Source organism: Amblyraja radiata, chromosome 16 (assembly GCF_010909765.2).
Source record: "Amblyraja radiata isolate CabotCenter1 chromosome 16, sAmbRad1.1.pri, whole genome shotgun sequence".
In the NCBI taxonomy this organism is placed as follows: Eukaryota; Metazoa; Chordata; class Chondrichthyes; order Rajiformes; family Rajidae; genus Amblyraja; species Amblyraja radiata.
Window position 1 is genome coordinate 19,968,588 of NC_045971.1, and position 72,089 is coordinate 20,040,676.

The 72,089-nt window shown below is 46.3% G+C and overlaps 2 protein-coding genes across 2 annotated transcripts in view; both read right to left on the minus strand.

Moving 5' to 3' along the window:
- Positions 1–2,942: 2,942 nt before the first annotated feature.
- On the minus strand, positions 2,943–27,819 carry LOC116981738 (all-trans-retinol 13,14-reductase-like). Its single transcript, XM_033034791.1, has 7 exons — positions 27,615–27,819; positions 23,682–23,879; positions 17,026–17,164; positions 15,668–15,777; positions 7,846–8,012; positions 6,474–6,633; positions 2,943–3,155 (listed from the first exon to the last, which is right to left on the minus strand). Exons 1-7 carry the CDS (start codon positions 27,817–27,819, stop codon positions 3,010–3,012), a joined length of 1,125 nt encoding a protein of 374 aa, XP_032890682.1. The 3' UTR covers positions 2,943–3,009.
- Positions 27,820–66,167: 38,348 nt separating this feature from the next.
- LOC116982331 (all-trans-retinol 13,14-reductase-like) overlaps positions 66,168–72,089 on the minus strand; it is a 20,711-nt gene continuing 14,789 nt past the window's right edge. The window contains exons 6-8 of the mRNA XM_033035591.1: positions 71,078–71,244; positions 69,709–69,868; positions 66,168–66,380 (exon numbers count right to left, since the gene is read on the minus strand). Coding sequence (XP_032891482.1) covers positions 66,235–66,380; positions 69,709–69,868; positions 71,078–71,244 — 473 coding nt within the window. The 3' untranslated portion in view covers positions 66,168–66,234. The remainder of the gene's footprint in view (positions 66,381–69,708; positions 69,869–71,077; positions 71,245–72,089) is intronic.

Here is a 72,089-nt window from a genome sequence, read left to right on the forward strand (position 1 = left end):
ACACACACACACACACACACACACACACACACACACACACACACATTCAAGTTCAAGTGAGTTTATTGTCATGTGTCCCTGTATAGGACAATGAAATTCTCGCTTTGCTTAAGCACACAGAAAATAGTAGGCATTTACTACAAAACTGATAAATGTGTCCATATACCATGATATAAATATATACACACATGAATAAATAAACTGATAGTGCAAATAACAGAAAGTGGTTGCTAATAATCAGAGTTTTGTCCGAGCCAGGTTTAATAGCCTGATGGCTGAGGGGAAGTAGCTATTCCTGAACCTGGTTGTTGCAGTCTTCAGGCTCCTGTACCTTCTACCTGAAGGTAGCAGGGAGATGAGTGTGTGGCCAGGATGGTGTGGGTCTTTGATGATACTGCCAGCCTTTTTGAGGCAGCGACTGCGATAAATCCCCTCGATGGAAGGAAGGTCAGAGCCGATGATGGACTGGGCAGTGTTTACTACTTTTTGTAGTCTTTTCCTCTCCAGGGCGCTCAAATTGCCGAACCAAGCCACGATGCAACCGGTCAGCATGCTCTCGACTGTGCACCTGTAGAAGTTAGAGAGAGTCTTCCTTGACAATCCGACTCTCCGTAATCTTCTCAGGAAGTAGAGGCGCTGATGTGCTTTTTTGATGATTGCATTAGTGTTCTCGGACCAGGAAAGATCTTCAGAGATGTGCACGCCCAGGAATTTGAAGCTCTTGACCCTTTCAACCATCGACCCGTTGATATAAATGGGGCTGTGGGTCCCCCTCCTACTCCTTCCAAAGTCCACAATCAGTTCCTTGGTTTTTTCTGCTACACTGTGGTATCTGCTCAAAATATGGCGACTTTGAAGTTGTTTTACACAGAGAGTGGTGAATCTGTGGAATTCTCTGCCACAGAAAGTAGTTGAGGCCAGTTCATTGGCTATATTTAAGAGGGAGTTATATGTGGCTCTTGTGGCTAAAGGGAGAGAAGGCAGGTACAGGATACTGAGTTGGATGATCAGCCATGATCATATCGAATGGCGGTGCAGGCTCGAAGGGCCGAATGGCCTACTCCTGCACCTATTTTCTATGTTTCTATGTTCTCCTCCTCTCTCTGACCTGTTCTGTGAGACCGGGGGGGGGGGGGGGGGGGAACATTGGGGCAAAAACGTCTTTGGAGTGGGGGAGGAAACAGAAGTTCTCGGAGAAAATTCATGCAACTCCAGATGTACGGACAAGCCCCCCATAGCTAACCCTCCACATTGCGACTCTTTGTATGCCTGGGTATGCAAAACGAAGCATCTCACTGTGACTTGTCACATGCAACAATAAAAGTATCCCAATGCTCACTGCTCCCCCTCTATGATTCCTGCTGCTCTCCTGCTCTTCAACCATGTTCTGACATCAGTCTGAAGAAAGTTCCCGACCCAAAACATCATTTGTCCATTGCCCACACAGATATTGCCTGACCTGCTTAAGTTCCTCCAACACTTTGTGTTTTGCTCAAGATTCCAGCATCTGCAGTTCCTTGTATCTGGTCCCTCAATTTTACTTCAAGGGCAATAGAGAAAGTAGCATGGCTCCATTTATTCAAGCTGACCTCGAGTTAAAAGGTAAGTTAAGTGCAGGTAAATGATTTCTTTTTTGTGTGTTTGGTACATCAGTTTTATTATTAGTGCTTTTTTCAAGATAAAACTGACAGTTGCAATACTAACAATGTCCTGACAGTGGCAATGCAGAGCTATTATAAATTTCAACCGGGACATTATAAAAGAAACTAATCCTGTGATGCATTCTATTACACCATGTTATTACTAAATTAAGTTGAAGGGCTCAGTATATACTGCACAAACAGTCATTGACTAACCTTTCTATAAAGTCACTTAGTCGTGCTATTTACAAAATTCTCTGAGAAAGTACAAGAGATCATTTTGAATATTAAAATATAAATTAAAACTGTATTACGAAAAATGAATGTTAATCCATTGAATAAACATAAAGTAGATGAACATGAGTTTTCTGGGGATAATTAGTTATACAACGTGTAACTATTATATTTGAATCATGGAGTTGATCCCATGTCACCTCTGCATTCCAGCACTGAGCTCACATTTTACCCCAGACAGCAGCCTATAAATATCTTCTCCTTCTCCCTTGGGAATTATGTTGGACTGATGATGGCTTCTCTCCAGTCTGGTTCTGTGGGTCTGAAGTGACCGATGCTGCCAATCTGTCATGGGTAGACATTTCCACAATGGGGCGGAAGGTGTTTGATTGGACGGGCGGATGGTATGAAAGAGAGTGTTCGCCTGCAAATGCTAATACTGAGTCTCTGCATGCTGCCAATGCATGAACTCCATTCCCGCAATACTTCACATGTTCATTGGTCATGCGCCAGGGATTACCATGGTTCAGTGGTGAACTTGCATGTTTCCATAGATGAAAGACATGCAAAAATTAGTACATGTGACAATAAAAGACCTTTGAAACCTTTGACCCGAAACGTCGCCTATTCCTTCTCTTCAGAGATGCTGCCTGACCCGCTGAGTTACTCCAGCTTTTTGTGTCTATATTCAAAAAAATGTGAGATACTCGTATAATCCCCATCTGGGTCACGACTGTTCTTCAACGCAGAAAACTTGTCCTCTTTAACTGATCTGTGTTTTATGATCCTCCAAACTATGAAAAAGTCCTCCAAGTTTCACACCTGATCAGTTATTGTCACCTTCCATGAGGCAATGAGTGATGGGCTGCAAATGCCGACCTTTCTCAACATTATCAGAAAGTGAATAATTCAAAAACAAAATCCTACGGTCCAGTTTTGACATTGGTTTTCTGTGTGTTTTACTAGCACCAACAACAAAAAATCTTAAACTGTATACCAAAGTGAGAAAGCAGCAGCAAAAGAATTGAGAATGAAGAGATTTTAACAAAACATCAATTGAGAATCAGGTGGAATTGAATCAAGCATCCTTTATTCACAGTGCCATGAAGCACTGATTAAACCTGCTGTCAGAGGTTCACACAACTTTTTTAAGTTGTTTCTTCTTAAGTCTCCGTTTAAGAAAAATAAGATCTACATACACAATTCGCCTGAGAATGGCAGAGGCACAGAGAAGTCCTCCATGCATAGCTCCTGCTATCCCATTGGAAAAGACATCTTGACCTGCAAGAGAATGCATCGAGATAAGTGGATGGATTGCAGTTTGGAATTTAGAGAGATACATCATGGAAACAGACCCTTCTGCCCACAGGGTCCACACTGCCAATCGGTCACCCGAACACACTACTTCCAGGTTACCCCACTTTCTCATCTATTCACTACACAATAGGTGGAATTTAAAGAGGCCAATTCATATACCAAACGGAGACTCGGTGATCATTTTGTTGAACACTTTCTCTAGGTCTGTTGAGGTCTATGGCATCTGCTGGTTACTTCCCATACTGACCTCTCTGTCCTGGGCCTCCTCCATGGCAAGAATGAGGTCACAGACAATTTGGAGGAACAGCACCTCATATTTCACTTGAGCAGCTTACAACCAAGCGGTATGAACTTTGAATTCTTTAATTTTAAGTAACTTCTACGTTCATTCCCCCCCCCCCACAAGCCTAGTTGTTTAACCAGTTCCACAGTTCTTCATGTTGTTTTGTCCACAGTTCTCAACATTGTTTCCCTCATGACATTACACCTTCCCTAGCCAGCAATGGGCCTAACAGGCAAAGCCCTGCCTGAGGCCATTTGTGGACAGCTCAGATTGGTCCTGGTCCTTTCTTGCCTCCAGCTCTTCACCAAGGGAATTCGAGAACCAGAGGACATAGGTTTAAGGTGAGAGAGGGAAATTGGAATAGGAACCTGAGGGGCAACGTTTTCACACAGAGAGTGGTGTATTTATGGAATGAACTGCCAAAGGAGGTAGTTGAGGCAGGTACTATAACAACATTTGAACAACATTTGGACAAGTACACAGATAAAAAGGTTTAGAGGGCTCTGGGCCAAGCACATGTAGGTGGGACTAGTGTGGATGGGCATCTTGGTTGGCATGGGCAAGTTGGGCAGAAGGGCCTGTTTCTGTGCTGGATGACACTATGACTCCTGGGGGAAACACACAGAGAACGGGAAACCCCGCAGAGAGAGCACCCGAGCTCAGGATCGAACCCGGGTCACTGGCACCGTGAGGCAGCAGCACTGTCACCTGTGCCACTGTGTCACCCTCCAAAGGAATCAAGGCCTGAAACATGGTTTGCCATGGTTTTTGATTTGATTTGATTAGATTTAATTTATTGTCACTGTCTTCAGTTAAGAGACAACAAAATTCTCTTTCCCTTACAGTCATACAAAAAATAAAATAAAAAACAAAACAAAACAAAAACACAGAACACAGTAGTCCACAACACAAACATCCCCACAGCGGCACCAAATTTCCCCACTGTGAGAGAAGGAACCAAAGTCCAGTCAACCTCCTCGCTGATGTTCCCCAATGTTCACCCGTGGTCGGGGCCACCCGAGCACCCCGTAGTCGCCGCTACAGACGGCCCGATGTTCAGGCCCTCTCGCCGGGAATGATGGAACCCCGACGTTGAACGGGAGAACATCCTCAGCGGCCTGGACCTCTGAATCGGCCACCTTCCACCGGAATCCGTGGCTCCCGATGTCCACAGGCTGCGCTGGGCGGAGATTCGCGCTGGCGACCCCCGGCAAAGGGTCCCAGGACTCCGCGATGTTAAAGTCAGCGCCGCCCGCGTTGGGAGCTGTGCACCCACAGCTCCGCGATGTTGGAGCAGCGGCCCAACACTCCGGAACTCCAAGTGGTGATTCCAGGTAAGGCCTCGCCCGCTCCGCGATATATCGAGCGCAGCACCGCAGCTGCTGCAGCTCTGGTCTGGTCCCAGCAGGAAAGGTCGCGTAATTCCAGTTGGTAGGCCGCGGGGGGGGGGGCGAGTACGCAACTCGAATAATAGCCGCATCCTCGCCAGGAAGCGAATGAAGGACGGTTTACCCCTTACCCTACCCGCTTCCCCCCACATAAAATACTGAAAAAAACTATAAAAACACACTCTAAACACAACAAAAACCAGACCGCGGGCGGAGGCAGCCAGTAACAGCGCCACCGGATATCCAGGGGAGTGTGCATTAGTTTTTTATAGAACGTGTAAAACCTTAAAACGTGTTGTAACCATGGAGATTGTGTGGAAGAGATTTGTCACGGCATTGCCATTGGTTGTTACATGTTTGTGAGGTTGAACACCAGTGGTCATCTGAATAGTGCCCAAACTGAAAAATTAATTGGGAAATTCATTTTCCCTGACAATCTCCATGAAGTTAACACTTTTATGAAATTGAAACAGAAAACGTTGGGGATAGTCGACATCTGAAGGCTTTCCTTTCACTTTTTGATTTGATGAAATTCAATTTTTTTTCAGCTGAGAATAAATTTTCCCAAACAGGCTCAAATCATTTTTTTCCAGAGCTGAGACCATTAGTGAGCAATTTTTACTTTGTCCATCTCTGCCTTGGGTGTCCAAGTCTTGCTCGTGTGGGACGGAATGATCTAAAGGGAAATACAAGCAAAAAAATAGAACGAGGCACTGAAGGATTTCATCAGTCCTTGCTCTCAGGCAGCTTCTATGCACTGAGCTTTGAGACACGATCGAAACACTTATCTTTTCTCATAGTGCAACAACCATTCCTGAGGTACAGCAAAAGATCTATACTGTGCAAGCTGTGACGATCAAAGTTATAAAGGGAAGCAGCCAAAGCACATGGTCACATCTGATCTTCTGCCAGAAAGCTAGTGGGCACGGGGTTAAGGTGAGAGGTAATATAAACCTGAGAGGCAACATTTTCACACATATACCCAAGGTGGTGGGTATATGGAAAAAGCTGCCAGAGGAGGTAGTTGAGGCAGGTAAAATAACAACATTTAAAAGACACAAAATGGTAGAGTGACTCAACGGGTCAGGCAGTATCACTGGAGAGCATAGATCGGTTACGTTTCGGGCTGAAGAAGGGTCCCGACCAGAAACTTCACCTATCCATGTTCTCCAGGGTTGCTGCCTGACCCGCTGAGTTACTCCAGCATTTGGTGTCTTTCCTTGGTAAACCAGCACCTGCAGTTCCTTGTTACAGCATTGAAAAGTCATTTGGACAGGGAACGATTTAGAGGAATATGGCCCAGACGTGGGCAGGAGGAACTAGTGTTGATCGGCATGGAAGATTGGGCTGAAGATTCTGTTTCAGTGCCGCATGACTCCATGACTAAAATATGTATTAATTATATGTATTAATTAAGAAAATGTGGGTTGAAGAATTGTTGTCTGGTTACAGGCAAGTCCTGGCACAGGAAGAATTTCAACATGCAGAGGCAAACCTATAATTACATTCTTGCTGTTATATTAATACCTGATTCTGTCCCTGTCAACATAGTGAAGTAGCTAGTTAACCGACATTCCTGCTTGGTTGGAATAGACTCAGCCGAATGCTTACCAGTGAGGTAAAGGTTCTTCACGGGCGTTTTGGCTCTGATGGAGGCGACGACTTCAGGAGTGAACCGATGAAGGTCCTGCTCGATACCGTACATCTCCCCTCGAGGTGCAGCCAGGTAGTACTGATTACTGAGAGGAGTCGCCGCATTGATGTATTCAATCTAGGATTTTCACACATACATTTTAAACAATAATTTCTCGTTGATTAATTGATGACGACAGATAAACACAAAAAGCTGGAGTAACTCTGCGGGACAGGCAGCATCTCTGGAGAGAAGAAATTGATTACTGCATTTTCTTTCGTTGCCAGACAACCCAAATATTTCTCTAGATCACGCCGCTCTCTCTCGTTTCCCTATCCCCTGATTCTCAGTCTGAAGAACGGTCTCGACCCGAAACATCACCTGTTCCTTTTCTCCAAAGATGCTGTCTGCCCCGCTGAGTTATTCTAGCTTTTTGTGTCTATCTTTGATTTAAATCAGCATTAAATGCAGTTCCTTTCAACACACATCGTAAAATAATGTCACATTATGGCTATCTTGTGCAGCAGAGTGGTGTGCCCAGTAAAGCAAAGTTCCACAGCTCCAGGGACCCAGGTTTAGTTTAGTTTAGTTCAGTTTATTGCCACGTGTACCAAGGTACAGTGAAAACTTTTGTTGCATGCTAACCAGTCAGCGGAAAGACTATACATGATCACAATCGAGCCATCCACAGATGAACAGATACATGATAAAGCGAATAACATTTAGTGCAAGATAAAATCCAGTAAAGTCCAATTAAAGATAGTCCAAGGGTTTCCAGTGAGATAGATAATAGCTCAGGACCATTCTCTAGTTATTGATAGGATGATTTAGTTGCCTGATAACAGCTGGGAATAAACTGTACCTGATCTCTGGTACTGATTGGGATTATATTGCACGTTCTCCCCTTAACCACATAGGTGTACTCCCACACACCAAAGACCAATATGTTAATTGATCACTTGTGTTCTTCGACGGAGGAAATCAGCCACCCTTACTTGGTCTGGTCAACGTCTGGCCCCAGAGCCTCTGAGGTGATTGACTCAAGTTCAATTTCACATTTATTGCCACATGCACCAATTAAGGTACAGTCAAATTTGACTTACCATGAAGCCATACAATCAAAAGAGCACAATACACAGTAGAATACAACATGAACATCCACCACAGTGTAATCAACATTCTTCACTGTGGTGGAATGCAATAACTTTCAGTCAGTCCTCCTCCTTTGTTCATCTTGACAGCACCCTGAATAATACCACAAGACATTTGTTTCAGCGGGCAATGAGGTCAGACCAGTAATACTGGCAACAAATAAATAAATAGCTAGAAGAACCACGGTTTTAATGATACCTTATCCTTCAGCTGTGGAAACAAATCTATGGCCCGGTCCAATAGTTTCCTGGCAATGTCCATCTTCCACGTCTCGTAGTCCGCCCCTCGACTCTTTACTTTTTCATCTTTCCATTCCTCGAACCACTCGTAGCGAGCCATGGTCAGAATTGTCATACACGAATTTCCTGATAATCAGAAATGTTAGTTTGAGTTTAGTTTAGAAATACTGCCTTGAAACAGGCCTTCCGTCCCACCGAGCCCACACCAATTATCGAGCACCCATTCACACTATTTCTACGTTATCCCACTTTTACATCCACCTTCTACACGCGAAAGGTAATGTACTGCGATCAATTAACCTACATGCCCGCAGTTCTTTGGGATGTAGGAGGGAACCGGAGCACCCGGAGGAAACCCACATGATCACAGCGAGAACGTGCATACTCCACACAGACAGCATCCGAGGTCAGGATCGAACCCGGATCTCTGGCACTGTGAGTTCTACTGCTGTGCCTCCGTATAGCACATATAGCCGTATAACTGCGCCATGTAGCTTTATTCTCCAGTCCCACTGCTCTAGATGGCTTGTAAAGACCAAAGATTTAATACATCTCAATAATGTCTGATGACATTTTTATCTCTGCATATTGCAGAAAGATTAGTGAAGCAAATCAGGCCTGATTTGAGGAGATATTAACTTTTCTTCTTAACACAGGCATTTGTAATCAGACACAGTAATAATATTCTCAATTGTAAAATATAGATCAACCAAAATGTTTTAATGTTTTTTGACAAATGTTTCCGTTTCTCCACAGACTGCCTTTTAATAATTGGGTGCGGATGAATTAAGCTCCAAATTGCTTCTTAATTCCATCAAGAATGTATCTTTTGATCAACACTGTGGATTGTTAATGGGAGGAAGTCCCTTTTCCTTGAAACATTCACTCTCCTTTAGAACTTGGTTGAGTTAAAATATAAAGAGAAGGATGATAGCAAGACAAATAGTCCCATTGTACATTAAAAAAAAGTATTATTAAAATTTGTTTAGTCACCAATGGCAATAAAATCAAATGGGGACCTTGCGGGTGGTGGGAGGGGGGACGGTGAGGGTGGGGGGGTGGGGGTACTTTTGTAACTTTGTCAGCGCCAAAATGTGGCAACACTTGTGTACTGCCTAGATGAGGTCTGCTATATGATTTTACCAGGCTTTATGCAAAACACCATTTCACTGCACCTACAGTAGTCACGTCAAGTCAAGTCAAGTCAAGTCTATTCGTCACATACACATACGAGATGTGCAGTGAAATGAAAAGTGGCAATGCTCGCGGACTTTGTGCTAAAAAACAAACAAACAAACAACCAAACAAACTACAAACAGGTACATGTAGGCAGTAGGTACATGTAACAATAACTATAGAATCATAGAATCATAGAAAGTAGGTGCGAGAGTAGACCACCAGGTCCGTCGAGCCCGCACCGCCATTCACTCATGGCTGAACACCAAACAGACACACTTACCCACAAACAGTAGACACAAGACACAGAACACAAGACACTACCCTCCCCTTTATACCGCTATCACCCCTCTCCACCCCAAGAACCGCGTGATCTCCTGGGGGAGGCAAAAAAACGGATAAAAACCCAGGTCCAATTCGGGAAAAAAATCCGGGAAATTCCTCTCCGACCCCAATCCAGGCGATCGACATTTGTCCAGGAGATCACTCAGGTCTACTATACTAACCATACCTAGGTCCATATCCCTGCCCTCTCCCCGTAGCCCCTTATCCCCTTGGCAGCTAAAAAACCATCTATTTTCGACTTAAATATATTTAACGTTTCTGCTTCCACTGCTCCCTGGGGCAGTGAATTCCACAAACTAACCACTCTCTGGGTGAAGAAGTTCTTCCTCATCTCAGTTTTAAAAGAGCCCCCCCTCACTCTGCAACTATGTCCCCTAGTTCTAGCCTCCCCGATCATTGGGAACATCCTCGGTGCATCCACCCGATCAAGGCCCCTCACGATCTTATACGTTTCAATGAGATCGCCTCTCATTCTTCTAAACTCCAAAGAGTAGAGTCCCAGCTTACTTAACCTTTCCTCATATGTCAATCCCCTCATTGCAGGAATTAATCTTGTAAACCTTCGCTGCACTGCCTCCAGGGCTAGTACATCCTTTCTTAAGTATGGACCCCAGAACTGTACACAGTATTCCAAATGTGGTCTCACCAATACCGTGTACAGCTGCAGCAAGACCTCCGTGTTTTTATACTCAATCCCCCTAGCAATAAAGGCCAAAACTCCATTGGCCTTCCTGATTGCTTGCTGCACCTGCATACTGACTTTTAGTGATTCATGTACTAATACCCCTAGATCCCTTTGCGTTGCATTACAACGCAGCTCCTCCTCATTTAGAAAATAACTTGCCCTATCATTTTTTTCCCCAAAGTGAATGACTTCACATTTATTAGTATTAAATTTCATCTGCCAAGTTGTTGCCCACTCACCTAGCTTATCTATATCCTTTTGCAGACTCTTCCTATCCTCCTCATCCCCTACTTTCCCTCCCATTTTCGTATCGTCCGCAAATTTTGATATATTACACTTGGTTCCCTCCTCCAAATCATTTATATAAATCGTGAACAACTGGGGTCCCAGCACCGACCCTTGCGGAACCCCGCTAGTTACCGGTTGCCATCCCGAGTATGAACCATTTATCCCCACTCTCTGCTTCCTATTCGTTAGCCAATCCTCTACCCATGCTAATATATTACCCCCAATCCCATAATTTTTCATTTTTAGCAATAGTCTCTTATGTGGCACCTTGTCAAAAGCCTTTTGGAAGTCCAAGTATACCACATCCACCGGTTCCCCTTTATCCACCCGAGTTGTTACTTCCTCAAAGAATTCGAGCAGATTCGTTAAACACGATTTCCCCTTCACAAAACCATGCTGGTTCTGTCTGATGAAGTCATGTTTATCCAAGTGGCCCGTTAGCGTTTCTTTAATAATTGTCTCCAACATTTTACCCACCACCGATGTTAGACTAACCGGTCTATAGTTACCCGCCTTCTGTTTACTTCCTTTTTTAAATATAGGTGTTACATTGGCCATTTTCCAATCCACTGGGACCGTTCCTGCCTCCAGGGAGTTTTGGAAAATTATCACCAATGCATCCACAATCCCCACTGCTATCTCCCTCAAGACCCTTGGATGTAATCCATCAGGCCCAGGGGATTTATCCTCCTTCAGTCTCATTAATTTCCCTAATACCACCTCCTTGGTGATCTTAATAGTATTTAGCTCCTCCATTCCTACCGCCTCCTGTTTATCCAGCGTTGGAATATTTTTTGTGTCTTCTATGGTGAAGACTGATACAAAATACTCGTTTAATGCCTTTGCCATTTCCATGTTCCCCACCAACAACTCTCCAGTCTCACCCTCCAATGGACCAACGTTCACCTTAGCCACCCTTTTTCTTCTTATATAGCTATAAAAACTCTTACTATTAGTTTTTATGTTGTTCGCTAAATTCCTTTCATAGCCTATTTTCCCCGTCTTAATTAATCTCTTAGTTACTTTTTGCTGACCTTTAAATGCTTCCCAATCCTCTACCCTCCCACTACCTCTGGCTACCTTATATGCCCTTGCCTTCAGCCGAATACTATCCTTTATAGTTTTACTGAGCCATGGCTGACTGTTCTTACCCTTACCCCTTTTTTTCTTCATAGGAATAAATTTTTCTTGAAGGTTATACAGTAGATCCTTAAACGTACACCACTGCTCATGTACCGTCTTATTCTTGAGTCTGCTATCCCAGTCAACTTTGATCAGCTCAGTCCTCATACCTTCATAATCCCCTTTATTTAGACTAAGCACCCTAGCCTGAGTTTCAACCTGCTCCCCTTCTATTTGAATATGGAATTCGACCATATTGTGGTCACTTGTTCCCAACGAGTCCCTAACTATGACATTTTTAATTAATCCTGCTTCATTACACAGGACCAGATCTAAGATTGCCTCCCCCCTTGTCGGTTCCGTGACATACTGTTCTAGGAACCCGTCTCTAATACATTCAATAAACTCTTCCTCTAGTCTACCCTGCCCAGTTTGGTTTGCCCAATTAATATGAAAATTGAAGTCCCCCATGATTACAGCAGTTCCCTTTTTACATGCGTCAACTATTTGCAGATTTATGTTCTGACTAACAGCGTCACAGCTATTTGGAGGTCTATAAATTACACCCACTAGTGTTTTTTTCCCCTTGTTATTCTCTATCTGTACCCAAGCTGTTTCACTATCCTGATCCTTCAACGCAATATCCTTCCTCTCCATTGCCGTTATTCCCTCCCTTATTAAAAGGGCCACCCCTCCTCCCTTTCTTTCCTGTCTATCTTTTCTAATTGTCGAGTACCCCTCTATATTTAACTCCCAGTCCTGATTCCCTTGCAGCCATGTCTCCGTAATGGCCACGATATCATAACTATATATACTTAATTGCACCGTTAATTCATTTATCTTATTTCGAATACTCCGCGCATTTAGATAAAGCACTTTCAGATGATTTTTACTACCCTTCCTTTCCGTTTTTGCCCCTTTTACATCTAGAGCTTTATCTTCACACATTCTGAGAAACCCCCCGTCTCTTCTTCTCTGTTTATTTCCCTTTTTTTCTTTCTCCTCTTGTGTCCGAGTGCTTCCCTTTTCTGCTTCCTGCCTCCCATTCGGTCTACCAGCTTTCTCTATTTGAGTCCCTCGCCCCAACCATTCTAGTTTAAAGTCCCCCCAGTGACCTTTGCAAATTTCCCCGCCAGGATGTTGGTCCCCCTCGGGTTCAAGTGCAACCCATCCTCTCTGTACAGGTCCCACCTTCCCCAAAAGAAGTCCCAATGATCCAGAAACTTGAATCCCTGCCCTCTGCACCAGTCTTTCAGCCACGCATTTATCCTCCACCTCGCTCTATTCTTACTCGCACTGTCGCGTGGTACAGGCAGTAATCCTGAGATTGTTACCTTTTTGGTCCTTTTCCTTAACTCTCCTCCCAACACCCTAAATCCTCCCTTCAAGACCCCCTCACTCTTTTTACCTATGTCATTTGTACCAATATGTACCACGACCTCAGGCTCCTCTCCCTCTGATTTCAGGATATCTTGGATGCGTTGAGACACGTCCGAGACCTTGGCACCAGGGAGGCAGACCACCATCCTGGTCTCCCGACTGCGGCCACAGAAACGCCTATCCGACCCCCTAACAATAGAGTCCCCAATTACTATTGCCCTCTTCTTATTTTCCCTACCTTTAGGAGCAACAGGGCCGGTCTCTGTGCTGGAGGCCCGTCCGCTGTTGCTACTCCGGGGCAGGCTGTCATCCTCATCCGTACTCAAACAGGAGTACTTATTTGCAAGGTGTACCGACATTGGAGTACTCCCTCGTTCCTGCCTCTGCCCCTTGCCCTTCCTTAGCGTGACCCACATGTCTCCCTCCCGTGGTTTTGGAGTGACCACCTCCCTATAACTCCCCTCTATGACCTCGTCACTCCCCCTAATATATAATTGAATCATTGAATTGCAATCTCTTGACATCTACATACGCCTTTATTTTATTACAAATGCTGTGGTTTCAGTACGGCACCTTTGAAATAGAATCAACAAATTAGCAGCCACACACATGTAAATATGGATATGACATAATTATTATGCAAAGGCACAGTTCTAGTGGATAAGGTTGGGAGTTGAATATCGAAGGAGAGTTGATATTTAGGAAGACCAAGATTAAAGGAAAAGGAAAACGGGGGAAAGTGCTTGCTATGGATGAAATCAGTGCAATGGTGAGCAAGGAAACAGACTCGGAAAATCTGAATGTCGGACCAGTGTGGAACCAGAGCTAAGAAGCACCAAGAGACAGTAAACATTAACCATTAGTGGGAAGTGCCCATGGGATTCCAAACATTGAATGGGTGTGCATCGAACAAAAACAATATTAAGTACTATTGGCAATCATGGGTGCACTTGGCAATTGGGAATAATACCTGGAATCTCGCCACAATGTTTTCATTTCACACCAGTCAATTGAGAAGCCAACTCATAAGCAGACTATCTTAGATTGGATGCTGTGCAATGAGCAGGAGTTCTGTGCAATGAACAGGAATGATCTTGTTGTGTGAAGCCCTTCAGGGGAGAGTGAACACAACATAATAGTTGCTCATTAGCAAAAAATACAAAGTGCCGAGGAACTCAATGGGTCAGGCAGCATCTGTGGATAGGAAATGGACAGACGATGTTTCAGGTCGGAATCTTTCTTCTGACTGATGAATAGGTGGGGAGAAAGGGGTGCGGGGAAAGGGCGGGGCAAGACAAGGATGGGAGGACATTCAGATGAGGGGAGATTGGGTTGACTGAGCTAAGTTTAAGAAAAGGGGTAAGCCATTTAGAACAGAGATGAGGAAAAACTTTTTCACACAGAGGGTTGTGAATCTGTGGAATTCTCTGCCTCAGAAGGCAGTGGAGGCCAATTCTCTCGATGCTTTCAAGAGAGAGTTAGATAGAGTTCTTAAAGATAGCGGAGTCAGGGGATATGGGGAGAAGGCAGGAACGGGATACTGATTGTGGATGATCAGCCATGATCACAGTGAATGGCAGTGCGGGCTTGAAAGACCGAATAGCCTACTCTTGCACCTATTGTCTATTGTCTATTCATAAGATTGTTTAAGATTGAGAGGAGATCTGATTGAAACGTACACAATTCTGACAGAGTTTGATGTTTCCCCTGGAAGGACAGGTCGAGGACCAGAGGTCACAGACTCAAGTTAGGAGTTTAATTATGTGAAACCTGTGGTATTTTTGACAGCAGAAGGCAGTAGGCGCTAGGTCACTAAATTAGTTCAAGAAGGACAGTGATACAAAAGAACATCAAGGAGTTAGAAGAGACTACGGGAATATAATGACTCAAGAAACTGCAGATGCTGGAATCTTGAGCTAAAATCTAAGTGCTGGAAGAACTCAACGGGTCAGGCAGTATCTGTGGAGGGAATCGACAGATGACGTTTCATTCACTGCCCTTTGTCGGACTTGAGATTTTAGCCTGAATAGGGTCCTGACCTGAAATATAGTCTATCTATTCCCTCCACAGATGCTGCCTGACCCTTTGAGTTTCTCCAGCACTTTGTGCTTTGCTGTGAGGATATGGTGTTGAGAAAAAGGATAGGCCATGAATGGTGGAACAGGCTCAAAGAGCCAAACAGCCTTCCCCGCTCTTATTGAGTCATATGAGTCTTTATGTTCTGGGATACTCAAGCAAAGCACAATGTGCCAGATGAACTCAGTAGGTTAGGCAGCATCTGTGGGGGAAATGTAGAAGGGTCTTGACTAGAAGAAGGGACTGAAGTTGGGTCCTGGACCAAACCATCAACTGTCCATTCCTCCACAGATGCTGCCTAACCTACAGCACTTTCTTCCAGATTCTTCAGATCCTCCAAAACTCAAGAGTCCATCATCTGCAGATCCAGCGTCTCCATTCAAAGGTGTCATGGTACCTCACTGTCAGATATACCTATGCGCTGGGAGATTATCTTTTGCACACAATTCAGGAAAATCTTATTATACATAAGCACATTCATACTCAAACAGAAGAGTGTAAGCATAGTAAATTACACTAAGACAGACGAGATGCTCTGGGAGACTAGATATCTATTTGCAATATAGAAATATACAAGAATTTAAATTTGACTGAAAAAGTGAGTGGAACACATACACGAACGCATCTGTTGAATGCTTAATAATTATTTCAAGGATCCCATGCCCAGTTTGTCTGCCCATCTTTTTCAGCGCACTTCGATGGTAATTACCTGGGTATCGTTCCTTCCAGGTGATATCCTTGGCTGATGGAAAAGTAACAAATAACATCGGAATAGTTTTGACAAACTCCTCCTTGCTTGCAGGCATGGTGTGACACATTCTGAAACAGTAAAATAATTGAAACTTTTAGAGTCTAGGGTGTTTTATTGTCATATGTCCCAGATAGATCAATGACATTCTTACTAGCAACAGCACAACTGAACATGTAAAGATAGTACTCGTTACAACCACAAACGTAAATGCATTTTATTGGGATTTTATGTGATAGACCAACACAAAGTGGTGCATAATTGTGAAGTGGAAGAAAAATGATACATGGTCTTCAAATTTTTTAACAAATCAAAAACTGAAAAGTGTGGCGTGCAAAAGTATTCAGCCCCCCTGAGTCAATACTTTGTAGAACCACCTTTCGCTGCAATTACAGCTGCAAGTCTTTTGGGGTATGTCTCAACATATAATATCAACAGAGAGTTTGAAAAGCATATAAACTTGTCTTTTTAAGTTTAAATGCAAATTACACTTACAATAATTAAAATACCCATACCAATTTGTTAATTCCATAAAATCTAGATTGGCCATAAGTTTAAGAAAGAACTGCAGATGCTGGAAAAATCGAAGGTAGACAAAAATGCTGGAGAAACTCAGCGGGTGAGGCAGCATCTATGGAGCGAAGGAATAGGTGAGGTTTCAGGTCGAGACCCTTCTTCAGACTGAAAAAGGGTCTCGACCCGAAACGTCACCTATTCCTTCACTCCATAGATGCTGCCTCACCCGCTGAGTTTCTCCAGCATTTTTGTCCACCTTAGATTGACAATAATATACTTCTCTCCCTCACAGCCCTTAATTTCCAATGAAATGTACACAATAATCATTGTCTCACCATAACTATTGGGAAACTGTGGAATTATGTATTTGGTCACTGATTAGCTTTGAGTATAAGGGCGGCTTGGTGGCGCAGTGATAGAGGTTCTGCCTTACAGCGCCGGAGACCCGGGTTCGATCCTGACTACGGATGTTGTCTGTCAGGAGTTTGCAGATTCTCCCTGTGACCATGTGAGTTTTCTCCGTGTGCTTTGGTTTCCTCCCACACTCCAAACATGCACAGGTTTGTAGGTTAATTTGGATTTGGTTTAAAAAATTGTAAGTTGTCCCTAGTGTGTAGGATAGTACTAGTGTAGGAATCGCTGGTTGGAGAGGACTCGGTAGGCCTGTTTCCACATTGTATCTCTAAACTAAACTAAACTGATCAGAATGACTTGAACACCCCCACCATCACTTCCCCTTATCCTTGCCCAATGCTCAATTACCGGCAGTGGGACTGATGTAGATGAATATTGCAGTGACTTACAGCTCATCCATGTTGTTGTTTTGATAAATCCAATAATTGGTTGCTCTCAACCCTAACTCTTCTTTTGTACCTTTGAGACCGACGAACACAAGGAACGATCCCATGCTATGACGCACCATGCTAAGCTGTGACTGGATGTCTGCATAGGAAGAAATAAGATCACCGATCAGTATCCATGACCTGAATTTTCTTGAGTGGAACCTGCTATATACCTCTAAACTTTTCCTATCCATGTTCCCGTCCAAGTGTCTTTTAAATGTTATTATTGTATTTGCCTCAACTACTTCTTTTTTTAATATATTTTTTTATTAAAGGTAATCAATTACAATGCTTCAAACAACTTTATATCAAATTAATTCAATTTGCATTAAGTAAAACACTAGTAATACTTATCTACTATTTTTTTAGAAATAATGATAGAGAAAGAATAAAACAGTTATAAATCATTAAGAGAGTGATTAAATAATAATTTGATTATATATAAGAAAGAAAAGAGAAACGAAAAAAAAAAAAAAATTTGAGTAACCACAATATGTATTATTAATAACACTACTACAAGTGATAGTATCAATAAAGACATATATGTTAATTCCAATATAAAAATGAATTATTCTCACCAAATCCCGCAGGGTGCACGCCGAGCTGTGTTGCCAAGAACAGCTACTTCTCTAAATACTGTATATATGGAGACCATATCTGTTCAAAAGAATTATACTTGTCCAATAGGACAAATCTAATTCTTTCCAGATGTAACGTCTCCATCATCTCTGTTGCCCACATTTTGGTTGTGGGGGATAATGTTCCCTTCCAAAATTTCAATATGATTTTTTTCCCAATTATCAAACAGTAATCAAAGAAATTTCTTTGATTTACTGTAAGTGATAGATGTAAATCCGGAATTCCAAATATTATTAGCTTTGGGTTAGGGTCCAATTTAACTTTGATGACTTCAGAAATAACTTTAAAAATTTCTGTCCAGTAATAATTCAATTTAGGACATGTAACGAAACTATGTATTAAATTTGCCTCTGCTTTCTTGCACTTATCACAAATAGCGGAGAGATTCGGAAAAATACTATTTAATTTAGTTTTCGAATAATGTAACCTATATAATACTTTAAATTGTATCAGTATATGTCTGGCGTTTAATGAACACCGGTGTATTCGTTGTAGACTTTCTTCCCAGTTTTCTTTTGTTATAGCCAATCCCATTTCATTTTCCCATGCTTGACGATATATTTCCGTTATTGGATTCTCCTTATCCAAAATGATGTTATATATATAGGCTATTAATTTTTCTGTATTTGGATGTAAATTAAACAGTTCGTCTAACAATCCTGCTTCTTTATTTTTATAATCTTGTGTATTGGATTTAATATAATCTCTAATTTGTAAATACCTAAACAAATGTTGTGGAGACAATCCATAAATATCTTGTAACTCCTGGAATAAAAGAAATTTTCCTTTTCTATAAAGGTGTTCTATCCTTGTAATTCCTAAATCATCCCATTGTTTAAACCCCCCATCTAATATAGCAGGTTTAAACGATGGATTATTCATAATTGGTAATCTAAATGAGAGATTATCCAAATGTAGAGTCTTAACTATTTGTTTCCAAATACGTCTATTATTATATATTATTAGGTTGTCTTTATAATATTTTTTTTGTACTTCCGTTGGTGCAAAAATTATTGAACCTACATTGAAAGGTAGACAGTCTTCCTTTTCTATATTTAACCATGTCGGTTCATGATCCATATTTACCCACCAGAAATTCATATTCTTAATCTGAACAGCCCAGAAATAATATAAAAAGTTTGGAAGTGCTAATCCTCCATTTATCTTAGCTTTGCATAGATGTTTTTTATTTATTCTGTGATTTTTATAATCCCAAATAAAACTATTGACAATATTATCAATTTTAAAAAAAAAAGTTTTCGGAAGAAAAAAAGGAATAGCCTGAAACAAATATAACAACTGCGGTAGAAATACCATCTTTATGGCACTTATTCTACCAATCATGGATATAGGAAGTGTTTTCCAATATAAAATATTTTTTCTAAGTTTATCTAATAGTTGAGGATAGTTGGATTTTATTAATGAGTTATGAGTTTTAGTTACGTTAATCCCTAAATATTTAAGTTTGTCTGTAACTACTTTTAATGGGTATTGTTGTAATGTATTTAGATTTATTCCTGTTATTGGCATAATCTCGCTTTTATCCCAATTAATCCTATACCCAGAAAATGCACCAAACTTAGTTATAATGTTTAGCAGGTTGGGAATACTAATTTCCGGTTTTGTAATATAAATCAAAACATCATCTGCATATAACGAAATTTTATTAATTGTTGTATCAGTATTATAGCCATATATTTCAGGTTCAGATCTAATTTTTTCCGCCAATGGTTCTATCACCAATGCGAACAATAAGGGTGATAACGGACATCCCTGTCTGCATCCCCTAGAGAGTTTGAATTTGGCTGATAAAATTTGGTTAGTCAAAATTCTTGCCATAGGATTCGAGTATAAAATTCTTACCCATTTACAAAATCTATCCCCCAATTGAAACTTTTCCATTATATTAAATAAATACATCCATTCCACCTGATCAAACGCTTTTTCTGCATCTAGTGATATAACCGCTAGTTCCGTATCTCGTATTCTTTTTGAATATATAATATTAAACAAACGTCTGAGATTATGGGATGAGTAACGTTTTGGGATAAAACCTGTTTGATCATAATGTATTAATTTAGAGATCACTAAACTTAATCTCCTAGTTAAGACCTTAGTTAATATTTTTTGGTCTGTATTTAAAAGGGCAATCGCTCTATATGATCCAGGATCTTCCAAATCCTTATCTACTTTAGGGATGAGTGTAATTGTGGATTCATTTAAAGATTCTGGTAATTTTCCTTGGTCATATGCATATCTATACATTATTTGTAATCTTGGGGAAATCAGATCTTGAAATTTTTTATAAAATTCTGCACTCAGGCCATCTGGGCCCGCTGCTTTTCCGTTCTTTAGCGAACTAATTGATTCTATAATGTCTTTTACTGTTATTTCAGCATTTAACAATTCTCTACCTTCCTGATCTAAGCTATTGATTTGACATTCTTGTAAAAATATTTCCATACTATCTGTTTGTCCTGTTAGTTTTGACGAATAAAGATTTTTATAATATTGTAAAAATCTATCATTAATATCTTTTGGAGTAATTAATATATTTCCATACTCAGATCTAATTCCGTGTATCATCTTCTCATCTTCTAATTTTCTAAGCTGTCGTGCTAGTAATTTTTGTGGCTTATCTCCAAATTCAAAATACACTTGCTTAGTTTGTTGAAAAAGTTTAATCACTTGATTAGAATATATTTTATTTAATCTATATTTTACTGATGCAATTTTATTACTTAACTCTTTGGAAGGCTGTTTTATATTTTCATTATCTAGACGTTTTATCTCATTTTCTAAATTTTGTTCTATTTTTCGATTTGACATTGTACCATATTTTTGGAGACCTGGTGTCTTTTCTTTTATTGAAACCCATCAACAGCCAATTTGAGAGGCATAAAGATGGTGTTCTGCATATGATTGATAATTTCAGCATTGAGCAACATTAAATCCTCTGCAGGAAAGTCGAGGTGCAAAACAGTATTTCTCCCCTCTGCGTAAAATAATGCTTCCGTTCAAATGGAAAGGCATCTGGAGTGAGAGTACGAGTTAAACAGCCTAATCCATCATGCTCCATTATTATAACAGCATGTATCATGTGCTCAACCCTTTCCATATGTTTATGGGAGCTTTAAACGTCACTGGTGGATTCAATGATATACAGTGCCCACCATAATGTTTGGGATAAAGACCCATCATTTATTTATTTGCCTCTGTACTCCACAATTTGAGATTTGTAATAGAAAAAAAATCACATGTGGTTAAAGTGCACATTGTCAGATTTTAATAAAGGCCATTTTTATACATTTTTGTTTCATCATGTAGAAATTACAGCAGTGTTTATACATAGTCCCCACATTTCAGGGCACCATAATGTTTGGGACACAGCAATATCATGTAAATGAAAGTAGTAATGTTTAGTATTTTGTTGCATATCCTTCGCATGCAATGACTGCTTGAAGACTGCGATTCATGGACATCACCAGTTGCTGGGTGTCTTCTCTGGTGATGCTCTGCCAGGCCTGTATTGCCTGTTTTGGGGGCTAGACCCCTTCAGTTTTCTCTTCAGCATATATAAGGCATGCTCATTTGGGTTCAGATCGGGTGATTGACTTGGCCACTCAAGAATTGACAATTTTTTAGCTTTGAAAAACTCCTTTGTTGATTTAGCAGTATGTTTGAGATCATTGTCTTGCTGTAGAATGAACCGCCGGCCAATGAGTTTTGAGGCGTTTGTTTGAACTTGAGCAGATAGGATGTGTCTATGCACTTCAGAATTCATTATGCTACTACCTCCAGCAGTTGTATCATCAATGAAGATAAGTGAGCCAGTATCTTCAGCAGCCATACATGCCCAGGCCATAACACCCCACCACTGTGTTTCACATATGAGGTGGTATGCTTTGGATCTCGGGCAGTTCCTTCTCTCCTCCATACTTTGCCCTTGCCATCACTCTGATATAAGTTAATCTTCATCTCATCTGTCCACAAGACCTTTTGCTCTTATAAGTACTTCTTGGCAAACTGTAACCCGGCCATCCTATTTTTGCGGCTAACAAGTGGTTTGCATCTTGCAGTGTAGCCTCTGTATTTCTGTTCATGAAGTCTTCTGCGGATAGTTGTCATTGACAAATCCACACCTGACTCCTGAAGAGTGTTTCTGATCTGTCGGACAGGTGTTTGGGGATTTTTCTTTATTATAGAGAGAATTTTTCTGTCATCAGCTGTGGAGGTCTTCTTTGACCTGCCAGTCCCTTTGCGATTAGTAAGCTCACCAGTGCTCTCTTTCCTCTTAATGATGTTCCAAACTGTTGATTTTGTTAAGTCTAAGGTTTGGCTGATGTCGCTAACAGTTTTATTCTTGTTTTTCAATCCCATAACGGCTGCTTTGACTTTCATTGGCACAACTTTGGTCCTCATGTTGATAAACAGCAATAAAAGTTTCCAAAGATGATGGAAAGACTGGAGGAAAGACTAAGTGTTGAGAGCTCTCTTATACTTACATTAAGGAGGCAACTAAACACACCTGAGCAATTACAAACACCTGTGAAGCCTTGTGTCCCAAACATTATGGTGCCCTGAAATTGGAGGATTATGTATAAACACAGCTGTAATTTCTACATAATGAAACTAAAATGTATAAAAATACCCTTTAATAAAATCTGACAATGTGCACATTAACCACATGTGATTTTTTTTCTATTACAAATCTCAAATTGTGGAGCACGGAGGCAAATAAATAAATAATGGGTCTTTGTCCCAAACATTATGGAAGGCACTGTAGATCCATGGGCCATGATTGGCGCACAACTGGTTGTACACCAGTAGGCTTGCATTTGATGGTGTTATAGATTCCGATGATGTAAACTTGGATCCATAAACCCAAACAATGTCAATTTACACTTCAGCAGGAAATTACAGCCTTCTTCAAGATAATTGCAATTTAAGAGAGCTCCACGCCCAATCGCCTTATGAAGAGGCATCCAAATGTTTGTCACTAGAGCATCTGATGAGTTTTTAATTGATACTGAGCTGTTGTCTCTGTAAATCCATTCAAGGGCCAAATCCATCAAGAAGAATTTCTCAATATCATCTGTCCACGTGTCTCACATGAAAAATATAGTGTGTGCAGTAATCTTCCTCTTTCTATCTTTTACCAGACAATTTGGGAGCATTTGGAATTTTTTTCATTTCAACATACTCATTTTCAAGGTTTAACTTTTCATTATTTTCCCTCTCATAAATTTCACCTCTCTTCTCTCTTTTAACACCCTTCAAGGCCGAAATCCTATTAACCAGCCTTGTGCAAAACACCATGAACACTCTGACATTCTTATTTCCAATTGACTGTCTACTCAACATTAAAAGTGTCTAAATAAACAAGGACAAGAAATATTAATAACAAAAATTGTTAGATATTGGCCTTTGAAAGTGAAAGCCAGAGTTTGTATCCTTGCCTGGAATAATATCTCTATCAGTCTCTAGTTGGAGTGAAAAGTTGACCATTTGAATGAATATGAAATGCAAGTCACATTATGTGTAGGAAGAAACTGCAAATGCTGGCTTATACCGAAGATAGACACAAAATGCTGGAGTAACTCAGTGGGACAAGCAGCATCTCTGGAGAGAAGAAATAGGTGACATTTCGGGTCGAGACCCATCTTCAGACTGAGAGTCAGGGGAGAGGGAGACACAGAGATAAGGAAGTACACTTCCACTTTACACTACCACTTACCTTACATTTCCTTTTCTCTGTGTCTTCCTCTCCCCTGACTCTCTGTCTGAAGAACGGTGTAGACTCAAATCGACTCCCATTCCTTCTCTCCAGAGATGGTGCCTGTTACTCCAGCATTTTGTGTCTATCTTCGATGAGTAGACATTAATAGACATAAATTTCCGATGGCTACCTTGTTCTTCCGTCGTGGCGAGGAAGAGTCAGAGTAGGGGGCAAAGAAGTGGTTTGACTTTAAACTCACCACAGGCCTCTCCATTTTTGCTAATTAAAATCTGCTGCACACGGGCGCGCATAAGAACAGCCCCACCTGTCCTCTGGATAACTGGGATACAATGGAAGGCAATCTCGCTGGCACCTCCTTTGGGATACCAAGCTCCACGCTTATAGTGATGTACCAACAGTGCATTCATAACAAAGCTGGATTCTTTGGGAGGGACACCTGGTGAGGCAAAGCAATCGTTTAAACAGTCTGCAAAACCATGCAATAATTTCCTTCTTTCTTTCTGAAATCACTACTCCATAAACATGCATGGTTTACATTCTGAAATAAAACAGGATTCTAAAATTGAACAGAGGTACAGCTGGTAGAGCTGCTGCCTCACAGCAACAGAAACTCAGCGATCCTGATCTCTTGTGCTGCCTCAGTGGAGCTCGCACGTTCACCTTATGGCCGCATGTGCTTCCTCTGGCCACTCCAGTTTCTTTCTACACCCCAAAGATGTGTGGGTTTGTAGGTTAATTGGCTCTCCGTAAATTGCCCCTAATGTGTAGGGAGTTGATGCAAAATTAGGATAACATAAAACTGGTGTTTGGTGGTCAGTGTGGACTCAGTGGGGTTGAAGGGTCTGTATCCTTGCTTAATCTCTAAACTAAAGTGAGAATTGTGAATTGATTGGAATTTCAGTCTACATAAGTGCAGATTTTTTGATTAATTTTAGTTCTCTACTCATTATAATCTAGAAATGTCTCTGCAAGGCACCGATTTGGAACTCTCAACTCCTTGAAACCCACCTCTGCTGTTTATCCCCTAATCTGATCTAAAACAGTGCATTATGTATGTTAAACATGTGTTATTCTTCTGAAATTTAATTTCTTTGACATTCAGTGAAAGGGAAATTGCAATAGAGGTGCAGCTGCAACTTCATAACAGACCTTTCTCTTTAGACTGGGGATGAACATTCAGGAAAATATGTGTCAACAATGATGTTATTTGGTCTGCCATTGTAACCATTTGGAGTTACATATGGAAATCTGGCATTTATTAGTTCACATGACACAGTACAATTCCTCGACATTATATTTTTCTAAAATAATCGTGACTTGTTTCAATGCTGTTGCACAATCAATAATCTGCTCCATGCAATAGATAACTAACATAACTTGTAATATAAAGATTTCAATTATAATTAAAATCTGCTGTACAGATTCCAACTCTTTTCCATCTCTCTCTCGCCCACTACAATCAGCCTGAAGCCTGACCTAAATCATCGACTGTCCATGTCCTCCACAGATGCTGCCTGGCCCACTAAGTTTAGTTTACATAGAAACAGAAACATAGAAAATAGGTGCAGGAGTAGGCCATTCGGCCCTTTGAGACTGCACCGCCATTCAATATGATTACGGCTGATCATCCAACTCAGTATCCTGTACCTGCCTTCTCTCCATACCCCCTGGACCCTTTAGCCACAAAGGCCACATCTAACTCCCTCTTAAATATAGCCAATAAACTGGCCTCAACTACCTTCTGTGGCAGAGAATTCCAGAGATTCATCACTCTCTGTGTAAAAAATGTTTTTCTCATCTCGGTCCTAAAAGATTTCCCCCTTATCCTTAAACTGTGACCCCTTGTTTTGGACTTCCCCAACATCGGGAACAATCTTCCTGCATCTAGCCTGTCCAACCCCTTAAGAATTTTGTAAGTTTCTATAAGATCCCCCCTCAATCTTCTAAATTCTAGCGAGTACAAGCCGGGTCTATTCAGTCTTTCTTCATATGAAAGTCCTGACATCCCAGAATTCAGTCTGGTGAACCTTCTCTGTACTCCCTCTATGGCAAGAATGTCTTTCCTCAGATTAGGAGACCAAAACTGTACGCAATACTCCAGGTGTGGTCTCACCAAGACCCTGTACAACTGCAGTAGAACCTCCCTGCTCCTATACTTTAGTTTAGATATACAGTGTGGGGACAGGCCCTTCGGCTCACCAAGTCTGCGTCGAACAGCGATTCCCACACACTAACACTTTCCTACACACACTAGTGACAATTTACGATTTTACCGAGTCAATTTACCTACAAGCCTGTGCGTCTTTGGAGTGTGGGAGGAAACCGGAGATCCTGGAGAAAACGCACGTGTGTCACAGGGAGAACGTACAAACTCCGTACAGACAGCACCTGAGGTCAAGGTCGAACCCGGACCTCTGCCGCTGTAAGGCAGCAACTCTACCGCTACGCCTCCATGCCACCCTTCCAAAGTTATTCCAGCACTTTGTGTCCTACTGCTGTACAACAACCTGTGCTGTTAAAATTTGTTTTTTCCCCTCAAATCAGGATAAATAAGCTGAGTTATCGGCTGTGCAATCAATTGGCTTGGATTGTTATCTTCAAATTCCATAGAAGTGGGAAATGCATAAATTCATGTTCACAACTTCATAAGTGATAGGAGTAGAATTATTTCATTTGGCCATCAAGTCTACTCTGCCATTCAATCATGGCTGATCTATCTTCCCCTCTCAACCCCATTCTCCTGCCTTCTCTCCAAAACCCCTGACACCTGTACTAATCTTGCCCGCTCGCCAGGAAGCGAGCGGGCAAGATCATCTCTGACCCCTCTCACCCTGGCCACAAACTCTTTGAATCATTTCCTTCTGGAAGGCAACTCCGGACTGTCAAAGCTGCCACAGCCAGACATAAAAACAGTTTTTATCCACGAGTAGTTGATCTACTCAACAGCCAAAAATCTGTAGCCTCCCTTTGATCAGGTATTTTGTTGGTTCACATGCTTGATCAATGGTTTTTTATCATTAATGTTTTATTATTATTCATGTTTAGTGTTTTCTGAGTCATTCGTAACTGTCACTGTATGTCATGTTGTTACTTGTGGGCGGAGCACCAAGGCAAATTCCTTGTATGTGAATACTTGGCCAATAAAATTACTTACTTAATCAAGAATCTATCTGTCTCTGCCTTAAAAATATCCATTGACTTGGCTTCCACAATGTACTGTGGCAATTAATTCTACAGAATCATTACCATAAGTAAATACATTAAAATCTAGAATTTATATATTTTTTAATGTTAATAGTAAACATGAAATGTGTCTGATTAAATTATGCCTAATCTATCTGGCTAAAATGTGACTGCAAATCGAGAGCAAAGTGGCTGAATTTTAACTTACACTGAGATGTTCAAACAAGCTGATAAACTCCAGGGAAATTAGCAATGGACAATAAAAACTGGGCTCGTGAGCAACCTGCGAAATAATTACATGATAAGACTTTTCTTACAGAGATGCATAAAATAATAAGGATAAATAGATTGGGTGAATGCACAATTAGTTACCCAGGGTAGGGAATCAAAAAACAGATGATATAGGTTTAAGTTGAGAAGGGAAAGATTTAATAGGCAACCTTTTTAGCTCAAATGGTGGTGGGTATATATAGAACGAGTTGCCAGAGGAAGTAGTTGAGGCAGGTACTATAACAGTATTTATAAGGCTTTTGGATAGATAGATGGATAGGAAAGATTTAGATAGATATGGGCCAGACACGGTCAAATGGGACTAGCTTAGATGAGGCATCTTGGCCGGCATGGATGAGTTGGACAGAAGAGCCTATTTCCATGCTCTATAAGACTTGTTGAGTATCTGCAGTATATCGATAGATGGTGAGACAAGGCATTAGGAGTGGAGAGAGCTATTGATCTAGGGCAGTGAGTGCGCATTCATGAGTGAAAAAGAAAAATGTGTTCTGCTTTGGATTTCTGAAGTAAGCACACTCCTAAATCTAATGATTAATAGAAACAAAACTAACCACAAAGCCATACAGTATGTCAACTGAAGCGATACCTGAAATGCATCAAACGGCTAATGTGATAAACTGAGAAATTATTCTTATCTGTGATCTTACAGTTGCAGCAGACACGAAGAATAAGGCGGAAAATAAAATCATCCACTTACCGGTGAACATGTAGCAGAAGACAACTCTTAGATCTTTGTTTTCTGTCAGCTTATTAACAACCTGAATAACATTTGTGCTTGCATCCTTAAATATTGTGGAGATCCAATGGATGATGCCCGTCTTAATAAGAAATTTGGCCAACGAAAAAGGAATCATTTTCAGGATAGCCATCAGGGGAACATGCTTTGAAGCTTTCTGCAACATCAAGAGAGGCAATTAAACCCATTTACTCTTCTTGAACTGAACAATGGATAGGACAGGTTTGGAGGGGTATGAACCAAATGCGGGCAGGTGGGACTAGTGTAGCTGGGACATGTTGGCCGGGGTGGGCAAGTTGGGCAGGAGGGCCCGCTTCCACACTGTGTCACTCTATGACTCTGCAAAGGAGATATACCTCAGTCTGAAGAAGGGTCTCCACCCGAAATGTCACCCATTTCTTTTCTCCGGAGATGCTGCCTGTCCAGCTGTTACTCCAGTGTTATGTGTCTATCTTCGCTATGTAGAAACAATTAAATTAACAAAAGACCACTCTTTTCCCTCCCGTGAGACAAGCTTCAGTTACTGTAGATGTACGTTGAACAGGTCATTGGATGGAATTATTCTCCTATATTGTTAATTGGAGCAGAACAGGTTGGCATGAGACCTCCAGCAGTGAGCTCTTAGTGAACATTAAACAATGCACCAACCCCAAATTTCTCCTCATGTTTTGACATCCAGCTGTTTAAAGTGTTCCTTCGTTTTCTGACATTCAGTAACTCTCAATAACGAGCAAAACATGAAACACTTATCTCAACCTTTTTGAAATTTAAGATTTTTTTAAATTAATGAGAGGCACAAGACAAATCACAAATAATGAAGTAAAAGGAAACGAACATATTTTCCTCTCTTACTCGCAGACTTAACTGTCTGCTTGAAGTCTGTGGGCTTGAGGATCCAATACCATTCCTCACCAAATAAAGGTCTGGAGTCAATTTCCCATCTGCAGAATCTAGGTGAGATAAATCTCCACACCTGCAGATGGTGTTGTTACATAGAATTAGATAGACTGTTTTTTTTTTTTAAATCTCCCTTCTTTCCCCTTCCACCCTTATCCCTTACATTCCTCTCCTCACCTCTCCTTATCTGACACCCTTTTTGTCTCTTTTTCTTGTCCAGCCCTCTGTCACTTACTCCACCCTTCTCCCAATCACTCACCCCCTCACCTGTATCCACCTATCTCCTGCCAGGTTTTCCCCCACATCACCTCTCTTATCCAACTTCCTTCCCCTTACTACATCAGTATGAAGATGGCTCCTGACCCAAAATGTTGTTTGTCTATTCCCTCCGCAGATGTTGCCTGACCTGTTAAGTTCCTCAAACACTTTGTGTTTTGCTCGTAGAATTACAGAAATGTACCGGACAAAAGAAGGCCATTCAGTCCTTCATGTGCATGCCAGCCCCCACCTTTACCCAGCAGCACCCAGTCTCTCCCATCTCCCCCCATCCCCCATTTGCATGAAGATCATGGATAGAATCCCATTTTAAAGTGTGAATAGTGACTGTTCTATTCAGTACGCCTGGATTTTACAAGCAAAGTCGAGACCAATACATCACAGGATTTCAAACATCTCTCTTTCAAAGGATTCCAACTATAAATGTTTTCAAAAGATGAAATGTGACACCGTTGTCCTTTTACTAATTTAAATTCCTGGTTTAAAGCCTTTAAAAAAACCGGTATGTATTGCCTGAAACACATAAAGTCACTAGATGGTGTTTAAGAGTCTACTGAGGGATGAATGATGGAAAAAGTTGTAAATTTCTAATAACACGGAGACTAAAGGGCCTGTCCCACTGTACGAGGTAATTCAAGAGTTCTCCCAAGTTAAAAAAAAATATCAAACTCGCGGTAAGCACGTAGAATGTTCGTAGTGGGTACGTAGGAGCTCAGGACGTCTCTTAGCGGTTCGTAATGCTAACGGCAGGTACTTGGGAAACGCAGTAAGCTCGTGAAGACTCGTGAAGATTTTTCAAAGTTGAAAAATGTCCACGAGAGCCCCAAGTACCTACAAGCGCCTATTACCATAATTCTCTGAGATCGAATCAGGGGAAACTCGGGAGAACTCTTGAATCACCTCGTACAGTGGGACAAGCCCTTAACATCACTTGAAAGTGGCCAACATTAACGGAACAATATTCAAAAGTACAGTAAACCCAGTTAAATGGACCATAGGGAGGAGGGATGGTGTCCGTTATTGCGATAACCAAGTATGGTATTTGGGCGGTTGAGCCTGGAGTTGATTTTCCAAACGAGTTTTATTAATAAAATGATGTGATCAACAAAACAACTCAACACAGCCAATACACAGGTTCAGCCACAACGGTGGTCCAGAACGACTGATGGGGCATCACCAGAAAGCGCGCGAACCACAACCCCTCCCCAGAGTCACATGTCCGAGGCACCCGGCCGCCGGGTTCGATTACCTGTGGGCACCAGCAGGTGCCGCTACAAGGCCCCCCCCCCAGAACACGAGGTACGGAACCGAACAGGGACCCGAATGAGACGTCCGGAACGCGTGGTTCTCGAAGGCGGGGCAGACGTAATAGGAGGGGCCAGCAATACAGGGCCGGGAGGGCAATACAATTGAGGCCGGCTGAACAAAACCGGAAACAGGTGAAGAAACAGTACTCAGTATGGGCTAAACGGCCGGCGGATGACCCCTACGCCGCGGTGGAGCAACAACCACCGGCCTGTCCACATCCACGTGGGCGGGCTTAAGTCAGCCGATGGAGACGAACTCCTCCCGGCCTCCTACGTCCAACGTGAACATGGCACCTCTGGCTCGCAGCACCTGGAAAGGCCCTTCATAGACCCGCTGCAATGGCGAGCGGTGAGCGTCCCTGCGGATGAAAACATAGGCACACTGCTGTAACACCGCGGGCACATGCACCGCAGGCGGCCAATGCCTGGAAGTGTGAACGAGAGCCAATGTGCGTACCCGTTCACGAAGGCCGGCCAGCAACACCGGGGCTGAAACATACTGTCCGCGTGTGGCAGGCAGGAAATCTCCAGGCACCTTCAAGGGCGAACCATACACAAGTTCAGCTGAGGAAGCAGCTAAATCCTCCTAAGGGGTGGTACGGATACCCAGGAGGACCTAGGGCAGCTGGTCAAGCCAGTCCGGACCCGTAAACCGGGCCTTCAGCCCCGACTTAAGGTGTTGATGGAACCTCTCGACAAGCCCATTAGCCTGCGGGTGATAGGTTGTAGTATGGTGTAACTGGGCACCGTAGAGCTGGGCCAGGGCCGACCACATGGACGTGAACTGGGCATCCTGGTCCGTGGTGATGTCGGAGGGCACCCCGAACCGGGTGATCCAGTGGGTCGCCATAACCCAGGCGCAAGCCTCAGCAGAGGTATCCGAAAGTGGGATCGCCTCCGGCCACCACGTTAAACGGTCCACAATGGTGAGCAGATGCGTGGCGCCTCGGGAATGTGGCAAGGGACCCATGAGGTCCACATGTACATGCAGGAACCTGCCCTCGGGGACAGCGAAATCCTGCAGTGGAGGCCGTAGATGTCGCTGGACATTGGAGGTCTGGCATGGGATGCAGGCGTGGTCTCAGGCAGACACCTGCTTACGGAGTCCGTGCCAGATGAACTTGGCTGCTAACAGGGTGGACATCGTACGCATGGACGGGTGGGCCAGGCCATGGACTGCATCGAAAACTCACCGTCTCCATCAAACGGGGATGACCGGACGGGCGCGACCTGTGGAGACGTCGCACAGGACCATGGTACTGGCTGCACCGCAAGGCCTGTACTGGCGGTGCAGTAGTCCGCCATACTGGTATCTACCCGCTGCGCTGCTGCCAGCTCGCCGTAGTCAACGCCGTGGTCGAGGGCTGAAACAGAGGGAATGGCAGGGCGAGACAAGGCGTCGGCAACGGCGTTAAGCTTCCCAGCTATGTGTCGGATATCTGTCGTGAATTCCGAGACGCAGGCAAGGTGTCGCTGCTGTCGGTCAGACCACGGATCCGCAATCTTAATGAGGGTGAAAGTAAGTGGTTTGTGGTCTGCGCACGCGGTGAACGTGCGGCCCTCGAGGAAATACCTGAAATGTCTGACAGCCAGGTAGAGCGCTAGGGGCTTGCGATCGAAAGCGCTGTATTTGCACTCTGGGGCCCGCAGCTGCCGGCTGAAAACCGTCAACGGACTGCTCTAAAACTGCACCCACGGCAGCATCCGAGGCATCGATGGTCTGCTCTGTGGGTGCGGACGCGTGCGGGTGCATCAGCATGGTGGCGTTAGCACCCTCAAACAGCGCGTCTGCCTCTGCGGACCACACCAGATCCCGTGGTTTGCCCGCCAGGCACCGGAAAAGGGGGCACAAGATAGCAGCAGCCGCCGGCATGAAACAGTGATAAAAATTCACCATGCTGACAAACTCCTGAAGCCCGTTGACGGTGAGCGGCCGGAGAAACTGCCGAATGGCCTCAACTTTCGCAGGAAGCAGGGTAGCGCCCTGCGGGGTAACCCGGTGTCCCAGGAATGAAATGGAACGTAGGCCAAACTGGCACTTTTAAGGCGCCTGTAATCAACGCAGGGTCTCCACCCCCCAGATGCTTGCAGGGACCATATGTAGCGGGGAGGCACACGGGTTGTCAGACTGATGTCCATGTCCTCCATCAGTTGGAACTCATCCCGGGCGATGCGCAGATTGTCTGGCGGGAGGCGGCACACGTGGGAATGCACTGGGGGGCCCTCGGGGTTAATTACCGGGCCGTGATCGCGGAGGCGCTGAAACAAAAGACGGAGATGGGTGACGTGCTCCATCTGGGAAACGCTGGTGACAAGAATGCCATCCAAATAAATGAAAACAAAAGGCAGGCCCCAACCGACTTGGTCCATGAGCCACTGGAACGCCTGCGCAGCATTCTTTAGGCCGAAAAGCATCCAAAGCCATTCGAACAGGCGGAACAGGGTGATAGTGGCAGTTTTCGGAACATCATCGGGGTGGACAGGGATTTGGTTGTAACCCCGGACGAGGTCCACCTTAGAGAAAAAACGCGGCGCCCTCGAGGTGCGCGGTGAAATTCTGGATATGAGGCACTGGGTAACGGTCTGCCGTGCTTACCGCGTTAAGGCGTCTGTAATCACCGCAGGGTCTCCACCACCCAGATACTTTCGGGACCATATGTAGCGGGGAGGCACACGGGTTGTCAGACTGATGTGCATGTCCTCCATCAGTTGGAACTCATCCCGGGCGATGCGCAGATTGTCCGGCGGGAGGCGGCACACGTGGGCATGCACTGGGGGGCCCTCGGTGGGGATGTGATGCATGACCCCACTGAAACGGGGTGTAAGGAGCTCGGGAAACTCAGAGAGCAGGGCGGCGTATGGGTTTACGACCTTGGCGAAGGCATTAAGCGGTGGGATGGGTTAGGGCAGTGCAGAGTGGCCAACCGGAGAATCAAGCGACCACCCCGTAAATCGATGACGAGGGAGGAAGCGTGTAGGAGATCAGTTCCCAGGGGTGGCTGGGCAACGTTTGCAATGATAAATGTCCACTTGTACGGGCGGGAGTCGAAAGTGAGGGCAAGAGTCCACGTACTGTACGTTCGGATATCGCTCCTGTTAACGGCCGAGAGAACGGGGCCTTTCTTACCAGCAAGAGTGTCATGGCCGGTCGGGGGAAGTATGCTGGCGACTGCACCGGAGTCCACCAGGAAATGGCGGCCGGAATGGCGGTCGTGGACGTAGAGGCGGTTGTTTGGGCCGATTGCGATGGCTTCTACAGACGATCGGCCGAGGCATTTCCCTGAAACATGCAGGGTTGGCAGCAGCGTCGAGCCTCCGCACCATAGCGGCGGTGATAATAACACCAACGGTGCCTACCGCTGGTCTCGGGATGCTGCTGTGGTTGCTCGGTGGGAGATGAGGGCGTGACTTCTACGCGGAGCCGCCGAGGCGAAAGGTGCGCTGGTGTGGGCACGCGGCTGATGGTGCAGATATCCTGGTGTCTGGTCATCCTGAGTTCGTCGGTCCACTCCGTGAGCTGCAGGGGATCGGTGAAATCCGCGCTGGCGAGCATCAGGCGGACATCGTCAGGCATCTGCTCGAGGAACGTCTGTTCAAACAACAGGCACGGGCGGTGGCCATCCATGACGCGAGCACCTTGGCGATGAGAACGGACAGCCGGCGATCTCCCAAAACGTCCATGTGAAGGATGCGGGCAGCACGGTCCCGGCAGCTGAGTTCAAAGGTGTGCAAAAGGAGGGTCTTGAGGCCGTCATACTTAGTGGTTGCAGGAGGGTCCGAAGATAAGGCAGTAGATGGGAAGCGGACTCCTGCGACAGGGCTCCCACCACATGGAAGTGCCTCGTTTTGTCTGCAACAATGTGGTGCAGATGAAACTGCGCCTCAACGTGGGCGAACCACGTCTGAGGCTGATTTGGCCAAAGCACGGGCAGTTTCAGGCTGACGCCGTTTTGATGGACGTCGGGAGGAGCGGCGGGAAGATAATTGTCCTGCATTGTGTCAGCCAATCTTCGGTTGGACGCGTCGGGGTCACCAATTTGACGGATGAGACGAGAGTTGATTTTCCAAACGAGTTTTATTAATAAAATGATGCAATCAACGAAACAACTCAGCCAATACACAGATCCAGCCACAACGGTGGTCCAGAACGACTGAAGGGGCATTGCCCAGAAAGTGCGCGAAACACAACCCATTGCCCAGAATCACATGCCTGAGGCATCCGGCCGCAGGGTTAGATTACCTGCGGGCACCAGCAGCTGCCGCTACAGTATTACCATTGTATAAGTAGTAGAAACAAACAACTGCAGTTGCATGTTAATACACAAAAGGACACAAAGTGCTAGAGTGACTCAGCGGGTCAGCTTACTTCTCTGGAGAACGTGGATAGGTAATGTTTCGGGTCGAGACCCTTCTTCAGACTCGTGGTCCGGAACTGAGCCTGGCAAGCAGGTGAGTTGACGGCCCTGACCTGCTGGCTCCCAGGGGGAGAGGCGAAGATCAGCAGAGTCAATGGTCGTAGTCCGCGGGCGGCCGGAATGCAGATAAGAGTCCGTGGTGGTGGCAGCAGGTACAGCCTGGAAGCGGCTGAGGAAGCTGTGTGGACCGGCGGCGGCACAGGGGCAGCCGGGGCTGTCAGCTGCAGTGGAGATGGTACAATCCGGCGGGTGACCTGGGTAGCATTGGTAGGTCAGTCCGCTATAACCACAACTGTTATAAAGGGGTCCGTTAAAACAAGGGTTTACTGTATTTGATCAATCTGTATGTTATACTAGACTAAGTGGGACCCGTTGGGTCCCAGCATCACACTGGTCATCCAACGCAATATTCCACCTCTCCACCAATTCTAATATTGGTGGCCAGTTGGGGGGGGGGGGGCTTTCTGGAGTGCTAGTATGGGTGTTGTGGGCTGAAGGGACTGGTTTCCAGAGGGCTAGTATGCAAATTGTGCGCCAAATGGATTCTTGGGCTGGCGTCTCAGTCAATCAAGCCTGTTGTGCTGGCAACTCACTCACTCACGGCTGGTGGGCTGGTAGTTGCCTCACGGCTAATCCTTGAAATTCTATTTCAAGCAGGGTATAAGGCCACCAAATTCAAGTGCAGTTTCTTACCACTTCTAGCAGGGTGCAAGGCCACCAAATTCAAGTGCCGTTTCATACCATTTGAAGTAGGGTGCAAAGCCACTAAAGACAGCGAGTCGTTACCTCTCCCTCCTCCATCTTGCAGAGACTGAGCCACACCCACATTTCCGGGTTTTATAACCCCTCTTCCCCCCCCCCCCCACCGGAAAAGGTGTGGCTTTCATGGAGTGATTGACAGGAGAGAGATTCTCAACATTTAAAAAAAAACTAATAACACTTTTATTTTTCATTGATGGGAAGAATTCTCTGCACCTGCTCAGCGGAGGGGGACTGAGTAAGATGGCCAAAAATCACAGCCGTAAGCGGTAGCGTTTTATCTAAAATCAATATACAGTGCAAAAAGGAAGTAAGTGCATTTACAAATTGGCACCTATCCATGTCCTCCTGAGATGCTGCCTGACCCACTGAGTTACTCCAGCACTTTGTGTTTTACTGCAAATGAGTGGTTTGACTTTATGAGGGAAAAAAAATCACGCATGAGTTCTATTTAACTTTACAGTCACCCTGTTATAGTCAGATCTGTTTTACTAAAGATTGTAGACTGAATATAGTAGTTGGAAGGTCATGTTGCAGTTATATAAGACGTTGGTGATACCACATTTAGAGTATTGTGTTCAGTTTTGGGCACCATTTTATAGGAACGATGTTGTCTATCTGGAAAGGGTGTAGAGAAGTTTTATAAGGATGTTGCCAGGACCCAAGGGCCTGAGCAAAAGGGACAGGTTGAGCAGACTAGGACTCTATTCCTTGGAGAGCAGGAGCATGAGGGGTGATCTTATAGAGGTGTACAAAATCATGAGAGGAATAGATTGGGTAAACGCACAGAGTCTCTTGCCCAGCGTAGGGGAATCGAGAACCAGAGGACATTGGATTAATGTGAGGGGGGAGATTTAATAGGAACCTAAGGGGTAACTTTTTTACACAAAATGTGGTGGGTGATTGGAATGAGCTGTCAGAGGAGGTAGTTGAGGCAGGTACTAAGAAACGTTTAGACAGGTACATGAATAGGGTAGGTTTAGAGGGATGTGCACCAAATCCAGGCACGTGGGCTAGTGTAAATGGAACATGTTGGTCAGTATGGGCAAGTTGGGCCTGTTTCCACACTGTATGATTCTATAACATTGGGGTGTCAGGGTCTGGTCCCACTTTCTGACCTGCCAACATCTCTATGACCTCTTGAATGGCCCAAAGCCTTGAAACACCTCCCAGTCCACCAATTCTCCAATTACCTGATTGCCTTGGCCACTGTCCTACAGAGGACCCATTGGCCCATGATTAAATAACATTTCACTGCACCCTTTTGGCACAGCTCTCCCAAGGCTTCTGTTTTCTTTGCACACTATCATGTGCTTGGTTCCTAATGCCTGTCAGGGAGCAACAATGGTCAATAGACACTTTTCTAGTTCTATTAGAACATGGAGAAAAGAACAGTACAGGACAGGAACCAACCCTTCGGTCCACAATGTCCATGCCAATCATAATGATGTTAAACTAATCTTGTCTGCCAGCATGTGACCCTATCCCTGTATTCCATGTATATCCATGTGTCTACTCAAAAGATTCTGAAATGACACTATTGTATCTCTATAAACCTCGCCCTACACATCACCTTTAAACTTTGTTCTTCTATCACCTCTTATCTTTAATATTTCCATCCTGGGGAAAAGGTTCTGACTGTCTATCCTATCTATGCCGCTCATAATTTTATATATTTCGATCAGGTCACCTCTCAACCTCCGACACTCCAGAGAAATCAATCTTAGTTTGTCGAACCTCTTTCTTTACAGCTAATACCCTCTGATCCAAGCATCATTCTGGCGAACATCTTTTAGACTTTAGAAATACAAAATGGAAATAGGCCCTTCGGCCCACCGAGTCCGTGCTGACCAGCGATCATTCCGTACACTAGCATTATCCTGCGCTCTAGGAACAATTTACAATTTCTTTGGAGCCAATTAACCGACAAACCTGTACATCTTTGGAGTGTGGGTGGAAACCGGAGTACCCTGAGAAAGCCCACCCGGTCACAAGGAGACCATTTAAACTGTATAGACAGCACCCTTAGTCAGGAGCGAACCTGGGTCTCTGGAGCTGTTAGGCAGCAACTCTAACGCTGCATCAGTGCGCCGCCCATCTGCACCCTCTCTGAAGCCTCCATATCCTTCCTGTGATGATGCTACCAAAACTGCACACAATACTCTAAATGTGGTCTAACCAAAGACTGCAGGTGAAAAGCAAATTAAAATGAGAATCATTTTTCTTTCCATGTTCCCCACAAGATTTACAGACGTGCTGTTTGTTTCCCCACTGTAAACTTGGTGAAAGATGTGAACAGACCTTAGTTCTTTTAAGTGGAACTAAGAAGTTTTAAGGCTAAAGTTAATGTTGGAACTCTTACTGTGAATGAATACTGAACACTGCTGTAGAAGATTCACTATTTTAACAATACTTAATCTTTGTTGGCCAAAATAACAGATAAATGAATATATTATGATCACGTCAAATATTTGCTAACATAACTGACAATTATAATATCTGATTTGTATAGTAAAACAATTCTTATATTTTGTATGTTTGGTTAATACACTGAAAAATTACTTTGTACATTTCTGTATAACATTTCCAAAATGCTATCTTTCTAAAAATACAATGAGATGAATGAGCTATTTGTTACTTCACGGTCTTCTTTGAAAATAATTGTGACAAATGAAATTGTGGGAAGATTTAATGGAGGTGTATAAATAAATGAATGGACTGATAGGGGACCGAACTGCCTGAGTAGAGGGCACCAACCAGAGGATAGAACTTTAACTTAAGAGGTAGAAGGTTTAGTGAGCTGTTGAGAAAACAAGATATTTTATTAACAAGTTGTATGAGTGTGGAAGTCACGGCTGGGAGGGTGATTTGAGGCAGACATCCTCTCCTTATTCAGAAAGTATCAAGAGGAGCACTTGTAGTGCCACAACCAACAGGGTAATGAAATGAGAGATGTGAAGTACGTAATGGGTTGAAAGAACACCTTCTGGTGCATGGATAGGGCCAACAGGTACATGGATTGGATACGGACCAAATGCGGGCAGGTGGGACTAGTGTAGCTGGGACATGTTGGCCAGTGTGGGCATGTTTGGCCGAAAGGCCTGTTTCCACATTGCATCACTCTATGACTCCTGGGCTTTCTTTGTATAGCTGCAGTACTGCAGCTCTATCCATGAGCCAGTTTATATAGAATAATGGCTGGGTCAGAGCAGGACTTTGCACCATCCAGTAACTATGAATAGGCTGCCCGTGTACACAGACGTGTGTGGATTAATATGACATTTCTAAAGTTATATATCAGTGGGGATCCCTATATCAGTCAAAGGGACTGAGGTTCAAGAACAGATTCTAAGATTTTTGTTGAGCTAATGGATATAATTGTAACATTTTAATGGTATCAGATCATGATTCTTATAGAAATTGAAATACATTTTACGTGATTCTGCGAATATAGTTTGCAATTTTTGCCTTCAAATTGCACAACACACCTGTCATAAAATAGGTTTCCTTCAGTCCTGCAAATGATGTTATGAATATGTCTGGAGCTTATTTTTAGAAGAGATGCTGTTATATCCACCTATAGTGACAATGACTTGTATATAACATGGCAGGGTTTCTCAAAGAACTTCCTAGGAATGTAATCGACACTGGGCCAGATCAGACTTGTGTGTGGGGAGCAGCTTGGTGGAGAACAGCTGGCACTGGCAGCGTAGCGGTAGAGTTGCTGCCTTACACTGTAAGTTACAGCACGAGAGGTTTGATCCTGGCAATGGGTGCTGTCCGTACGGTTTGTACGTTCTCTCCGTGACCTGCATGGGTTTTCTCCGAGATCTTCGCTTTCCTCCCACACGCCAAAGACGTACAGGTTTGTAGGTTAATTGGCTTGGTGTAAATGTAAAATTGTCCCTAGTGTGTGTAGAGTAGTGTTACTGAGAGGGGTGAGGAGAGAGGGAGATGGAGAGGGGGGAGAGAGGGTGGAAGGGGAGGAGGAGAGTGGGGTGGGGGAGGGGATGAGAGAGGGGTGGAGGAGGGGAGAGAGGGAGGAGGGGGAGGAGGGAGGGGAAGGAGGAGTGAGAGGGGAAAGAGGAGAGAGGGGGAAGAGTGCGGTGGGAGGGGGAAGAGTGCGGAGGGAGGGGGAGAGTGGTCGGAGGGCGGGGGGATGAGTGGGATGGGAGGGGGAGAGGGGTAGGGGGAGAGAGGGGAAATAGTGATGAGGGAGGGAGGAGGGTAAGAGTGCGGAAGAGGGCCGAGGGGTAGGGGAGCGGTGGAAGAGACGATATGGGTAGGGGCAGAGGTGGGGGGGGATAAGAGGGGTGGGGGTTGGGGTGGGAGGGGAGGAGGGAGAGGGGTGAGGAGAGGGCAGAGGGGGAAAGGGAGGAGGAGAGAGGGGTGCGCGAGGGGGTGTAGAGAGGGCGGGAGAGAGAGGGGGAAAGATGGGTGGGGCGGGGGAGACGAGAAAGGGAGGGGGAGGATGGAGGGGAGGGAGGAGGGAGAGGGGGAAGAGTGTGGACGGAGGGAGGGGGAGAGGGGTAGGGGGAGAGAGGGGGAAGAGTGGGGAGGGAGAGGGAAGGGTGGGCCGGAGAGAGAGGGGTGGGGGAGGGAGATGGGGAGTGGGGGGAGATAAGTGGAAGAATGGGGAGAGGTGTAGGGGGGAGTGGTGGAAGTGGGTGAGAGGGAGGGGGAGAGGGGTAGGGGGAGTGGTGGAAGAGGGACAGAGGGGTAGGGGAAGGGGTGGGGGATAGAGGGGTGCGAGGGGGAAGGGAAGGGTGGGGGAGGGAGAGGGGCGGGGAAAGGGGGAGAGAAGGGGAAGAGTGGGGAGGGAGGGAGAGAGGGGTAGGGGGGTGGTGGAAGGGGGACAGGGGTAGGGGGCTGGAGGAAAGATGGAGGGGGGTGGGGCAGATAGGGAAGGGGGGGGGGGGGGGAGAGGGATGAGCGTGGGAGGAGGAGGGGAGGGAGAGGGGGTAGGAGAGGGGGAGGAGAGAGGGGTGGGGGATGGGAGGAGGGAGGGATGGGGGAGGGGGAGAGAGGGTGGGGAGGGGCGGAGGAGGGAGATGAGGTAGGGGAGGGAGGGGGTAGAGTATGGAGTGAGGAGGAGAGGGATGGGGGCAGAGAGGGAGAAGAATGTGGAGGGAGTGGGAGGGGGAGGGGGGAGAGAAGTGGTAGAGTGGGGAGGGAAGGAGGGGGAGAGGGGCAGGGGGAGTGGTGGAAGAGGGACAGGGGGAGTGGTGGAAGGGGTGGGGAGAGAGGGTAGGGAGGGGAAGGGAGGGGGAGACAGAGGGGTGGGGGAAGGAGAGGGAGAGTGGTGGGGTAAGGGGGAGAGAAGTGGAAGTGTGTGGAGGAAGGGGTTGGGGAATGGTGGAAGAGGGACAGAAGGGTAGGGGGAAGGGGGCGGGGGAGAGAGGGAAAGGAGTGGGGTAGAGAGGGAAGGGTGGTGGGGAGAGAGGGATGCGAGAGGGGTGAGGAGAGGGAGATGGAGATGGAGAGGGGGAGGTGAGAGGGGTGGGAGCGAGGAGAGAGTGGAGGGGGAGAGAGGTGTGGGGGAGGGGGAGGGAAGCGAGGAGGGAGATGGGGTAGGGGTAGAGGGGGAAGAGTGTGGATGGGAGGAGGAAGAGAGGGTAGAGGAAGGGGGTGGGGGGAGGGAAGGGGGGTGGGGGAGGGGGGCGGGGGAGAGAGGGAAGGGGGGGAGGGAAGGGCAGTGGATGAGAGGGATGGGGAGGGTGGGATGGAGGAGGAAGGGGAGGTGGGAAATGGGGTAGGGGAGGGAGGGGGAAGAGTGTGGAGGGAGGGGGAGAGGGGTGGGGGGAGAGACGGGAAATAGTGGGGAGGGAGAGTGGAAGGGGAAGGGTAGGGGCAGTCCATCTGTTCCTCATTCCCTATCACCCCCAATCCTCTTTCTCTATTCCCACACACGTGATGACGCGCTTCGGACACAGGCTGCGGGGGGGGGGGGGGGGGGGGGGGGCTGGGGCTGGGGCTGGTGCAAAGGCATATGTAAATGATCCATTCCGATTGGACATCTGTGAGCATTGGGCATTGTGACATCACACGATGGAACGTTCACCAACATTCTATGTGTGAGAAGCTGTTTTTTTTTTTATTTGGGAGGGGGGGGGGGTGAAAAGGATTTTATTAAAAATGTGTACATAAACACGACAAAATTTAATCAGGAGTGGATACTTGGAATGAAAAGTGAAATCTCTGCGTCTGGTGTTGGTGTAGCAACGAATCAAAGGCTGGCAGTCACAAGTCAGGCAGAAACACAGACAGCCAGCCGGCAGCCACAGAGTTTTATATTATAACTAGACCAAATGCAGACCCGTTGGCTCTGTTTCCCCAACGCGCGTTTGCGGGGGGTGCTGCGAAATCACACTCACACTAACCACCCCCCAAACACACAGGTGGGGGTAGGGTGGAGGGGAGACGGGGTGGGGTGAGGGGAGGGTGAGAAGAGGGGAGGGGGTGGTGAGGAGGAGGAGGAAACAGGAGAGATTTGGGAGAGGAGGGCGGGGTAGAGGGAGAGAGAGGGGGACGGGTAGGGGGAAGAGAGTGGGGAGTGGGAGGAGAGCGGGAGGGCGGGAATGGGGGGAGATGGGGGGTGAAGGGGGTGGGAGAGGGGAAGGGGTGGGAGACGAGGTGGGGAGAGGGGAGGGGGAGAAGGGAGGGAGTGGTGAGGAGGAGGAGGAGGAAACGGGATAGATTTGAGAGGGAGAGGACGGGCGGGGTAGGGGGAGAGGAGAGAGGGGGATGGGAAGGGGAGGAGAGCGGTGAGGGCAGGAAGGGGGGGAGAAGAGGGGTAGGGGGTGGGAGAGGGGTAGCGGGGAGTGGTGCAAGAGAGAGGGGAAGGGGGTGGGGGGGAGATGGGGGTGAAGAGGGGTGCGGGAGGGGATGGGGAGGGGAGTAGGAGAGGGGGTGGGGGAGGGGATGAGAGAGGGGTTGGGAGGAGGAGGAGAGAGGGGTGGGAGAAGGGGAGAGAGGGAGTAAGGAGGAGGAAGGGGAGGAGGAGGGAGAGGGGAAGAGTGTGGAGGGAGGGTGAGAGTAGTAGGGGGGCGGGGAAGAGTGGGATGGGAGGGGGGAGAGGGGTAGAGGGGAGAGAGGGGGAATAGTGGTGAGGGAGCGGGAGGATAAGAGTGCGGAAGAGGGGTAGGGGGAGTGGTGGAAGAGGCAGAGATGGGTAGGGGGGAGAGGTGGGGGGAGAGAGGGTTGGGGGTTGGCGTGGGGGTTGGGGTGGGAGGGGAGGAGGGAGAGGGGAGAGAGCGGAGAGAGGGGGGAAAGGGAGGAGAGAGGGGTGCGGGAGGGGGTGAGCGAAGGTGGGGGGGAGGGGGGAAAGAGGGTGGGGGAGGGGGAGAGAGGAGAGAGGGAGGGGAGGATGGGGACGGAGGAGGGAGGGGACGGAGAGAGGAGAGAGGGAGGGGACGGAGGAGGGAGCGGGGGAAGAGTGAGGAGGGAGGGGGAGAGGGGTAGGGGAGAGAGAAGGGGAAGAATGTGGAGGGAGGGGGAGAGCGGAGAGAGGGGGAAGAGTGGGGGGGAGAGGGGTGGGGGATGGTGGGGGTGGGGGTAGATAAGTGGAAGAATGGGGAGGGAGGGGGAGAGGTGTAGGGGGAGTGGTGGAATTTGGAGAGAGGGAGGGGGAGGGGAAGGGGAGAGAGTTGTGGGGAGGGAGGAGGGAGATGGGGTGGGGGAGAGAGGGGGAAGAGTGTGCAGGGAGCGGGAGGAGTGGGGAGGGAGAAAGGGGGTGGGGGAGAGAGGGATGGGGGAGGGTGACAGAGGTGTGGGGGAGGGAGATGGGGGAGGAGGGAGAAAGGGGGTGGGGGAGGAGGGAGATGGGGGAGGAGGGAGATGTGGTAGGGGAGGGAGGGGGAAGAGTGTGGAGGGAGAGGGAGGGGAGGGGTGGGGGTGGTGCAAAGGCATATGTAAATGATCCATTCCGATTGGACATCTGTGAGCATTGGGCATTGTGACATCACACGACGGAATGTTCACCAACATTCTATGGCTGAGGGCTGTTTTTTTTTGAAATGTTGTGGAGGGGGGGGGGGGGGGGGGTGGAGGGGGAAGAGTGTGGATGGAGGAGGAAGAGTGGATAGAGGAAGGGGGTGGGGGAGGGAAGGGGGGTGGGGGAGGGGGCGGGGGAGAGAGAGGGAAGGGGGGGAGGGAAGGGCAGTGGAGGGGAGGGATGGGGGTGGGAGGGGGAGGGGGAGGAGAGGGAGGGGTGAGGAGGGAGATGGAGAGGGGGAGGAGAGAGGGATGGGGAGGGGGAGAGAGGGATGGGGGGGGGGGGGTTGGGAGACGGATTTTATTAAAAATGTGTGCATAAACACGACGACATTTAATCAGGAGTGGATACTTGGAATGAAAAGTGAAATCTCTACCGAAATGGAAAAAATCTCGGCGATTCTGTGTCTGGTGTTGGCGTAGCAACGAATTAAAGGCTGGCAGCCACAAGTCAGGCAGACACACACACAACACACACACACACTGGACTTTGTGCCTTCCCTCATGGTGGGAGCCATTTTGGGGGGATGTTCTTTGTCTTTAAGCATCTCATTTGTGTTATGTCTGTATTCTTTCTTTGTGTGCTGCAAAATGGAAAAAAGCATTACACCTCGGTGTATGTGAATGTGACCAATTAAATGCCTTTGAACACACACACACACACACACACACACACACACACACACACACACACACACACACACACACACACACACACACACACACACACACACACACACACACACACACACACACACACACACACACCCTTCAAGTTCAAGTGAGTTTATTGTCATGTGTCCCTGTATAGGACAATGAAATTCTTGCTTTGCTTAAGCACACAGAAAATAGTAGGCATTTACTACAAAACAGATAAATGTGTCCATATACCATGATATAAATATATACACACATGAATAAATAAACTGATAGTGCAAATAACAGAAAGTGGTTGCTAATAATCAGAGTTTTGTCCGAGCCAGGTTTAATAGCCTGATGGCTGAGGGGAAGTAGCTATTCCTGAACCTGGTTGTTGCAGTCTTCAGGCTCCTGTACCTTCTACCTGAAGGTAGCAGGGAGATGAGTGTGTGGCCAGGATGGTGTGGGTCTTTGATGATACTGCCAGCCTTTTTGAGGCAGCGACTGCGATAAATCCCCTCGATGGAAGGAAGGTCAGAGCCGATGATGGACTGGGCAGTGTTTACTACTTTTTGTAGTCTTTTCCTCTCCAGGGCGCTCAAATTGCCGAACCAAGCCACGATGCAACCGGTCAGCATGCTCTCGACTGTGCACCTGTAGAAGTTAGAGAGAGTCTTCCTTGACAATCCGACTCTCCGTAATCTTCTCAGGAAGTAGAGGCGCTGATGTGCTTTTTTGATGATTGCATTAGTGTTCTCGGACCAGGAAAGATCTTCAGAGATGTGCACGCCCAGGAATTTGAAGCTCTTGACCCTTTCAACCATTGACCCGTTGATATAAATGGGGCTGTGGGTCCCCCTCCTACTCCTTCCAAAGTCCACAATCAGTTCCTTGGTTTTTTCTGCTACACTGTGGTATCTGCTCAAAATATGGCGACTTTGAAGTTGTTTTACACAGAGAGTGGTGAATCTGAGGAATTCTCTGCCACAGAAAGTAGTTGAGGCCAGTTCATTGGCTATATTTAAGAGGGAGTTATATGTGGCTCTTGTGGCTAAAGGGAGAGAAGGCAGGTACAGGATACTGAGTTGGATGATCAGCCATGATCATATCGAATGGCGGTGCAGGCTCGAAGGGCCGAATGGCCTACTCCTGCACCTATTTTCTATGTTTCTATGTTCTTCTCCTCTCTCTGACCTGTTCTGTGAGACCGGGGGGGGGGGGGGGGGGGGGGGGGGTGGGAACGGGGAACAGGGAACATTGGGGCAAAAACGTCTTTGGAGTGCGAGAGGAAACAGAAGTTCTCGGAGAAAATTCATGCAACTCCAGATGTACGGACAAGCCCCCCATAGCTAACCCTCCACATTGCGACTCTTTGTATGCCTGGGTATGCAAAACGAAGCATCTCACTGTGACTTGTCACATGCAACAATAAAGGTATCCCAACGCTCACTGCTCCCCCTCTATGATTCCTGCTGCTCTCCTGCTCTTCAACCATGTTCTGACATCAGTCTGAAGAAAGTTCCCGACCCAAAACATCATTTGTCCATTGCCCACACAGATATTGCCTGACCTGCTTAAGTTCCTCCAACACTTTGTGTTTTGCTCAAGATTCCAGCATCTGCAGTTCCTTGTATCTGGTCCCTCAATTTTACTTCAAGGGCAATAGAGAAAGTAGCATGGCTCCATTTATTCAAGCTGACCTCGAGTTAAAAGGTAAGTTAAGTGCAGGTAAATTATTTCTTTTTTGTGTGTTTGGTACATCAGTTTTATTATTAGTGCTTTTTTCAAGATAAAACTGACAGTTGCAATACTAACAATGTCCTGACAGTGGCAATGCAGAGCTATTATAAATTTCAACCGGGACATTATAAAAAGAAACTAATCCTGTGATGCATTCTATTACACCATGTTATTACTAAATTAAGTTGAAGGGCTCAGTATATACTGCACAAACAGTCATTGACTAACCTTTCTATAAAGTCACTTAGTCGTGCTATTTACAAAATTCTCTGAGAAAGTACAAGAGATCATTTTGAATATTAAAATATTAATTAAAACTGTATTACGAAAAATGAATGTTAATCCATTGAATAAACATAAAGTAGATGAACATGAGTTTTCTGGGGGTAATTAGTTAAACTATTATATTTGAATCATGGAGTTGATCCCATGTCACCTCTGCATTCCAGCACTGAGCTCACATTTTACCCCAGACAGCAGCCTATAAATATCTTCTGCTTCTCCCTTGGGAATTATGTTGGACTGAGGATGGCTTCTCTCCAGTCTGGTTCTGTGGGTCTGAAGTGACCGATGCTGCCAATTTGTCATGGGTAGACATTTCCACAATGGGGCGGAAGGTGTTTGATTGGACGGGCGGATGGTATGAAAGAGAGTGTTCGCCTGCAAATGCTAATACTGAGTCTCTGCATGCTGCCAATGCATGGACTCCATTCCCGCAATACTTCACATGTTCATTGGTCATGCGCCAGGGATTACCATGGTTCAGTGGTGAACTTGCATGTTTCCATAGATGAAAGACATGCAAAAATTAGTACATGTGACAATAAAAGACCTTTGAAACCTTTGACCCGAAACGTCGCCTATTCCTTCTCTTCAGAGATGCTGCCTGACCCGCTGAGTTACTCCAGCTTATCGTGTCTATCTTCAAAAAAATGTGAGATACACGTATAATCCCCATCTGGGTCACGACTGTTCTTCAACGCAGAAAACTTGTCCTCTTTAACTGATCTGTGTTTTATGATCCTCCAAACTATGAAAAAGTCTTTCAAGTTGCACACCTGATCAGTTATTGTCACCTTCCATGAGGCAATGAGTGATGGGCTGCAAATGTCGACCTTTCTCAACATTATCAGAAAGTGAATATTTCAAAAACAAAATCCTACGGTCCAGTTTTGACATTGGTTTTCTGTTTGTTTTACTAGCACCAACAACAAAAAATCTTAAACTGTATACCAAAGTGAGAAAGCAGCAGCAAAAGAATTGAGAATGAAGAGATTTTAACAAAACATCAATTGAGAATCAGGTGGAATTGAATCAAGCATCCTTTATTCACAGTGCCATGAAGCACTGATTAAACCTGCTGTCAGAGGTTCACACAACTTTTTTAAGTTGTTTCTTCTTAAGTCTCCGTTTAAGAAAAATAAGATCTACATACACAATTCGCCTGAGAATGGCAGAGGCACAGAGAAGTCCTCCATGCATAGCTCCTGCTATCCCATTGGAAAAGACATCTTGACCTGCAAGAGAATGCATCGAGATAAGTGGATGGATTGCAGTTTGGAATTTAGAGAGATACAGCATGGAAACAGACCCTTCTGCCCACAGGGTCCACACTGCCAATCGGTCACCCGAACACACTACTTCCAGGTTACCCCACTTTCTCATCTATTCACTACACAATAGGTGGAATTTCAAGAGGCCAATTCATATACCAAACGGAGACTCGGTGATCATTTTGTTGAACACTTTCTCTAGGTCAGTTGATGTCTATGGCATCTGCTGGTTACTTCCCATACTGACCTCTCTGTCCATGGCAAGAATGAGGTCACAGGTAATTTGGAGGAACAGCACCTCATATTTCACTTGAGCAGCTTACAACCAAGCGCTATGAACTTTGAATTCTTTAATTTTCGGCTTCGGTGCCGAGCCGGGTCTCCGCTGCTGCTGCTGTTGCTGCTACAGCTTCGGTGCCGAGCCGGGTCTCCGCTGCTGCTGCTGCCGCCGCTACAGCTTTGGTGCCGAGCCGGGTCTCCGCTGCTGCTGCTGCCGCCGCCACAGCTCCAGGGCCGAGCCGGGTCTCCGCTGCTGCTGCTGCCGCCGCTACAGCTTCGGTGCCGAGCCGGATCTCCGCTGCTGCTGCTGCCGCCGCCACAGCTTCGGGGCCGAGCCGGGTCTCCGCTGCTGCTGCTGCCGCCGCTACAGCTTCGGTGCCGAGTCAGGTCTCCGCTGCTGCTGCTGCCGCCGCTACAGCTTCGGGGCCGAGTCAGGTCTCCGCTGCTGCTGCTGCCGCCGCTACAGCTTCGGGGCCGAGTCAGGTCTCCGCTGCTGCTGCTGTTGCTGCTACAGCTCCGATGCCGCCAGCTCCGTCATTAGGCCTCGGCGCAGACGGAGACGGGGAATACGACCGAAGAAAAAGTCGCATCCCCCGAAGGAAGAGACCAAAGCATGTTTCTCCCACCCCACCCACACACATACACAACTTAATAAAACAAAATTAACTAAAACATGACAAAGAACAAAACGAAAGAAAAAAACCAGACGGACTGCAGGTGGGCCGCAGCTGTTAAGCCAGCGCCGCCATCTTGAATCTGTTCTTCATGTTGTTTTGTCCACTTTTGTCCACAGTTCTCAACATTGTTTCCCTCATGAGATTACACCTTCCCTAGCCAGCAATGGGCCTACCAGGCAAAGCCCTGCCTGAGGCCATTTGTGGACGGCTCAGATTGGTCCTGGTCCTTTCTTGCCTCCAGCTCTTCACCAAGGGAATTCGAGAACCAGAGGACATAGGTTTAAGGTGAGAGAGTGAAATTGGAATAGGAACCTGAGGGGCAACCTTTTCACACAGAGAGTGGTGTATTTATGGAATGAGCTGCCAAAGGAGGTAGTTGAGGCAGGTACTATAACAACATTTGAACAACATTTGGACAAGTACACAGATAAAAAGGTTCAGAGGGCTCTGGGCCAAGCACATGTAGGTGGGACTAGCGTGGATGGGCATCTTGGTTGGCATGGGCAAGTTGGGCAGAAGGGCCTGTTTCTGTGCTGGATGACACTATGACTCCTGGGGGAAACACACAGAGAACGGGAAACCCCGCAGAGAGAGCACCCGAGCTCAGGATCGAACCCGGGTCACTGGCACCGTGAGGCAGCAGCACTGTCACCTGTGCCACTGTGTCACCCTCCAAAGGAATCAAGGCCTGAAACATGGTTTGCCATGGTTTTTGATTTGATTTGATTAGATTTAATTTATTGTCACTGTCTTCAGTTAAGCGACAACGAAATTCTCTTTCCCTTACAGTCATACAAAAAATAAAATAAAAAACAAAACAAAACAAAAACACAGAACACAGTAGTCCACAACACAAACATCCCCACAGCGGCACCAAATTTCCCCACTGTGAGAGAAGGAACCAAAGTCCAGTCAACCTCCTCGCTGATGTTCCCCAATGTTCACCCGTGGTCGGGGCCACCCGAGCACCCCGTAGTCGCCGCTACAGGCGGCCCGATGTTCAGGCCCTCTCGCCGGGAATAATGGAACCCCGACGTTGAACGGGAGAACATCCTCAGCGGCCTGGACCTCTGAATCGGCCACCTTCCACCGGAGTCCGTGGCTCCCGATGTCCACAGGCTGCGCTGGGCGGAGTTTTGCGCTGGCGACCCCCGGCAAAGGGTCCCAGGACTCCGCGATGTTAAAGTCAGCGCTGCCCGCGTTGGGAGCTGTGCACCCACAGCTCCGCGATGTTGGAGCAGCGGCCCAACACTCCGGAACTCCAAGTGGTGATTCCAGGTAAGGCCTCGCCCGCTCCGCGATATATCGAGCGCAACACCGCAGCTGCTGCAGCTCTGGTCTGGTCCCAGCAGGAAAGGCCGCGTAATTCCAGTTGGTAGGCCGCGGGGAGGGGGGAGGGGGGGGGCGCGAGGACGCGACTCGAATAACAGCTGTATCCTCGCCACGAAGCGAATGAAGGACGGTTTCCCCCTTACCCTACCCGCTTCCCCCCACATGAAATACTGAAAAAAACTATAAAAACACACTCTAAACACAACAGAAAACCAGACCGCGGGCGGAGGCAGCCAGTAACAGCGCCACCGGATGTCCAGGGGAGTGTGCATTAGTTTTTTATAGAACGTGTAAAACCTTAAAACGTGTTGTAACCATGGAGATTGTGTGGAAGAGATTTGTCACGGCATTGCCATTGGTTGTTACATGTTTGTGAAGTTGAACACCAGGGGTCATCTGAATAGTGCCCAAACTGAAAAATTAATTGGGAAATTCATTTTCCCCAACAATCTCCATGAAGTTAACACTTTTATGAAATTGAAACAGAAAACGTTGGGGATACTCGACATCTGAAGGCTTTCCTTTCACTTTTTGATTTGATGAAATTCATTTTTTTTTCAGCTGAGAATAAATTTTCCCAAACAGGCTCAAATCAATTTTTTCCAGAGCTGAGACCATTAGTGAGCAATTTTTACTTTGTCCATCTCTGCCTTGGGTGTCCAAGTCTTGCTCGTGTGGGACGGAATGATCAAAAGGGAAATACAAGCAAAAAAATAGAATGAGGCACTGAAGGATTTCATCAGTCCTTGCTCTCAGGCAGCTTCTATGCACTGAGCTTTGAGACACGATTGACACACTTATCTTTTCTCATAGAGCAACAACCATTCCTGAGGTACAGCAAAAGATCTATACTGTGCAAGCTGTGACGATCAAAGTTATAAAGGGAAGCAGCCAAAGCACATGGTCACATCTGATCTTCTGCCAGAAAGCTAGTGGGCACGGGGTTAAGGTGAGAGGTAATATAAACCTGAGAGGCAACATTTTCACACATATACCCAAGGTGGTGGGTATATGGAACAAGCTGCCAGAGGAGGTAGTTGAGGCAGGTAAAATAACAACATTTAAAAGACACAAAATGGTAGAGTGACTCAACGGGTCAGGCAGTATCCCTGGAGAGCATAGATCGGTTATGTTTCGGGCTGAAGAAGGGTCCCGACCAGAAACGTCACCTATCCATGTTCTCCAGGGTTGCTGCCTGACCCGCTGAGTTACTCCAGCATTACCAAGGTGTCTTTCCTTGGTAAACCAGCACCTGCAGTTCCTTGTTACAGCATTGAAAAGTCATTTGGACAGGGAACGATTTAGAGGAATATGGCCCAGACGTGGGCAGGAGGAACTAGTGTTGATCGGCATGGAAGATTGGGCTGAAGATTCTGTTTCAGTGCCGCATGACTCCATGACTAAAATATGTATTAATTATATGTATTAATTAAGAAAATGTGGGTTGAAGAATTGTTGTCTGGTTACAGGCAAGTCCTGGCACAGGAAGAATTGCAACATGCAGAGGCAAACCTATAATTACATTCTTGCTGTTATATTAATACCTGATTCTGTCCCTGTCAACATAGTGAAGTAGCTAGTTAACCGACATTCCTGCTTGGTTGGAATAGACTCAGCCGAATGAGGTAGTGAGGTAAAGGTTCTTCACGGGCGTTTTGGCTCTGATGGAGGCGATGACTTAAGGAGTGAACCGATGAAGGTCCTGCTCGATACCGTACATCTCCCCTCGAGGTGCAGCCAGGTAGTACTGATTACTGAGAGGAGTCGCCGCATTGATGTATTCAATCTAGGATCTTCACACATACATTTTAAACAATAATTTCTCGTTGATTAATTGATGACGACAGATAAACACAAAAAGCTGGAGTAACTCTGCGGGACAGGCAGCATCTCTGGAGAGAAGAAATTGATGACTGCATTTTCTTTCGTTGCCAGACAACCCAAATATTTCTCTAGTTCACGCCTCTCTCTCTCTCTCTCGTTTCCCTTTCCCCTGATTCTGAGACTGAAGAACGGTCTCGACCCGAAACATCACCTGTTCCTTTTCTCCAAAGATGCTGTCTGCCCCGCTGAGTTATTCTAGCTTTTTGCGTCTATCTTTGATTTAAATCAGCATCTGCAGTTCCTTTCAACACACATCGTAAAATAATGTCACATTATGGCTATCTTGTGCAGCAGAGTGGTGTGCCCAGTAAAGCAAAGTTCCACAGCTCCAGGGACCCAGGTTTAGTTTAGTTTAGTTCAGTTTATTGCCACGTGTACCAAGGTACAGTGAAAACTTTTGTTGCATGCTGACCAGTCAGCGGAAAGACTATACATGATCACAATCGAGCCATCCACAGATGAACAGATACATGATAAAACGAATAACATTTAGTGCAAGATAAAATCCAGTGAAGTCCAATTAAAGATAGTCCAAGGGTTTCCAGTGAGATAGATAATAGCTCAGGACCATTCTCTAGTTATTGATAGGATGATTTAGTTGCCTGATAACAGCTGGGAATAAACTGTACCTGATCTCTGGTACTGATTGGGATTATATTGCACGTTCTCCCCTTAACCACATAGGTGTACTCCCACACACCAAAGACCAATATGTTAATTGATCACTTGTGTTCTTCGACGGAGGAAATCAGCCACCCTTACCTGGTCTGGTCAATGTCTGGCCCCAGAGCCTCTGAGGTGATTGACTCAAGTTCAAGTTCACATTTATTGCCACATGCACCAATTAAGGTACAGTGGAATTTGACTTATCATGAAGCCATACAATCAAAAGAGCACAATACACAGTAGAATACAACATGAACATCCACCACAGTGTAATCAACATTCTTCACTGTGGTGGAATGCAATAACTTTCAGTCAGTCCTCCTCCTTTGTTCATCTTGACAGCACCCTGAATATTACCGCAAGACATTTGTTTCAGCGGGCAATGAGGTCAGACCAGTAATACTGGCAACAAATAAATAAATAGCTAGAAGAACCACGGTTTTAATGATACCTTATCCTTCAGCTGTGGAAACAAATCTATGGCTCGGTCCAATAGTTTCCTGGCAATGTCCATCTTCCACGTCTCTAGTCCGCCCCTCGACTCTTTACTTTTCTATCTTTCCATTCCTCGAACCACTCGTAGCGAGCCATGGTCAGAATTGTCATACACGAATTTCCTGATAATCAGAAATGTTAGTTTGAGTTTAGTTTAGAAATACTGCCTTGAAACAGGCCTTCCGTCCCACCGAGCCCACACCAATTATCGAGCACCCATTCACACTATTTCTACGTTATCCCACTTTTACATCCACCTTCTACACGCGAAAGGTAATGTACTGCGATCAATTAACCTACATGCCCGCAGTTCTTTGGGATGTAGGAGGGAACCGGAGCACCCGGAGGAAACCCACATGATCACAGCGAGAACGTGCATACTCCACACAGACAGCATCCGAGGTCAGGATCGAACCCGGATCTCTGGCACTGTGAGTTCTACTGCTGTGCCACCGTATAGCACATATAGCCGTATAACTCTGCGCCATGTAGCTCTAGATGGCTTGTAAAGACCAAAGATTTAATACATATCAATAATGTCTGATGACATTTTTATCTCTGCATATTGCAGAAAGATTAGTGAAGCAAATCAGGCCTGATTTGAGGAGATATTAACTTTTCTTCTTAACACAGGCATTTGTAATCAGACACAGTAATAATATTCTCAATTGTAAAATATAGATCAACCAAAATGTTTTAATGTTTTTTGACAAATGTTTCCTTTTCTCCACAGACTGCCTTTTAATAATTGGGTGCTGATGAATTAAGCTCCAAATTGCTTCCTAATTCATCAAGAATGTATCTTTTGATCAACAATGTGGATTGTTAATGGGAGGAAGTCCCTTTTCCTTGAAACATTCACTCTCCTTTAGAACTTGGTTGAGTTAAAATATAAAGAGAAGGATGATAGCAAGACAAATAGTCCCATTGTACATTAAAAAAAAGTATTATTAAAATTTGTTTAGTCACCAATGGCAATAAAATCAAATGGGGACCTTGCGGGTGGTGGGAGGGGGGACGGTGGGGGTGGGGGGTACTTTTGTAACTTTGTCAGCGCCAAAATGTGGCAACACTTGTGTACTGCCTAGATGAGGTCTGCTATATGATTTTACCAGGCTTTATGCAAAACACCATTTCACTGCACCTACAGTAGTCAAATCAAATCAAGTCAAGTCTATTCGTCACATACACATACGAGATGTGCAGTGAAATGAAAAGTGGCAATGCTCGCGGACTTTGTGCTAAAAAACAAACAACCAAACAAACTACAAACAGGTACATGTAGGCAGTAGGTACATGTAACAATAACTATAATTGAATCATTGAATTGCAATCTCTTGACATCTACATACGCCTTTATTTTATTACAAATGCTGTGGTTTCAGTACGGCACCTTTGAAATAGAATCAACAAATTAGCAGCCACACTCATGTAAATATGGATATGACATAATTATTATGCAAAGGCACAGTCTAGTGGATAAGGTTGGGAGTTGAATATCTAAGGAGAGTTGATATTTAGGAAGACCAAGATTAAAGGAAAAGGAAAACGGGGGAAAGTGCTTGCTATGGATGAAATCAGTGCAATGGTGAGCAAGGAAACAGACTCGGAAAATCTGAATGTCGGACCAGTGTGGAACCAGAGCTAAGAAGCACCAAGAGACAGCAAACATTAACCATTAGTGGGAAGTGCCCATGGGATTCCAAACATTGAATGGGTGTGCATCGAACAAAAACAATATTAAGTACTATTGGCAATCATGGGTGCACTTGGCAATTGGGAATAATACCTGGAATCTCGCCACAATGTTTTCATTTCACACCAGTCAATTGAGAAGCCAACTCATAAGCAGACTATCTTAGATTGGATGCTGTGCAATGAGCAGGAGTTCTGTGCAATGAACAGGAATGATCTTGTTGTGTGAAGCCCTTCAGGGGAGAGTGAACACAACATAATAGTTGCTCATTAGCAAAAAATACAAAGTGCCGAGGAACTCAGTGGGTCAGGCAGCATCTGTGGATAGGAAATGGACAGACGATGTTTCAGGTCAGGATCTTTCTTCTGACTGATGAATAGGTGGGGAGAAAGGGGTGCGGGGAAAGGGCGGGGCAAGACAGGGATGGGAGGACATTCAGATGAGGGGAGATTGGGTTGACTGAGCTAAGTTTAAGAAAAGGGGTAAGCCATTTAGAACAGAGATGAGGAAAAACTTTTTCACACAGAGGGTTGTGAATCTGTGGAATTCTCTGCCTCAGAAGGCAGTGGAGGCCAATTCTCTCGATGCTTTCAAGAGAGAGTTAGATAGAGTTCTTAAAGATAGCGGAGCCAGGGGATATGGGGAGAAGGCAGGAACGGGATACTGATTGTGGATGATCAGCCATGATCACAGTGAATGGCAGTGCGGGCTTGAAAGACCGAATAGCCTACTCTTGCACCTATTGTCTATTGTCTATTCATAAGATTGTTTAAGATTGAGAGGAGATCTGATTGAAACGTACACAATTCTGACAGAGTTTGATGTTTCCCCTGGAAGGACAGGTCGAGGACCAGAGGTCACAGACTCAAGTTAGGAGTTTAATTATGTGAAACCTGTGGTATTTTTGACAGCAGAAGGCAGTGGGCGCTAGGTCACTAAATTAGTTCAAGAAGGATGGTGATACAAAAGAACATCAAGGAGTTAGAAGAGACTACGGGAATATAATGACTCAAGAAACTGCAGATGCTGGAAACTTCAGCTAAAATCTAAGTGCTGGAAGAACTCAACGGGTCAGGCAGTATCTGTGGAGGGAATCGACAGATGACGTTTCATTCACTGCCCTTTGTCGGACTTGAGATTTTTGCCTGAATAGGGTCCTGACCTGAAATATAGTCTATCTATTCCCTCCACAGATGCTGCCTGACCCTTTGAGTTTCTCCAGCACTTTGTGCTTTGCTGTGAGGATATGGTGTTGAGATAAAGGATAGGCCATGAATGGTGGAACAGGCTCAAAGAGCCAAACAGCCTTCCCCGCTCTTATTTTTCAATGTTTGTCTCAATGGGACTAATATACACAGATTTATTACCTTTCAAAGAGAAAACCTGCTGCAATTTCAATTATGTAAATTAAAACGAGGCTTTGAGATACTATTGTGAGTAGTAATCCTAATACCTGCAACTCTAAATCCATGGGATGCTTTATATCAGAAGCACACTAACAAATAATTAATTATCTGATTTGTTCCCTGGGTTTCTGGAGATTTTTTTTCTGCCCTTAATTTTCCTTTATTTATTCCTTTTTTTTAGGATATGGATGTTGCTGGCAAGGCCAGTATTGTCCATTCCCAATTGTCCGAGAAAAGGTGGTGATGAATTAGCTTCTTTAAACTTTGAAACACTTTTGGGCGGCACGGTGGCGCAGTGGTAAAGTTGCTGCCTTACAGCACCAGAGACTCGGGTTCGATCCTGACTTCGGGCAATGTCTGTACGGAGTTTGTACGTTCTCCCCGTGACCTGCGCAGTTTTCTCCCAGATCTTCGGGTTTCCTCCCACACTCCAAAGACGTACAGTTTTGTAGGCTAATTGACTTGGTATAAATTGTAAATTGTCCCCAGTGTGTGTAGGGTAGTGTTAATGTGCGGGGATCGCTGATCGGTACGGGCATGGTTGGCCGAAGGGCCTGTTTCCACGCTATCAACTAAACCATCTCTCAACTAAACTAAACTGTTGATGATGATGAACCCTTAGGGAGAGGTATTCAAGATTTATTCTTGCAGCAATGAAGGAGCAGCAATTTATTTCCTGGTAGGATTGGTGTGCGACTTGGAGTTAAGTTTAGTTTATTGTCACGTGGTATAGTGAAAAACTTTTGTTGCATGCTAACCAGTCTGCGGAAAGATATGATAACAATTGGGCCATCCACAGTGTACAGATACAGGATAAAGGCAATATCATGAATAACATTGAGTGCAAGATAAAGACCAGTAAGTCCCATCAAAGATATTCCGACGGTCTCCAATGAGGTAGATAGTGGTTCAGGACTGCTCTCGAATTGTTGGTAGGATGGTTCAGTTGAATGATAATAGCTGGGAATGTCCCTGAATTTGGAGGTGAATCTGAATCTGGATAGCAGGTAGGGTAGTAATGGTTCCTTGGAGTCAATGTTATCTTTCTTTCAAGTGGCAATGGAAGGGTATTGTTGGGATGGCCTTGGAAGGTAGTGTTGGAGGGAATTAATGTACATGGTGGATCCAAGAGACAACCAGAGACAAGAGGCCACCTGAGGTCAGTATTCAAATTGTCCCACGGAACATGCAAGACCAATTGGTGGACAATAAGTCTTCAAATTTTTGCCGAAGACGTGGTTTGATCATTAAACACACTACACAACAGATTCAGAGTTTAGATTGAGCTTTTTTTCTGAAGCTTTGTGAGTCAAAAAGGAGATATTGTGTGATTAAATACATCACTGCTGGATCAGTACATCCCTTCTCCAGCAGAAGGCCACGGATAAGGAGCAAGGGCAAATCAGTTCGGAATTAGAATGAAACCTTTGTGTTTGTACAAAAGATTCCTTCAATATTGTGCCATTAAAAGGTTACTGCAGCCTAAATATAGCCAATAAAAAGGTTATAAACCATATGAGTCTTTATGTTCTGGGATACTCAAGCAAAGCACAATGTGCCAGATGAACTCAGTAGGTTAGGCAGCATCTGTGGAGTAAATGTAGAAGGGTCTTGACTAGAAGAAGGGACTGAAGTTGGGTCCTGGCCCAAACCATCATCTGTCCATTCCTCCACAGATGCTGCCTAACCTCCAGCACTTTCTTCCAGATTATTCAGATCCTCCAAAACTCAAGAGTCCATCATCTGCAGATCCTTGCGTCTCCATTCAAAGGTGTCATGGTACCTCACTGTAAGATATACCTTTGCGCTGGGAGATTATTTTTTGCACACAATTCAGGAAAATCTTATTATACATAAGCACATTCACACTCAATTAGAAGAGTGTAAGCATAGTAAATTACACTAAGACAGACGAGATGCTCTGGGAGACTAGATATCTATTTGCAATATAGAAATATACAAGAATTTAAATTTGACTGAAAAAGTGAGTGGAACACATACACGAACGCGTCTGTTGAATGCTTAATAATTATTTCAAGGATCCCATGCCCAGTTTGTCTGCCCATCTTTTTCAGCGCACTTCGATGGTAATTACAGGTTCGTTCCTTCCAGGTGATATCCTTGGCTGATGGAAAAGTAACAAATAACATCAGAATAGTTTTGTCAAACTCCTCCTTGCTTGCAGGCATGGTGTGACACATTCTGAAACAGTAAAATGATTGAAACCTTTAGAGCCTAGGGTGTTTTATTGTCATTCGGTGGGCGGCGCGACTCTCGTCAGCAGCGGCCTCTGCAGTCCGTCTGCGTTTTTATTATTTTATGTCTTATGTTTTTATGTAGTTTTCGTTATTTTTGTTGGGGTATGTGTGTGGGGGGGGGTGGGGGTGGTGTGGGGGGGGGGGGGGGGGGGTGGGGGTAACTTTTAAATCTCTCCCTGCACGGGAGACCCGACCTTTTCTTTGTCGGGTCTCCGTTGTCGTTGGGGCTGCAACGAGGAGCGGCCTCCAACAGGAAGACCGGGGGCTGTGGTGCCGACTACTCACCTCACCGTCGCAGAGCTGGCCGAGTCCAGAGCGGGTGGAGCTGTGGTGGACGCTGCTGCGACCCGACCCCCGGAGATTCGGTGGCTGCAACTGCGGGTTTGGCGGGCGGCACCGGGAGCCAGCGGGTCCCTGGAGGGAGACCGCTTTTCGGGGCTTCCGCAACGGCGACTTCTCCCGCCCGAGTTGCGGGGTTGAAGAGCTCCTGGAGCGGGGCCTTACAGCACCGCCCCGCGCGGCTTGGAATGGCTGCGGGTCTCTGCGAGCGCGCTGGGGGCTTTTAGAGTCTAGGGTGTTTTATTGTCATATGTCCCAGATAGAACAATGACATTCTTACTAGCAACAGCACAACTGAACATGTAAAGATAGTACAGGTACTCTGTAAACAATATAATTAGTGAGAGAACACACACACACACACACACACACACACACACACACACACACACACACACACACACACACACACACACACACACACACACACACACACACAGATTTGAGAGGGAGAGGAGAGCGGGGGAGGGTAAGAGAGAGGGGGATGGGAAGGGGGAGGAGAGCAGGGAGGGCAGGAAGGGGGAGAGAAGAGGGGTAGGGGGTGGGAGAGGGGTAGCGGGGAGTGGTGCAAGAGAGAGGGGAAGGGGGTTGGGGGGGAGATGGGGGTGAAGAGGGGTGCGGGAGGAGATGGGAGGGGGTAGGAAAGTGGGGTGGGGGAGGGGACGACAGAGGGGTGGGGACGGGGGAGAGAGGGGTGGGGGAAGGGGAGAGAGGGAGTAGGAGGGAGGAGGGGGAGGAGGGAGGAGGGAGGGGAAGGAGGAGGGAGAGGGGGAAGAGTGTGGAGGGAGGGGGAGAGTGGTAGGGGGGCGGGGGAAGAGTGGCATGGGAGGGGGAGAGGGGTAGGGGGGAGAGAGGGGGAATAGTGGTGAGGGAGCGGGGAAGATAAGAGTGCGGAAGAGGGGTAGGAGGAGTGGTGGAACAGGCAGAGATGGGGGGAGAGGTGGGTGGAGAGAGGATTGGGAGTTGGAATGGGGGTTGGGGTGGGAGGGGAGGAGGGAGAGGGGTGAGGAGAGAGGGGAGAGAGGGGGAAAAGTGAGGAGGAGAGAGGGGTGCGGGAGGGGGTGAGCGAGGGTGGGGGGGAGGGGGGAAAGATGGTGTGGGAGCTGGAGAGAGGAGAGAGGGAGGGGAGGATGGAGGGGGAGGAGGGCGGAGCGGGGGAAGAGTGAGGAGGGAGGGGGAGAGGGGTAGGGGGGCGAGAAGGGGAAGAGTGTGGAGGGAGGGGGAGAGCGGAGAGAGGGGGAAGAGTGGGGAGGGAGAGGGGTGGGGGATGGGAGGTGGGGGGAGATAAGTGGAAGAATGGGGAGGGAGGGGGAGAGGTGTAGGGGGAGTGGTGGAATTGGGAGAGAGGGAGGGGGAGGGGAAGGGGAGAGAGTTGTGGGGGAGGGAGGAGGGAGATGGGGTGGGGTATGGAGGGGGAAGAGTGTGCAGGGAGGGTGAAGAGTGGTGAGGGAGAAAGGGGGTGGGGGAGAGAGGGATGGGGGTGAGCGGAGGAGGGGAGGCGAGGAGAGGGAGAGGGGTGAGGAGAGGGAGATGGAGAGGGGGAGGAGAGGGGGTGGAGACGGGAGGAAAGAGGGATGGTAGAAGGTGACCGAGGTGTGGGGGAGGGGGAGGAGGGAGATGGGGTAGGGGAGGGAGGGGAGGAGGGAGATGTGGTAGGGGAGCGAGGGGAAGAGTGTGGAGGGAGGGGGAGGGGTGGGGGGAGAGAGGGGAAAGAGTGGGGAGAGTGGGAGGGGGAGAGAAGTGGTAGTGGGGAGGGAGGGGGAGGGGTAGGGGGAGTGGTGGAAGAGGGTCAGAGGGGTAGGGGTGGGGGGAGAGGGGGGAGGGAGGGGAAAGGAGGGGAGGGAGGTGTGGGGAGGGAGAGAGGTGGGGTAAGGGGGAGAGAAGTGGTAGAGTGGGGAGGGAGGGGGAAGGGAGGGGGTGAGGGAGGGGTGGGGAGGGAGAGAGGTGGGGTAAGGGGGAGAGAAGTGGAAGAGTGGGGAGGGAGGGTAGGGAAGTGGTGGAAGAGGGACAGAGGGGTAGGGGGAATGGGGCGGGGGGAAAGAGGGAAGGAAGTGGCGTAGAGAGGGAAGGGGGGTGGGGCAGGGAGGGATGGGGTGGGAGTAGGAGGGGGAGGAGTGGGAGAGGGGTGAGGAGAGGGAGATGGAGGGGGAGGATAGGGGGTGGGGGAAGGGAGGAGAGAGTGGAGGGGGAGAGAGGTGTGGGGGAGAGGGGAGGGAGGTGAGGAAGGAGATGGGGTAGGGTGTAGAGGGGGAAGAGTGTGGATGGAGGGGGAAGAGTGGGGAGGGGGAAGGGGGTGGGGGAGAGAGGGAAGGGGGTGGGGGACTGAAGGGGGGTGGGGGGAGGGGTGTGCGAGAGAGGGAAGGGGTGGGGAAGGGAAGGGGGAAGAGAGAAGGGGGGTGGGGGAGAGAGGGATGGGGTAGGAGGAGGAGGGGGAGGGGAGGTAGAGGGGTGAGGAGAGAGAGATGGAGAAGGGGAGGAGAGAGGGATGGGGGAGGGGGAGAGAGAGATGGGGAGGAGGAGAGAGGTGTGGGGGAGGGGAAGAGGTGGGAGATGGGGTAGGGGAGGGAGGGGGTAGTGTGTGGAGGGAGGGGGAGAAGGGTGGGGGAAGAGAGTGGAAATAGTGGGGACTGAGAGTGGTAGGGTGAGGGGTAGGGACAGTCCATCTGTTCCCCATTCCCTACCACCCCCAATCCTCTTTCTCTATTCCCACACACTTGATGACGCGCTTCGACACAGGCTGCGGGGGGTGGGGGGGGGGGGGAGGGGCTGGGGCTGGGGCTGGTGCAAAGGCATATGTAAATGATCCATCCGATTGGACATCTGTGTGCATTGGGCATTGTGACATCACACGATGGAATGTTCACCAACATTCTATGGCTGAGGGCTGTTTTTTTGTGGAAATTTTGGGGGGGGGGGGGGTGGGGGTGTGGGATTTTATTAAAAATGTGTACATAAACATGACGAAATTTAATCTGGAGTGGATACTTGGAATGAAAAGTGAAATCTCTACCGAAATGGAAAAAATCTCAGCGATTCTGCGTCTGGTGTTGGCGTAGCTACGACTTAAAGGCTGGCAGCCACAAGTCAGGCAGAGAGAGACACACACACACACACACACACCCACCCACACCCACCCACACCCACCCACACCCACCCACACCCACACCCACCCACACACACACACACCCACACACACACACTCACACACTCACACACACACACACACACACACACTTTTATATAATAATAGATAGATAGATAGAAGATAGATAGATAGATAATAGAAGATAGATAGATAGATGTAACAAGTCACAGTGAGATGCTTAGTGTTACATACCTAGGCATACAAAGAGCCGTGACGTAGAGGGCTGGCTAAGGGGTGCTTGTCTGTACGTCAGCGCAGTTTCCGCACTGTTTCTCTAAATTAAACTAAACTAAGACTCCCGCTTGGTCTTCTGCACATTTATGACTCTTGTACCTGGATGTTGAAATATAGACACAAAGTCGAGATCAGATGTTGGTTCACCTGATCTCCTGGTTCCACTGCTGAACTCAACGCCAAGTCCCATGGTGGGACATTGATGTTCTGAGCTGAACACTCAGACATGCTTAAGACTCAGTTTGAAGAAAGGTCCTGACCCAAAACGTTACCTGTCCATTCCCTCCACTGATTTTGCCTGACCTGCTGAGTTCCTCCAACACTTTGGGTTTTGCTCAAGATTCCATACCTGCAGTTCCTTCTGTCTCGATTTTTCTGCTACACTGTGGTATCTGCTCAAAATATGGCGACTTTGAAGATGTTTTACACAGAGAGTGGTGAATCTGTGGAATTCTCTGCCACAGAAAGTAGTTGAGGCCAGTTCATTGGCTATATTTAAGAGGGAGTTAGATGTGGCCCTTATGGCTAAAGGGATCAGGGGGTATGGAGAGAAGGCAGGTACAGGATACTGAGTTGGATGATCAGCCATGATCATATTGAATGGCGGTGCAGGCTCGAAAGGCCGAATGGCCAACTCCTGCACCTATTTTCTATGTTTCTATGTTCTCCTCCTCTCTCTGACCTGTTCTGTGAGATGGGGGGGGGGACATTGGGGCAAAAACGTCTTTGGAGTGTGAGAGGAAACAGAAGTTCTCGGAGAAAACCCATGCAACTCCAGATGTACGGACAAGCCCCCCATAGCTAACCCTCCACATTGCGACTCATTGTATTCCTGGGTATGCAAAACGAAGCATCTCACTGTGACTTGTCACATGCAACAATAAAAGTATCCCAACGCTCACTGCTCCCCCTCTATGATTCCTGCTGCTCTCCTGCTCTTCAACCATGTTCTGACATCAGTCTGAAGAAAGTTCCCGACCCAAAACATCATTTGTCCATTGCCCACACAGATATTGCCTGACCTGCTTAAGTTCCTCCAACACTTTGTGTTTTGCTCAAGATTCCAGCATCTGCAGTTCCTTGTATCTGGTCCCTCAATTTTACTTCAAGGGCAATAGAGAAAGTAGCATAGCTCCATTTATTCAAGCTGACCTCGAGTTAAAAGGTAAGTTAAGTGCAGGTAAATTATTTCTTTTTTGTGTGTTTGATACATCAGTTTTATTATTAGTGCCTTTTTCAAGATAAAACTGACAGTTGCAATACTAACAATGTCCTGACAGTGGCAATGCAGAGCTATTATAAATTTCAGCAGGGACATTATAAAAAGAAACTAATCTTGTGATGCATTCTATTACACCATGTTATTACTCAATTAAGTTGAAGGGCTCAGTATATACTGCACAAACAGTCATTGACTAACCTTTCTATAAAGTCACTTAGTCGTGCTATTTACAAAATTCTCTGAGAAAGTACAAGAGATCATTTTGAATATTAAAATCTATTATATATTAAAAGTCTGTGCCTGCCGCCGTCCGTCCGACCGGCTGCCTTTCTGCCTTTTGATTTGTTCCATCGTGTGATGTCACAATGCCCAATGCTCGCAGATGTCCAATCGGAATGGATCCATTTACATGGACGGCTGCCGGCCACCTTTCTTCCTTTGATTCATTGCTACTCTGAAACCAGACGAAGAATCGCCGAGATCTTTTCCATTTCGGTAGAGATTTCACTTTTCTTTCAAAGTATCCGCTCCTCATTACATTTCGTCGTGTTTAAGTACACATTTTTAATCAAATCCTTCTCCCCCCCCCCCCAATATTTCAAAAATAAACTGCTTCTCACCCATAGAAGCAGCCCCAGCCCCAGCCCCTGGTGAACGTTCCATCGTGTGATGTCACAATGCCCGATGCTCACAGATGTCCAATCGGAATGGATCCATTTACATATGCCTTTGCAGGAGCCCCAGCCCATGGTGAACGTTCCATTGTGTGATGTCACAATGCCCAATGTTCACATATGTCCAATCGGAATGGATTCATTTACATATGCCTTTGCAGGAGCACCAGCACCTGGTGAACGTTCCATCGTGTGATGTCACAATGCCCAATGCTCAAAGACATTCTTGCCATAGAGGAAGTACAGAGAAGGTTCACCAGACTGATTCATGGGATGTCAGGACTTTCATATGAAGAAAGACTGGATAGACTCGGCTTGTACTCGCTAGATTTTAGAAGATTGAGGGGGGATCTTATAGAAACTTACAAAATTCTTAAGGGGTTGGACAGGCTAGATGCAGGAAGATTGTTCCAGATGTTGGGGAAGTCCAGAACAAGGGGTCACAGTTTAAGGATAAGGGGTAAATCTTTTAGGACCGAGATGAGAAAAACATTTTTCACACAGAGAGTGGTGAATCACTGGAATTCACTGGCACAGAAGGTAGTTGAGGCCAGTTCATTGGCTATATTTAAGAGGGAGTTAGATGTGGCTAAAGGGATCAGGGGGTATGGAGAGAAGGCAGGTACAGGATACTGAGTTGGATGATCAGCCATGATCATATTGAATGGTGGTGCAGGCTCGAAGGGCCGAATGGCCTACTCCTGCACTTAATTTCTATGTTTCTATGTTTCCCTCTCAACACCCCTCTCCCTCTCCAACCCATCCCTCTCTCCCCCACCCGCTTCCCTCTCTACCCCACCCCTTTCCCTCTCTACCCCCGCCCCCTTCCCCTACCCCTCTGTCCCTCTTCAACCACTCCCCCTACCCCTCCCTCCCCACTCTTCCACGTCTCTCCCCTTACCCCACCCCTCTCCCTCCCCAATCCTCTCTCTTCACCTCCCTTCCCCTCTCTCCCCCACCCCTTTCCTACCCCTCTTTCCCTCTTCCACCACTCCCCCGTCCCTCTTCCACCACTCCCACTACCCCTCTGCCCCTCCCTCCCTCCCCACTCTTCCACTTCTCTCCCCCTTCTCTCCTCCAGCTCTCCCTCTCCTCACCCCTCTCCCTCTCCCATCCCTCTCTCCCTCCCCACACACTTGCCCGCTCTAACCCAACCCCCCTTCCCTCTCTACCCCCACCCCCTCCTCTCTCCCCCTCGCCCCTTCCCTAACCCTCTGTCCCTCTTCCATCACTCCCCCTCACCCTCCTCCTCCCTCTCCATCTTCCCCTCCTCTCCTCCTTCCCCCTCCACCTCCATCCCCACTCTTTCCCCCGCTCGTCTCCCCCCACACCTCTCCCCCTCCCTCCCTCCTCCCCTCCCTCCCCATCCCCCCCTCCCCCACATCTCTCTCCCCATCCCCCTCTCTCATCCCCTACCCCGCTCTAATTTCCCTCCCAAATCTCTCCCGTTTCCTCCTCCTCCTCTCCCCTCCCTCCCCTCTTCTCACCCCCCCTCCCCCCACCTGTGTGTTTGGGGGGTGGTTAATGTGAGTGTGATGCCGCCGCCCCCCCCCCCCCCCCCCCGCACCCGAAAAAGCCGTTGGGGAAACAGACCCAATGGGTCTGCACTTGGTCTAGTATAAATTAAAACTGTATTACGAAAAATGAATGTTAATCCATTGAATAAACATAACGTAGATGAACATGAGTTTTCTGGGGATAATTAGTTATACAACGTTGTTAAACTATTATATTTGAATCATGGAGTTGATCCCATGTCACCTCTGCATTCCAGCACTGAGCTCACATTTTACCCCAGACAGCAGCCTATAAATATCTTCTCCTTCTCCCTTGGGAATTATGTTGGACTGAGGATGGCTTCTCTCCAGTCTGGTTCTGTGGGTCTGAAGTGACCGATGCTGCCAATCTGTCATGGGTAGACATTTCCACAATGGGGCAGAAGGTGTTTGATTGGACGGGCGGATGGTATGAAAGAGAGTGTTCGCCTGCAAATGCTAATACTGAGTCTCTGCATGCTGCCAATGCATGAACTCCATTCCCGCAATACTTCACATGTTCATTGGTCATGCGCCAGGGATTACCATGGTTCAGTGGTGAACTTGCATGTTTCCATAGATGAAAGACATGCAAAAATTAGTACATGTGACAATAAAAGACCTTTGAAACCTTTGACCCGAAACGTCGCCTATTCCTTCTCTTCAGAGATGCTGCCTGACCCGCTGAGTTACTCCAGCTTTTTGTGTCTATATTCAAAAAAATGTGAGATACTCGTATAATCCCCATCTGGGTCACGACTGTTCTTCAACGCAGAAAACTTGTCCTCTTTAACTGATCTGTGTTTTATGATCCTCCAAACTATGAAAAAGTCCTCCAAGTTTCACACCTGATCAGTTATTGTCACCTTCCATGAGGCAATGAGTGATGGGCTGCAAATGTCGACCTTTCTCAACATTATCAGAAAGTGAATAATTCAAAAACAAAATCCTACGGTCCAGTTTTGACATTGGTTTTCTGTGTGTTTTACTAGCACCAACAACAAAAAATCTTAAACTGTATACCAAAGTGAGAAAGCAGCAGCAAAAGAATTGAGAATGAAGAGATTTTAACAAAACATCAATTGAGAATCAGGTGGAATTGAATCAAGCATCCTTTATTCACAGTGCCATGAAGCACTGATTAAACCTGCTGTCAGAGGTTCACACAACTTTTTTAAGTTGTTTCTTCTTAAGTCTCCGTTTAAGAAAAATAAGATCTACATACACAATTCGCCTGAGAATGGCAGAGGCACAGAGAAGTCCTCCATGCATAGCTCCTGCTATCCCATTGGAAAAGACATCTTGACCTGCAAGAGAATGCATCGAGATAAGTGGATGGATTGCAGTTTGGAATTTAGAGAGATACATCATGGAAACAGACCCTTCTGCCCACAGGGTCCACACTGCCAATCGGTCACCCGAACACACTACTTCCAGGTTACCCCACTTTCTCATCTATTCACTACACAATAGGTGGAATTTCAAGAGGCCAATTCATATACCAAACGGAGACTCGGTGATCATTTTGTTGAACACTTTCTCTAGGTCTGTTGAGGTCTATGGCATCTGCTGGTTACTTCCCATACTGACCTCTCTGTCCTGGGCCTCCTCCATGGCAAGAATGAGGTCACAGACAATTTGGAGGAACAGCACCTCATATTTCACTTGAGCAGCTTACAACCAAGCGGTATGAACTTTGAATTCTTTAATTTTAAGTAACTTCTACGTTCATTCCCCCCCCCCCCCCGCCAGCCTAGTTGTTTAACCAGTTCCACAGTTCTTCATGTTGTTTTGTCCACAGTTCTCAACATTGTTTCCCTCATGACATTACACCTTCCCTAGCCAGCAATGGGCCTAACAGGCAAAGCCCTGCCTGAGGCCATTTGTGGACAGCTCAGATTGGTCCTGGTCCTTTCTTGCCTCCAGCTCTTCACCAAGGGAATTCGAGAACCAGAGGACATAGGTTTAAGGTGAGAGAGGGAAATTGGAATAGGAACCCGAGGGGCAACGTTTTCACACAGAGAGTGGTGTATTTATGGAATGAACTGCCAAAGGACGTAGTTGAGGCAGGTACTATAACAACATTTGAACAACATTTGGACAAGTACACAGATAAAAAGGTTTAGAGGGCTCTGGGCCAAGCACATGTAGGTGGGACTAGTGTGGATGGGCATCTTGGTTGGCATGGGCAAGTTGGGCAGAAGGGCCTGTTTCTGTGCTGGATGACACTATGACTCCTGGGGGAAACACACAGAGAACGGGAAACCCCGCAGAGAGAGCACCCGAGCTCAGGATCGAACCCGGGTCACTGGCACCGTGAGGCAGCAGCACTGTCACCTGTGCCACTGTGTCACCGTCCAAAGGAATCAAGGCCTGAAACATGGTTTGCCATGGTTTTTGATTTGATTTGATTAGATTTAATTTATTGTCACTGTCTTCAGTTAAGAGACAACAAAATTCTCTTTCCCTTACAGTCATACAAAAAATAAAATAAAAAACAAAACAAAACAAAAACACAGAACACAGTAGTCCACAACACAAACATCCCCACAGCGGCACCAAATTTCCCCACTGTGAGAGAAGGAACCAAAGTCCAGTCAACCTCCTCGCTGATGTTCCCCAATGTTCACCCGTGGTCGGGGCCACCCGAGCACCCCGTAGTCGCCGCTACAGGCGACCCGATGTTCAGGCCCTCTCGCCGGGAATGATGGAACCCCGACGTTGAACGGGAGAACATCCTCAGCGGCCTGGACCTCTGAATCGGCCACCTTCCACCGGAATCCGTTATTCCCGATGTCCACAGGCTGCGCTGGGCGGAGATTCGCGCTAGCGACCCCCGGCAAAGGGTCCCAGGACTCCGCGATGTTAAAGTCAGCGCCGCCCGCGTTGGGAGCTGTGCACCCACAGCTCCGCGATGTTGGAGCAGCGGCCCAACACTCCGGAACTCCAAGTGGTGATTCCAGGTAAGGCCTCGCCCGCTCCGCGATATATCGAGCGCAGCACCGCAGCTGCTGCAGCTCTGGTCTGGTCCCAGCAGGTAAGGTCGCGTAATTCCAGTTTGTAGGCCGTGGGGGGGGGGGGGGGGGCGAGTACGCAACTCGAATAATAGCCGCATCCTCGCCAGGAAGCGAATGAAGGACGGTTTACCCCTTACCCTACCCGCTTCCCCCCACATAAAATACTGAAAAAAACTATAAAAACACACTCTAAACACAACAAAAAACCAGACCGCGGGCGGAGGCAGCCAGTAACAGCGCCACCGGATATCCAGGGGAGTGTGCATTAGTTTTTTATAGAACGTGTAAAACCTTAAAACGTGTTGTAACCATGGAGATTGTGTGGAAGAGATTTGTCACGGCATTGCCATTGGTTGTTACATGTTTGTGAGGTTGAACACCAGGGGTCATCTGAATAGTGCCCAAACTGAAAAATTAATTGGGAAATTCATTTTCCCTGACAATCTCCATGAAGTTAACACTTTTATGAAATTGAAACAGAAAACGTTGGGGATAGTCGACATCTGAAGGCTTTCCTTTCACTTTTTGATTTGATGAAATTCAATTTTTTTTCAGCTGAGAATAAATGTTCCCAAACAGGCTCAAATCATTTTTTTCCAGAGCTGAGACCATTAGTGAGCAATTTTTACTTTGTCCATCTCTGCCTTGGGTGTCCAAGTCTTGCTCGTGTGGAACGGAATGATCAAAAGGGAAATACAAGCAAAAAAATAGAACGAGGCACTGAAGGATTTCATCAGTCCTTGCTCTCAGGCAGCTTCTATGCACTGAGCTTTGAGACACGATCGAAACACTTATCTTTTCTCATAGTGCAACAACCATTCCTGAGGTACAGCAAAAGATCTATACTGTGCAAGCTGTGACGATCAAAGTTATAAAGGGAAGCAGCCAAAGCACATGGTCACATCTGATCTTCTGCCAGAAAGCTAGTGGGCACGGGGTTAAGGTGAGAGGTAATATAAACCTGAGAGGCAACATTTTCACACATATACCCAAGGTGGTGGGTATATGGAAAAAGCTGCCAGAGGAGGTAGTTGAGGCAGGTAAAATAACAACATTTAAAAGACACAAAATGGTAGAGTGACTCAACGGGTCAGGCAGTATCACTGGAGAGCATAGATCGGTTACGTTTCGGGCTGAAGAAGGGTCCCGACCAGAAACGTCACCTATCCATGTTCTCCAGGGTTGCTGCCTGACCCGCTGAGTTACTCCAGCATTTGGTGTCTTTCCTTGGTAAACCAGCACCTGCAGTTCCTTGTTACAGCATTGAAAAGTCATTTGGACAGGGAACGATTTAGAGGAATATGGCCCAGACGTGGGCAGGAGGAACTAGTGTTGATCGGCATGGAAGATTGGGCTGAAGATTCTGTTTCAGTGCCGCATGACTCCATGACTAAAATATGTATTAATTATATGTATTAATTAAGAAAATGTGGGTTGAAGAATTGTTGTCTGGTTACAGGCAAGTCCTGGCACAGGAAGATTTGCAACATGCAGAGGCAAACCTATAATTACATTCTTGCTGTTATATTAATACCTGATTCTGTCCCTGTCAACATAGTGAAGTAGCTAGTTAACCGACATTCCTGCTTGGTTGGAATAGACTCAGCCGAATGCTTACCAGTGAGGTAAAGGTTCTTCACGGGCGTTTTGGCTCTGATGGAGGCGACGACTTCAGGAGTGAACCGATGAAGGTCCTGCTCGATACCGTACATCTCCCCTCGAGGTGCAGCCAGGTAGTACTGATTACTGAGAGGAGTCGCCGCATTGATGTATTCAATCTAGGATTTTCACACATACATTTTAAACAATAATTTCTCGTTGATTAATTGATGACGACAGATAAACACAAAAAGCTGGAGTAACTCTGCGGGACAGGCAGCATCTCTGGAGAGAAGAAATTGATTACTGCATTTTCTTTCGTTGCCAGACAACCCAAATATTTCTCTAGATCGCGCCTCTCTCTCTCGTTTCCCTATCCCCTGATTCTCAGTCTGAAGAACGGTCTCGACCCGAAACATCACCTGTTCCTTTTCTCCAAAGATGCTGTCTGCCCCGCTGAGTTATTCTAGCTTTTTGTGTCTATCTTTGATTTAAATCAGCATCTGCAGTTCCTTTCAACACACATCGTAAAATAATGTCACATTATGGCTATCTTGTGCAGCAGAGTGGTGTGCCCAGTAAAGCAAAGTTCCACAGCTCCAGGGACCCAGGTTTAGTTTAGTTTAGTTCAGTTTATTGCCACGTGTACCAAGGTACAGTGAAAACTTTTGTTGCATGCTAACCAGTCAGCGGAAAGACTATACATGATCACAATCGAGCCATCCACAGATGAACAGATACATGATAAAGCGAATAACATTTAGTGCAAGATAAAATCCAGTGAAGTCCAATTAAAGATAGTCCAAGGGTTTCCAGTGAGATAGATAATAGCTCAGGACCATTCTCTAGTTATTGATAGGATGATTTAGTTGCCTGATAACAGCTGGGAATAAACTGTACCTGATCTCTGGTACTGATTGGGATTATATTGCACGTTCTCCCCTTAACCACATAGGTGTACTCCCACACACCAAAGACCAATATGTTAATTGATCACTTGTGTTCTTCGACGGAGGAAATCAGCCACCCTTACTTGGTCTGGTCAACGTCTGGCCCCAGAGCCTCTGAGGTGATTGACTCAAGTTCAAGTTCACATTTATTGCCACATGCACCAATTAAGGTACAGTGGAATTTGACTTACCATGAAGCCATGCAATCAAAAGAGCACAATACACAGTAGAATACAACATGAACATCCACCACAGTGTAATCAACATTCTTCACTGTGGTGGAATGCAATAACTTTCAGTCAGTCCTCCTCCTTTGTTCATCTTGACAGCACCCTGAATAATACCACAAGACATTTGTTTCAGTGGGCAATGAGGTCAGACCAGTAATACTGGCAACAAATAAATAAATAGCTAGAAGAACCACGGTTTTAATGATACCTTATCCTTCAGCTGTGGAAACAAATCTATGGCCCGGTCCAATAGTTTCCTGGCAATGTCCATCTTCCACGTCTCGTAGTCCGCCCCTCGACTCTTTACTTTTTCATCTTTCCATTCCTCGAACCACTCGTAGCGAGCCATGGTCAGAATTGTCATACACGAATTTCCTGATAATCAGAAATGTTAGTTTGAGTTTAGTTTAGAAATACTGCCTTGAAACAGGCCTTCCGTCCCACCGAGCCCACACCAATTATCGAGCACCCATTCACACTATTTCTACGTTATCCCACTTTTACATCCACCTTCTACACGCGAAAGGTAATGTACTGCGATCAATTAACCTACATGCCCGCAGTTCTTTGGGATGTAGGAGGGAACCGGAGCACCCGGAGGAAACCCACATGATCACAGCGAGAACGTGCATACTCCACACAGACAGCATCCGAGGTCAGGATCGAACCCGGATCTCTGGCACTGTGAGTTCTACTGCTGTGCCACCGTATAGCACATATAGCCGTATAACTCTGCGCCATGTAGCTTTATTCTCCAGTCCCACTGCTCTAGATGGCTTGTAAAGACCAAAGATTTAATACATCTCAATAATGTCTGATGACATTTTTATCTCTGCATATTGCAGAAAGATTAGTGAAGCAAATCAGGCCTGATTTGAGGAGATATTAACTTTTCTTCTTAACACAGGCATTTGTAATCAGACACAGTAATAATATTCTCAATTGTAAAATATAGATCAACCAAAATGTTTTAATGTTTTTTGACAAATGTTTCCTTTTCTCCACAGACTGCCTTTTAATAATTGGGTGCGGATGAATTAAGCTCCAAATTGCTTCTTAATTCCATCAAGAATGTATCTTTTGATCAACACTGTGGATTGTTAATGGGAGGAAGTCCCTTTTCCTTGAAACATTCACTCTCCTTTAGAACTTGGTTGAGTTAAAATATAAAGAGAAGGATGATAGCAAGACAAATAGTCCCATTGTACATTAAAACAAAG

What these genes read in the sequence shown, in the direction of transcription:
- LOC116981738 (XM_033034791.1), bottom strand. Translation starts at nt 27,819, where the DNA reads ATGTTGCAGAAAGCTTCAAAGCATGTTCCCCTGATGGCTATCCTGAAA. An exon ending in CTGGAAGGAACGATACCCAG is followed by an intron (nt 8,013 to 15,667) that starts GTAATTACCATC and finishes TCTGATTATCAG; the next exon opens with GAAATTCGTGTATGACAATT. An exon ending in GAAGAACCTTTACCTCACTG is followed by an intron (nt 3,156 to 6,473) that starts GTAAGCATTCGG and finishes ATTCTCTTGCAG; the next exon opens with GTCAAGATGTCTTTTCCAAT.